The sequence below is a fragment of the Diabrotica undecimpunctata genome, chromosome 9 (assembly GCF_040954645.1).
Source record: "Diabrotica undecimpunctata isolate CICGRU chromosome 9, icDiaUnde3, whole genome shotgun sequence".
Lineage (NCBI taxonomy): Eukaryota > Metazoa > Arthropoda > Insecta > Coleoptera > Chrysomelidae > Diabrotica > Diabrotica undecimpunctata.
Genome location: NC_092811.1, coordinates 120,466,509 through 120,538,597, shown reverse-complemented (window position 1 = coordinate 120,538,597; position 72,089 = coordinate 120,466,509). Strand labels below are relative to the sequence as shown.

The 72,089-nt window shown below is 33.7% G+C and overlaps 2 protein-coding genes across 2 annotated transcripts; both read left to right on the top strand.

Annotated features, from left to right (window-relative positions):
• The first annotated feature begins 39,646 nt into the window (after positions 1-39,646).
• On the top strand, positions 39,647-49,605 carry LOC140449954 (endoglucanase-like). The gene is made up of 4 exons (XM_072543372.1): positions 39,647-39,766; positions 40,633-40,873; positions 46,436-46,596; positions 49,245-49,605. The coding sequence occupies exons 1-4, from the start codon at positions 39,730-39,732 to the stop codon at positions 49,532-49,534; spliced, it is 729 nt and encodes a 242-aa protein (XP_072399473.1). The 5' UTR covers positions 39,647-39,729; the 3' UTR covers positions 49,535-49,605.
• A 15,383-nt stretch (positions 49,606-64,988) lies between these two features.
• LOC140451353 (endoglucanase-like) lies at positions 64,989-69,918 on the top strand. The gene is made up of 4 exons (XM_072545103.1): positions 64,989-65,119; positions 65,872-66,112; positions 66,918-67,078; positions 69,560-69,918. The coding sequence occupies exons 1-4, from the start codon at positions 65,083-65,085 to the stop codon at positions 69,847-69,849; spliced, it is 729 nt and encodes a 242-aa protein (XP_072401204.1). The 5' UTR covers positions 64,989-65,082; the 3' UTR covers positions 69,850-69,918.
• The last annotated feature ends 2,171 nt before the right edge of the window (positions 69,919-72,089 follow it).

The window sequence follows — 72,089 nt, the reverse complement described above, 5'->3', positions numbered from 1 at the left end:
CTCAGGAAAGTATATTGCTTATTTATTGATTGGTGTTCTTAAAGAAGGTACCTTACCAAAATCTCATCTTATTTCATGCCAGCAACTTGAGAAAACAAATGCTTTAACAATTTCGTGTTTTATACAAGAAACATTAGCAACTTTTTTTCTTCCGACAACTATTCCTTCTAATAAACTACTGCCTATTTTATCGGATGCTGCTCCTTACATGGTGAAAGCAGGACAAAATTTAAAAATATTTTTCCCAGATTTAATACATGTTACTTGTGTAGCGCATGGATTAAATAGAGTTGCAGAGGAAATACGAAAAAAGTTTCCTCTTGTAAATACCATGATATCCAGTGTCAAAAAAGTATTTCTTAAATCTCCTATAAGAATTCAACTTTATAAAGAAATGCTACCTAACATTCCTCTTCCACCACAACCTATTTTAACGCGATGGGGAACATGGTTAGAAACAGCTAATTTTTATGCAGATCATTTTGTTAAAATAAAGAACATAATTGATACGTTAACAGATGAAAGTTCCCAATCTCTTTTGGATTCTAAACAAACTTTTTAGAGTAACTTGCTTCAACAAGAACTTTCATTTATAAAATCAAATTTTAGTTTTGTTCAAAAAACAATTACTCAGTTAGAATCACCAAAACTGTCATTGTTCGAAAATACAGCATTAATAAAAGAATTTGCGTCATGTTGTCGGAACGTTAGAGGTAATATTGGAAAAGATATTTTAAAAAAATTTGAAGTTACTATGGAAAAAAATAAAGGTTACCATATTCTTTTTGAAGTAGTCAGTGTTCTAGCTGGAAATATTTCGGAAACAATTAATTTAGAACCAAATGTTTTGGTTAGTTTGAAAAATGCTCCCGTTACATCAGTTGATGTTGAACGAAGTTTTTCCATATATAAATATATGTACTCAGACAGAAGCCACAAGTTTTTGTTAGAAAATTTTGAACACCACTTGGTCATTTATTGTTACCACAATTCTAAATAAGTTTATTCATACTTAAAAATGATGTAGTTACTTAAAATAAATGTAAATCTTAATGAATAGTAGGAAATATTTAGTTATGTACACTTTTTTTTTTAAATAAAATTGTTACTATTTTACGATTTTTTTATTTATTTGTATGCATATTTTGTAAAATATTTGCATATTTTCGGGTAAACACGTGCATATTTATGCGCATATTTTCTACATTTTTATTTGCATATTTGCCGAAGTCTAGTTATGACAGTTAGTGGAGTAGACGTACAGGGGAAACCACGGTAAGAAAACGCGCCGACTACACTGCCTCATAGATGGCGTGGAAATGTGTGCAATCATGAATAATGTGACTCTGGAATCGCGTTTAAGGAATGGTAAATCTTAGAAAAAAATCATACAGACCACTTTGGTAGAGAATTTTTAGATCTTTTGGTTAAAAGTTTTTTTTTGATAAAACCTACAGTTTTTGAAAAAAAAATCTTAATTTTTCATCTTTGAACCCGACTAACTTTTTAATTTACTATTAAATTCAGTTCTTTGCATATTCTTATAAGGACTAGTTTATTCCATGAAATAAATAAGTCAATAATGGTACCAATAATGGAAACTCAAAGAATAGAAGTAATAATTATGGTTGGATATTCGAGCTATGATTTCCGCAATGGTACAAGGTCTTTTTCTTCGTAAGTTAGGCCTTAAGGCCTGTTGTTTCTGGTCTGATTTAGCAGTATTACAAACAGCAACTTAGGAGGTAAATATATTGAAAACAACAAGAACCAAAATAAAAAGCACTTTCCTAGTATTGTATACAAACTTAAATGTGGCGCCTACTCAAAAACTTACATCGGTCAAACTGGTAGAAATTTATACGTCAAACGTATAGCAGAACATAAAAGGGCTTTAAATCATAGAAAAACATATTCTACATACGCGCTTCACCTTATAGGTCATAATCATTCTTTTAATGACGAATTTCAAATTCTGAATGACTAACTTGAGACAAACAGTTCTCTCTACTCACCTACTCAGTTAAAAACTATAAAGTATAAACACATAACAAAAATAGATCACTTGAGAAAGACACTCTGCCGAAACAGCTGTAGTGATGAGATATTATAATAAATTTTGTAGAAGTTTTGATAACAAAGTTTTCAGTGTTTTATTGTTATATTTTTCTATCAATATAAACTGGATACGTCCAGATATTGGGGGTGTTCAACAATGGGTACACTGGATTTATATTCAAATACATTTTTGCTACATTTTACACAAATATCTTAAACAACTAAAAAAAATTTATATAAATAGAAATTAATCGAGGTATACATAAATATGCAATTGAACATATTAAATATGCGCTCGGGATAATGTAACCCTGTTTTACTGCCCTCCGCATCAACCTTTCTCTCAGCCGTTTAGAACTTAGACACCTTACGGGTTTAATATTAAGTGGTCAAAATGGCTGACATATTATCGATGACAATTTTTTTCCAAAATGATCTCCCTCTTTAACCTTTTCCGCCACCCCTTTTATATCCACTCTGGTGTCAGCCCGTTGGGATTTTGTTTAATTGAGTTAAGACCTTCAATCAGGGAAGTTTTAAAGCGTATTATCTATGACGATTTTTCCCGAAAATTATCCATTTTTTCTCCTTCTTGTAACTTCCTGTATCCACCTCGGTGTCAGCCTGCACGGAATCAAAATTATCAATGTAAAATGGATGTAGTTCATGGGATAATCTTCATATTACTGATTACGGTGATTTTTCGGCTCTAGCTCTCCATCTATTTGTTGATGATCAAGTTTATTGTTGCTTAGGAGTGAATTTGATAGTAGTAAATACATCCGTTAATATGAATCTGGATTTTGCCAGGATGAATCGTCAGCGTAGGCTAAGATTTGGTAACTCTTTGCCTTTAGAGTTCCTGTTATATTTCGTTCACTTTTTTTTATTACCCATTATTTATAATACCATGTATTTTGCAAAAACATCATGCTCAATTGAACCAATGAATCAATTAAACGGCCAAATCGGTAGCTACATCATCTTTGAGTAGTTTCAAAAAATTTTTCAGCATAAATTTTTTTAATAGATAGATGCTAACTAAGGCAAAAAGCGCACCGGCCGGTTGACCGGCGGGCCAGTATCCGTGTGTATTACTTACTAACGTACTCATGTAATATACTGATATTGTAGTTAAAAGAATGTTAACGTCAAAATATAGAAACAATCTTCTTCTTCACGTGCCATCTCCGCGTCGGAGGTTGGCAATCATCATGGCTATTCTGATCTTAGATGCTGCTGCTCTGAATAGTTCAATTGATGTGCATCCGTACCATTCCCTTAAGTTAAGCAACCATGAGATTCTTCTTCTTCCTACACTTCTCTTGCCCTGGATTTTCCCTTGTATAATCAATTGAAGTAGGTTGTATCTCTCATTACGCGTAACATGCTCCAGGTATTGCAGCTTTCGTGTCTTGATGGTTTCCAATACTTCCATTCTTTTGTTGATTCTTCTCATGACTTCGTTGTTTGTTACATGCTCGGTTCATGATATCTTCAGGATTCTTCTATAGTATAGAAACAATACGTTTTGCCAATACAAATTCTGGTGATTTGTTATTTGTTAAGCTTTCGGAAAAAACTATATTGATTTATAATTTATGATGTTATTTAATGCCAGCAACTGCAATACTTATCGTATTTTACTGACCATATTGTCATATTATGCTTATACTAATAAGGGTTATTTCCGAGGGATATTTTTGCCTAGAAGTTGAAAGAACAAAAATTATCCTCAAAAAGAAAAGTGGAAGGCGGCTGTTCCCAGAAGATATAACACTTTACGAAGAAAATATTAAGACTAGTTTGGATACACACGACTTAGAGAATATCAGCATCAATGAAATGAACAATAATATTACTCAAATATTGAAAGAAGCTGAAAAGAAATACTGTCCGAAAACAATAACAAAAAATTAAGCCACAACACAAAACATCCTATAGAGGAAAGAAGAAAACTTAGGGAAAATCAGGATCATAACCAAAATGAACTAAGAATTTTAAATAAGAAAATTAAAAAGGAAGTTAGAAAAGATCTGAGACGATACAATACGATGGAAATAACTAGAGTAATAGAAGAAAACAAAAGCTTGAAAGTACTCAGACAGAGCATGTCCATTGGAAGAAAAAACGTCCATAAATTAAGAAATGAACAAGGGCAAATCATCGAGGATAGACTTAAAATTATAAAGACGATAAAAAGTTTTTATAGACAACTATACAAAGAACAGCAATGTAACCGGAGTGGATCATTACCAAAGATAATCAATCAGGCATCTGAAATTTTACCGGACGTAACACCCAATGAAGTTCGAAGGTCAGTGCAAGAAATGAAAAACAATAAGTCCCCCGGGGGCGATGAAATAGTAACAGATGCCTTAAAAGTGGCTGGAAAAAGATTATGGCAGGTCCTTGCCAAACTATTCACTAGATGTTTGCAGGAAGCAATAACACCAACCCAGTGGTATAACGCAGAAATTATCATGCTTCATAAAAAAGGAGATGCTACCGACCTCAGTAATTACAGGCCCATAAGTCTACTTTCACATATTTATAAACTATTTACAAAAATAATTACGAAACGACTAGAAAATAAATTGGAATTTTATCAGCCCATAGAGCAGGCGGGTTATAGAAAAGGATATGGAACAAACGATCACCTACTGGTAATAAAAAATCTTATAGAAAAATGCACTGAATATAATAAACCACTAGCTTTAATATTTGTCGACTATGAAAAGGCATTCGACACCGTAAATCAACAAAAAATGTTGGAAGCCGAATTGACTATCGGTATATAAATATAATTAAACACATATACCAAAACGCAACAGCCAGTGTTAGAGTAGGTGATCGTCAAACCCAGAAATTCCCGGTACAACGTGGACTACGCCAGGGGGGACACCAAATCGCCGAAACTGTTCACTACGCTTTTGAAATATACAGGGTGGTCCTTAAGTAATTGTACAAAAAGAAACAGTAGATTCTACACTTTAAAATATTACGATTTAAGCTAAATTGCTTTAATAAAATGTTGATATTAAGAAAGATACAGGGTGTTAAAGTGAAAATTAAAAATTTTATTTTTGGCTATAACTTTCATGTTTGTAAACATTTATGCATAAAAATTTACAACTGGGTACTTTTAAATATGAGAAATTATAATTTGATGTAGCGGAAAGAGGGCGCCACATATGCCACATATGTGGCATAAATTTGCCCTTAACTCTTTTGCTCTTTGAGTGAACTGTATTTGTGATACAAAATATTAAAGATACATTATTTCAACAAAAAAAAGGTATACCTGTTAATAACTTTTAAACTCAATAGTTTTCGAGATAATCGTATTTTACAAATCAGCTGCATATTTCTGAGTTAAGGCAATTACCCCAGGCAACGAAGGAAAAATAGACAAAAACATTAATAAATCTAAATTTTGGTATAAAATACCAATAACTAAAGTTAATAGTTAACGAAATATTAAATAAAATAAATATATTAGCAGGATGATTAATAATAGGATATGACAAAAAACAGAATAATAGGATTTTACATCAAACATTTTATATTTTATGTTAAATTAAAGTCGTAATCAAAACATTTTGTTTACAAATCAAATTAAGAAATAGTTAAACTAAATTACTAAACTTTTTGTTAAAGTAAGTGTTCGATATGTCTACCATTTTCATTAATTCATTTGTCAATATATTCCATAAAAATCATCTCATATTAAATAGCATCATTGGTTCTAAAGAAACTGTTGCAGTATTTATTTCTTCCCATATTTGGTTGCAAATGTTTATGGCATTCTTATAGACACGTTGTTTTAATACGCCCCATACACCAAAATCAAGCGGATTAAATTCTGGGCTACGTGGTGGCTATAATGTATAATGGACGAATCTATATCCAAATCTTATAGTATATTATGTCGCAAAGGTTAAATAATGTATTAAACTGTGATGTATCTCATTCATTGGTTACTTATATACACTCATATAAGCTTACGAGCAACTATAATTACATATCGAACAAATGGACTATTATGATAATGATGATAATATTATGAACTAACGAACTAATATTATGCTAAACTAAATTGCCTGTTTGTTTACTATATTTATAACAATATCGGTTATTAGCCCAACGATGATGTTTTTGTAAAACTGCTGAGTCTTTAAGGTAAGATTTGTAGCAAAAGTATTATGAAACAAGACACGTGTGTTATTTCATACCTGTGATTTAGTTTCCATTTGTCATAATAAAAATGGGTAAACAACAATTTACGTAATGAATAATAAGTATTATTTTGGGTTTTTTTATAAATTAAATAATTATATCAATATCTCACCACATTGCCAAGGAATATGACTGCCACGTCCAATCCAACGTTCAGAAAAGGTATATTTAACTATGTTCTCAACGCCTTCTCTCTAAAATGTGGTGGTGTACCATCTTACATAAACCATATATTTTGGGTTTTCAGCATTTTACAATAGGGAAAAAGTAATACAACGCCAGTAGGTATAGAAATTTAAGAAGCGATAGAAAAGGGAAATTGTATACATGATGACGGCCAGCGTCTGAATACGGACACGGCACCTAAAGAAGAAGATGAAGAATATTTTCTCCAATAAGACATTTAGCAGCCATAACAAAAATTTTGTAATGTTACATTATCATCTTTGAGTTGTTGTAATAAGAATAAACTGTGAATTATGCTTATCTACAGGTATTGAGTGCTTTACCGCACAAATATCACAACTAAGAATTTATTATGAGGCAGCTGACTTATAAAATGCGATTATCTCGAAAACGGTTAAATTTTGAGGTTACTAACAAGTATACCTTTTCTTTGTAAAAATAATGTATGTTTAATATTTTTTAACACAAATAGAGGTAACTTTAAGAGCAAAAAAGTTAAGCGCAAATCTATGCCACACCTGTGGCATATGTGGCGCCATCTATCAGTAACATTAATTTATGTATAAAATTATAATTTATCCTACTTAAAAGCGTCCAATTATAAATTTTTGTCCAAAAATATTTACAAACGTAAAAGTTATAGCGAAAAATAGAATTTTAAATTTCCACTTTAACACCCTGTATCTTTCTTAATATCAACATTTTATTAAAGCAAGTTGGCTTAAATCATAATATTTTAAAGTGCAGAATCTATGGTTTCTGTTTGTACAATTACTTTAGGACCACCCTGTATATGTAAAAGGGCAAAACTGACCGAAAAGGGCATAAACATAAACAGAGAAAAGCTTAGCCATCTAAGGTTTGCAGATGATATTGTACTAATAGCTGATAGGATAGATGAGGCCAAAGAACTTTTAAATCAGCTCTACCTTTCCTCGCTAGAAGGAGGATTGAAAATAAATATATCTAAAACCCAGATGATGACAAACCTTGTAGTCAGCGAAGATATATGCGTAGGAACAAGATCCATAGACCAGGTAATGGCCTATAAATACCTAGGTCATGAGATTCGCATAGAAAAATATAAACAAACCGTTGAGCTTCTCCGTCGTATAAGACTGACTTGAGCAGCCTTCGGCAAGCTGAACCATATTTTCAAATCGTCTGATATACCAATATGCCTTAAAAGAAAAACGTTTAATCAGTGTGTTTTGTCAGTGTTAACTTACGATGCGGAAACGTTGACCATGACAAGGAGAACAGTTCAAAAGATCCGTGTGTGTCAAAGGGCGATTGAGCGTGCTATGTTGGGCGTTTCACTACGAGACAAGATCCCAAATCGCCAGCTACGACAAAGAACAGGAGCGGCTGATGCAGTAGAGAGAGTAGCAACAGTGATATGGAACTGGGCAGGTCACGTGGCTCGAATGACAGATAATAGATGGACAAAGCGGATACTGGAATGGAAACCAAGAGATGATGCCTACCGAAGCAGAGGTCGTCCACCAACACGTTGGACTGACCATCTAAAACGTTGTCATAGGAATTGGATGCAAGAAGCACAAGATCGAAATAGATGGAAAATTATGAGGGAGATCTATGTCGAGAGTGGATAAGCGAAGATTGAATGATGATGATAATGCTGATTTTTACCTACCTCGCTAAATTACATCAGTTGCGTTCTCAGATTTTTGCCTAATTGTGGTATACCTGAAAATATGCACTTTTAATAAATGCATATACACTTATACAATTTATCTAAAATATGCACTTAGTATGCATTTTGCATATTTCACGAGCACTAATTATTAATAACTCATACCTGGAAAATTATTTTTTTCCAGCAGTCTAATTTACTGGTTTAATTTTGTTCTGTTTTGTTATATTGCTTCTTTAGCTAAATATATCTCTTATACTTTTGTTCCAATGTTTGAAGAGTAAAGCCCTTTCAAAGTTCCGATTTTAAACGAAGTCTTTAAGCCTCCACAGTCTTTATTATTAAAGAATGATTACAACACCGCTCATTTTCTCTCTAAAATTACGCCGCTTGTGGGCCCAAACTCAAAATTATATAAAACAAACGAGACAAAATAGAAATGGAGATTTATTTTTTAAGTGAAATACCTTTGTATTGGTAACGGCGAAGTCAAAGCTTCTTACAAAGAACAGAAACACAAGCAGAGTTAAAGTTTGGAAGGGTACAAAGAACTAAAGCAGATTACAGTGATAATATAGAAACCTGCAAATAAAATTCAAGCTGGAAAACTCGAGACTCAACTTAAATCCTTTAGAGGGAATTGTTTTTGAGTCTATAAAGAAACAGGTGGAATTTTGCTGCCAAAAATAAATTATATTTTGAATATTTTGGTGTATATTATATATTTAAAATCGTATGCTCTACTTAATATAGGTAAAATAACTTTTTTTGATCAGATACAAAACAAGGCATATACTAACAAACTGGCTACTGTCAACATTTCTAATAATACCGAAAAAAATTAATGCTAAACAATGAAGCGATCATTGCACTATCAGTCTAATGAGCCATGTATTGAAAAATTTCGTAAGAATACTTATTCGAGAATTTACAACAAAATAGAAGTACAACTAACTGAAACAGAGTTTGATTTCAGAAACAACTTTGGAACCTTCTTCTTCAGGTTCCTTCTTCTATCGGAGGTTGGAAATCATCATCGCTATTTTAATTTTATTGGCCGCGCTTCTGAACAATTCTAATGAACTGCAACCGAACCACTCTCTCAAATTTCTTAGCCAGGATATTTTGCGTCATCCTGGGTTTCTCTTCCCTCGTATCTTCCCTTGCATAATTAATCTAAGTAATACGTACTTCTCGCCCCTCATTATATGACCCAGATATTGAATCTTTCTAATTTTAACAGTTTTTATGACTTCACATTCTTTCTTCATTCTTTGTAACACCTCTATATTAGTTACTTTTTCAGTCCACGATATTCTGTGGATTTTCCTGTAGCACCACATCTCAAAGGAGTTTAATTTTTTGATTTCAGACTGTTTTATTGTCCTCGCTTCCATGCCGTATAGTAAATTAGAAAAAACGTAACAACGTAGCATTCTTGTGCGGATCTCTAGATTAAGGTTACGGTTGCAAAGTAAGTTCTTCAATTTTATGAACGTGTTTCTTGCCATTTCTATTCTAGATCTGATTTCTTTTGTTTGATCTCCAGCTTCGGTTAGCCACGTTCCTAAATATTTATATGTTGTTACTCTTTCGATCGTTGTATTGATGATCAGGTTATCTACATTTTGTGGTTTTTTTGAGAATATCATTGATTTCGTTTTCTTGAGATTCATTTGTAGTCCGTACCTTTCACATGCATTGTATACATGTATTATGTACTGTAGATCTTCCATGTCACTTGCAAATATGACCGTATCGTCCGCATATCTAATATTATTAATACTATTTCCGTTGACTAAAATACCTTCCACAATATACAATAAAGCTTCTTGAAATATCACTTCACTGTAGACGTTGAATAAGAGTGGTGAAAGTATGCACCCTTGTCGAACTCTTTTAAGTATACTTACTTCCTCTGTCAGTTCTCCTTCAACTCTTATTCTTGTTTTACTTATTACTATCTATGTTTTTGGTCCTAAGAATACTTAAAAGCTTTGAAACCACAGAAGCATTATTATTAAATTTAATTAATAATTAGGCATTAATATTAAACTCAAGATTGTTTCTAAATAGGTAATAAAAATTTAGTATTAGAAACTAAAAAAAAATCATAATAATAATTGTGATATAAATTAATCGTTAAAGATTTCTACCATTTTTTTCCGACTAACAATAACACAATAAATATGAACTAGCGTAAAAGTTTCCTAACCATGTTTTTTTGTTTCAGAATATGAGGATTCTGAACCAAATAGTTCGTCAAATGTTGAAAAGCAAGATGTTGTATTGGATTGTGGCGTAGTTGTTGGACATCCCAAAGATTTTCATTGGGACATTAGTTTGGTCAAAGAAGTACAAAATATGAAAGGTGAAGATATATTTGTTTACTATAAATTATTTCTTGACGAGGAACCAATAAATACTCTAGTAATCGAACCCAATTTGTACGCGGAACAAACTATAATAGAAGCCATTACGGAAGAGACACTCTCCTTTAGACTATGTAAATGGACCAATGTGACTCGCGAAAAAATGTATTGTTTTTTGGGTTTTCTGCTATGGATGGGCTTAGACAAAAATCTAAAATCATTTATTGGTCATTTGGAAATTGGAAATTTATTAGTCTGAAGCAGAAAATCGAATGTCTCGAAATAGCTTTGAAAATATTTTAAGAATGTGGCATTTCCCTAACAATGAACAATGCAAAGAAGGAGACTGACTCAGCAAAATTCGATTCTTGGTTGACACCCATCCATTTATGTCTTCTATATTGCATGCTCTTCTTATGTTTTCGCTTTTCTCGTTATCCAACAGATTTTTCCCTGATATTCGTAGAAGTATTTTTCTAATAGATAAGAAGTCTTCTTCTTTTTATGCCGTCCTCATTAACGGAGGTTGGTGACCACATTTCTAAAAGTTTCTCTGTCTTTTGTAACGTGGAATAATTCATTTACAGTCATGTTTGTCCAGTCTCGAATATTTCGCAGCCATGATTTCCTCTTTCTACATATTCCCTTTTTGCCATCGACTCTACCCTGCATGATGACCTGCAGAAGACTATATTTATCTTTCCTCAGTATGTGTCCAAGGTATGCAGTCTTGCGCACTTTTATTGTTCTCAACAATTTTTTGTCTTGACCCATCCTTCTCAGCACTTCCTCATTGATGACCCTGGCAGTCCATGGAATTCAGAACATTCTCCGGTATATCCAAAGTTCAAAGGTTATTTCTAGTAGTCGTCTCGTTTTAGATGTACCAGGTCTTGTCTTCGCCGTGTATGTTAATGTAGGTCTAATTGCTGCTTTATAGATTATTGTTTTTATGTCTTTTCTTAGGTGTTTGTTCTTCTAGATTCTGTCATTAAGAGATCCCGCCACTTTACTTGCTTTTAAGCTTTGTTGTCGTACTTCTTCTTCAATATCTCTGTAACTAGTTATATCTATTCCCAGGTATCTAAACCTTACTTCCTGCTTTATTATTTTTCCGTCAATTTTGATTTTACATCGTAGTGGGTATTTAGATGTTGTCATACATTTGGTTTTTTTCTGCTGATCTTATCATACTGTATTGTATAATTTATCACATTGTCTTGGCTGTTGTATTGAAGATATCTTTGGAGCTCGTCTTCTATCTCGGCGATTAATACGGCGTCGTCTGCATAACATAATATTTGGATTTCTTTGTTCCCCATCCTGTAACCATGACCTTTACGTACTGCTTGTATTATTTCGTCCATTATAATATTAAAGAGAAGTGAGTTTAACGAGTCACCCTGTCTGACTCCGCTTTGTACTGGTATACACTGTGTTAGTTTTCCATTTATCTTTGCCTGTATTCGATTATGGAAGTAGATGTTTTCGATGGTTTGTATAATATTGACCGGTATGATTCTTTTATACAGTAGGTGTAAGACTTGTTCAACTTGAATGCGATCGAAAGCCTTTGTCAGGTCCATAAAACATAGATATGCTGGTTTATTGTACTCGATGGCTTTTCTGTGATTTGTCTTAGTACAAATACGGCATCTACGCAGGATCTTCCGGATCTGAATCCTTGTTGTTCATCTGATAAAGTTGTTAGTTTATTGATTTTGTTGGTTAGGACTTTTGTGGTAAGCTTAAGTGCGGTGTTCAGTAGATTTATACCTCTATAATTGTTGGGGTCTTCTTTATCTTCTTTCTTGAACACTGGTATCATTATGCTGTTTCTCCATGCGTCTGGTATCTTGCAGTACAATATTAGTTTTTATATATTTGTCATCTAAATGTTGAAAAATGTTCAGTGATGACCTTCACACGTAACAGGAACTTTATTAAAATGGTGTATTATATCAATAATAGAGACTTGCCCAGAATATCGGTGTGTAGAGATCTTGGTGTGAATTTTCAGCAAAGCTTGCACTTCAATGATCACTATCACATTGTTACTAATAAGGCTTTTAGGATGTTAGGATTTATAATTAGAAACACCAAACATTTTAAGATGATAGATAGCATAATTAAACTATATAATTCCTTGGTAAGACCACATCTTGAGTATGTTTCTGTAGTTTGGGCACCCCATGCAGAAGTAAATATAGATTTAATTGAAAAGATACAAAAAAGGTTTGTAAGATATCTATATGTTAGAAAATATAATTCTTATCCATACTTGGTGTCTTACCGGAGTATGCTTGAAACTTTCAAATTTATTACACTGGAACAGAGACGGAAAATGCAAGCAATGCTATTTGTATATTATATTGTGAATAACTTAAAATATAAAGACTTATTCTTGATCAACTATATAAAGTTCTTGGTACCTAAGATTAACTTAAGGTTAAGTCATAGAGGGCTGTTTTTTATTTGTGAGACAGACTGGTCGCCCATAAACAACACGATGAGGCAGTGCAATATAATACTAAAGAAAAATAGCGACATAGATATTTTCAACACCAACATCAAAGCAATTAAATCTAACTTTCTACCTTCCTCGATCACTTTATCTTAGCATGTAGGTATATCTAATGTCAAAATCCCTACTTGTAATTACATTTTGTTCTGTAAAATGTGTTTGTTGTGGAATAAATAAAGAAATAAATAAATCTCTAAGATTATACTTTCTCCTCCGTGTTTTAGAAGCTAGTTGGTTATTCCATCTGGTACTGATGACTTTCTATTTTTGAGTGAATTTAGGCTATCTCTACTTTCTGAAAACTGATTTCTATTTTGTGTCTTAATTCTGGTACGTGATTGTGTTGATTATTATTTTCCTTTCTTTTAAACAGTTCCGCCAGGTATCTTTCCCATTCGTTTGCTGGTATGTTATTGAATTCCTTCAATTCTGCCATTTCTTTCCGTTGGTTTCTTATGAATCTCCATATTTGTTTTGTGTACCGTAGAGGTCGCTTTCCATCCTTTTTGTAAACTGTTCCAGTATTCATTTTTTGTTCTTTTTACGAACTGCTTTGTTTCATTTCGTATTCTTCTATAGGTGTCTCAGGATTGTGGAGTGTTTGATGTTTTGTATTTCGTGTAGGCCTCTCGTTTCTCTTTATATTTCTCTTTTATTTCTTTTCTGAACCATGGTGTATTGTTGTTGTTTTTCCCAGCTCGCGTTTATATCTTCGATGTCATCTATTTGTTTCAGCTGGATCTTCTGTGCTAGCCTCCTTTGGTACATTTCTATTGTAAGTCGATCCACAGTGATTGTAGAAAATGTTTTGGTGTTATTTTTATTCTTATTTTTGCTAGGACCAGTTTGTGTTCACTGCCTGCGTCTGCTGAGTTTAAAGTTCGGATATCTAGAATCTGCTTTGGATGGATTTTTTTATTAATGATTATTAAATCATTTATAGATTTGTACCCCCTGGAGTTTTCAAATGTATATTTATACTATAGCTTATGGTCGAAAAATGTATTATTGATTCTCAGTTCGTTAAAAGTACAGAGATTAGCCATGAGTTCTCCATTTACGTTGACATGGTTTTCATTAAAAAAAAAAAAAAAAAAAAAAAGGCAGCTAAAGAAGTACTAGGCATAAACGGTAAAGAAAGAAAAACAAGAACGAATGACTGGTTTGACGAAGAATGTCAGATCATCATAGACAAAAAAAAACAGAGCATATTTACTGATGCAACAGGGGCACAGAACCCGACAAGCAGAGGAAGAATATAAACGACTACGCAAAGAAGAAAAGAAAACTCACCGAAGAAAAAAGAGAGAATATATGAACCAAGAACTTCAAGAACTACAAGAACTAAGTAAATCAACAGAGACAAGAAAATTTTATCAGAGACTAAACAAAAACAGAAAAGACTTCAAACCGAGAACAACGATGTGTAGAGATAAGGAAGGTATTATATTGACAGAACAGCAAGAGATACTAAATAGATGGACATAACATTTTACGGAAAAGTTTGAAGGAGATCGGAGAGAGACGACCCCTGACATACCATTAGACCAAGCAGACAACAGAGAAAAGACTCCACCAACAATAGCCGAGATTAGAGCAGCAGTAGAAAAATTAAAGAACAATAAAGCACCGGGATCGGATCAAATAGCATCGGAGTTACTAAAGGAAGGAGGAGACGCACTACAAAAAACAATACATGAATTGATAACAAAGATATGGTCGAATAAACAGCTACCAACGGAGTGGAATAGCGGTATTATTGTACCACTACATAAAAAAGGAAATCAGTTAGAATGTGGAAACTACCGTGGAATCACGCTGCTGAATGCAGCATACAAAATAATGTCCAATGTCATTTATGAAAGACTTAGACCACACGCTGAAAAAATAGTTGGCAAATACCAAAGTGGCTTCTGTAGACAGAAGTCAACAATAGACCAGATATTTGTTCTGCGACAGATCCTCGAAAAAACAAGTGAATATAACATCGACACCCATCATCTCTTCATAGACTTTGAAAGCGCATATGACAATATAAACCGAGAATTCTTAATAAAAGCAATGAGAGAATTTAATATACCAACACAACTAATAGAACTGATAAAAGAATCTCTAAAAGTAGCAAGTAGAATCCGGATACAAAATGAATTAACGGAAACAATAGATGTGAAAAAGGGACTACGCCAGGGAGACGCTCTATCATGCATCTTGTTCAACATCGTGCTCGAGAAAATACTGAGGGACACAACAGTCAATACACGAGGAACAATCATTAATAAAAGCGTGCAAATACTACCATTTGCAGATGATGTTGACATAATCGCAAGATCAAGAAGAGAAATGATAGAGGCATACAACCAAATAGAACGAGCTGCACAAAATAGTGGTCTTAAAATCAATCAGACCAAAACAAAATATATGCAGGTAAGAAAAAACGCAGAAATAAGGCAGCCACAAAATATATCAATAGGAGAATACAACATAGAGGAGGTAAAAAACTTTATATACTTGGGATCCCTAGTCATGTCTGATAATAACGTTACGAAGGAAGTGAAGAGGAGAATATTTATTGCAAATAAATGTTACCATGGCTTAATTAGACACCTAAGATCAGATAACGTCGCAAGAAAGACAAAATGCCAAATATATAAAACCCTAATAAGACCGGTACTCACATATGGCTCAGAAACCTGGACACTTACTAAAAGAGAGGAAACGTTGTTAGCCACCTTCGAAAAAAAAATCTTGCGACACATATATAAGGGCACAAAAGAAAACTGAATATGGCGAAGACGATACAACTCTGAACTATACAAAATATACCAGGATCCGGATATTATAACATTCATCAAAATAGGACGGCTGCGTTGGATAGGAGATGTAGATGTAGAATGAAAGAAGGCGAAATACCAAACAAAATATTCAAACAGATGCCAGTAGGAAAAAGAACAAGAGGAAGACCGAAACTGAGATACTTAGAACAAATAGAAAATGATATAACAACCTTAAAAATAAAAAACTGGAGAAAAAAAGCACGAAACAGATCGGAATGGAGAAGAATCCTAGAACAGGCCAAGACCCAAAAAGGGTTGTCGAGCCAGTGATGATGATGATGGTTTTCATTAAATCTTTGTTTTACTCCTGAAATTCTTTTAAGAATTGAAAAAACAAAGAATTTGCAGAAGAAATGAGAAATAGTCACACCACTTTTGGTCTAAAATAGTTAAAAACAGTTTAAAACTACAAAACTAGATTTTATTTTCATTTTATTTTAGTTTATATGACTAATATACAAACATTTCACGTAGAAAAAGTTTTTATTATTGAGTAAATCAATCAACGTTGACGTTCACTCCCTTTCTCATTTCTGTATGAACACAATTTACACGTCAAAAGTTTCTATGAAACATTTTAATCCTCTAACACGTAAGCGTTTCCATATTTTATTAAAGCCATTCACAAACTTGACACCAATTTCCTGTCGATGTGGTAGCTAAGTCAAAATCGTTGATTGATTTATAAGATCCTAAAGTAGGAAGAAGAAATGTGTTCTCCCTTAAAAAATAAGCTCTTTCACCAAAATTTCAAAGAGGAAAAAGTAAAAGTTGGGATTAATTTTACAGGTAACACTTGAAGGAAGTTGGTCTCATATAGACCAGTCAATGTGGATTATTAAGTTAAGTCTAATGGTTTTAACTCTGTAATATTTAATATAATTTATTACAATCTATTTGTTTTAAGTAGGACGTATTGAAATAGCTGGTCCTTCGTCTTCTACGGCACTAGAGCCCAAATTGAGTCTTGGCCTCCTTTATTTTTTACCTCCGCCATTGCTTGTCTGTGGCTGATCTTCTCCATACACGGACTCCTAAAACGGCTTGTGCGTCGCTGTTTACTGTATCTTCCCAGCGCTTTCTTTACTTTTTAACCGGTCTCTTTCCCTGCATTCTAGCATTCAGTGCTCTTTTTGGTAGTCTATCGTCTCCCATTCTTATCACCTACCCATCTCCGCCTACTTATTTCCTAGGAGAAAGAAATGTTAATGGAAGTCGACTGATACAGTTTTGTTAACAAAACGAGATTATAATAGGTGGAAGTATGTTTAAGCACCAAAAAATTAACTTCTTCTTCTTCTTCAGATGCAAATCCACTAAAGGATGTTAGCGAGCACATTTTCCATTAATTCTCTATTTCTTGCAATATGTATCAGAGATTATATGTCGTTAATCCCTGTCCATTGCCTTATGTTTCGGAGCCCGGACATTTTCTTGCGTCCCATTCCTCTCTTGCCTTCAATTTTACCCTCAATTATAAGTTGGAGGAACTGGTATTTTTCATTTCGCATGATGTGACCTAGATACGCCGTTTTCCTTTTCTTGATAGTTTCAAAAAGTTGGCGTTCTTGGTTTATTCTTTTAAGGACATCTATATTTGTGATTTTCGCTGTCCATGGTATTTTTAGGATACGGCGATAGAGCCACATTTCTAAAGCTTCTAATCTGTTTATATCCCTCGTTTTGAGTGTCCAGCCCTCTACGCCATATAGCAGCACTGACCACACGTAGCACTTAGTAAACCTTAGTCTCAGTTGAAGATCGAACTCTGAACAAGTCAGTACCTTCTTGAATTTTACGAAAGCTTGTCGAGCTTGCTCAATGCGACATTTTACTTCCCTGTCCGATGCCCAGTCTTCAAAAAGCCACGATCCAAGGTATTTGGATATCAAGGTATCACTCTTTTAATGGACTTAGTATTCAGTGTTATGGTGGAGTTTTCAAGTGCATCCAAGTTTCTGGAGATGATCATAAATTTGGTTTTTTGGTATTAATCTCTAATCCCATTCGCTTACTGTATTCTCCGATTATAGTGACAAGTTGTTGAAGATCGACTATGTTGTCACAAATTAAGACACCATCATCAGCATATCGTATGTTGTTGATCAGTACTCCATTCACTTTGATTCCCATCTTTGCATCCTCCAGAGACTCTTGAAATATGGCTTCCGAATAAATGTTAAATAAAAGAGGGGAAAGCACACATCCCTGTCGAACGCCCCTTCTTATATGTATGGGTTTGGATATAGAATTGTCTATTTTTAACTGTGCCGTTTCTTGAGGATCTGCATTAACTTGTGGTGTTGGACACGATCAAATTTTTAATACCTTAGAGGTAAGAATATTATACAGTAGGCCTAATTAGTTAGGGACAAGACTAAGTTCTTAATTTTTGTTGTCATTACATAAAGTTTTGTACTTTTCAGTTTGGTTTATGTATGGTCGAACAATCGAATGCGGCAAAACCTCATAACGTTCTGCAAATGAAACGATGGAGAGATATAGCTGCAAAACATCGTTGTCAAAGGAAAACCCAGAAGAAAATAGAAGATTTATTTAAAAAATATGTTAAACTTGTTTATTTTTCTTAATTTTATTAATTTTGACCTAGAATACTATGTAATTTGATACAAGAAGCATACAAAAAACAATGTTATTTTTAACCGAAATTCTTGTTATACGAAACGGCATCCCCCCAATTATTTCGGTTAACGGAGGTTTTACTGTATATACAAAAAAAGTCCACTCGTATGTGAATGGGATGTTTTCGGTCAATTTGGAGATAAAAAAGACATGAGTTGTGCTACTTTATCTATTTATTGAACTGATGATGCTCATTGAACAGTCTTTTTTATCTCCAAATTGACCGAAAACATCCCATTCACTTACGAGTGCACTTTTTTTATATTAAATTAAACGGTCATATTCCTTAAAGATGTTTATATGTATATGTATATAATATATATATATATATATATATATATATATATATATGTATATATATATATATGTATATATATATATATATATATGTATATATATATATATGTATATATATATATATTTATATATATATATATATATATATATATATATATATATATATATATATATATATATATATATACGGATGTATTACCTACTTTAACCTAAAATCCGTTACGGTCTGTTACTGTTAGTGACTTTTGCTTTTAAAACAATATTTCACCACAATCCTGTGACATATATAAACAACATCGAATTAATTTGCATAGTATCCATATATCTAAATTCCCCTATTCCCGGAGTATCACTTATACAAAAAACACTCGAGCATTTGATGAATAGGTAGCTGTCAGGTAGTCATTTGCTGAGATTCAGGAAATATGTTCACTTTCCTTTCTTTTCCTTATTCCTAACAGGATCCGGCGCTGTTTCCCTTACGATTTATGGCTCGGTCTTCCTTTTTCTCATTCTTGCCAATAATATTTTTATATCTTTAGTAATAATTCTTGCTATTGTCGGAGCTCCGAGAGATAAAAGTTCCATTTTTTACATTTCAATTTTAACGGGTTTAAAAAATGATTTATATTCTCAACAACGGGTTTCTATAGTATAATACCTTGACATATAAACATAAACTCTACATACACTTATGTATGGAAGAGATCTTTATTTCATTTTTATTGACGTCATTTTTACAGACAACGAATCTGTGCAGATTATTACTCCGTAAACCGTATGCTTCCGTAATTTGGTTGAGCTCCGTCAAAATTCGTTTATAATCTTGGGGGATTTCTTTATAATAAGTATACTAGATAGAGATAAAAAAATAAAAAAATGTTTATCTGTGATTGTTTGTCAAAGACAATTAAAATTTTGCATCGTACAAATGTACAGTACATCCGCCGGACCTCTGCACATTGTCATAATTCGTATTATCTATACACTGTGTCGGTAAAGTATGGAACAAATTCTTTTTTAGCTAAACAGAGCATTTTAAAAAATAATCCTGAAACACGTCGATTTTTGATTTTAATTTACCGTAATTTAAAATAATATTCTAATATACATGGTGAATTACTTTCGAGTAATGACGTCACCGTCATTTTTTTTTTAAATGTACTTTACTTTTAATTTCGTCGTCAAGTCTGTAATGGTTGCCATGTTTTACGGTTATGTTTTTTTTCTGGTTAGTTATACCATAAATCGACATAAAAGCTTTCTTACATACGGTAATCTCTGTGGTCTGAGACTCTATCATAGCGAGCACCCTATACTTGTAGACAGCGTCATAGTGGCGTGCATCTTCATTCTTCGACGGTCTTTGAACTGGCAAAACTGAGATTAAACCACTCAAATAGCTATTTTGTACATCATGAGATTCAAGAATATTGAAGTTTTGCAGTTAGTTTGTCGAGCTTGTTCTGGTATATGCTTGAAACACTTCTTTTTACATAATGACGGTATTAGATTTTTGTTTTGATACAGGGCAGCGACAGCCGCTTATACGTATTTTGACCTCTTTCGGTCTCCTCAGAGCGGTATAGCCACTACTCTGAACCAAAACAAAAATCTTTCCCGTCTTAGACAATAGTTATCAAAATAACTATATACAGACGTAACTACGCCATCTAAAAACAAAAAGAGAAATCAAACGATTTCTACCTGGCGAAACCGAATTCAACTTTTTACCACTGTGCTTCCTAAAACTTGCGAAGCAAACAGCTTGATAAATTACTCGGCAAGAGAATCTAAAATTGCATTCCACATGCCGTTCATCATGGTCAAAATTCGTAGTGAATTCAGTTTCTGGTACTCCAACCGAAGTAAAGTAATATAACATAATGACGGTATTAGATTTTTGTTTTGATACATGTTTGAGGTTTAAGTATCACCGTTGCACAAGGGCCTTCCTAATATTCCCTGTATCTTACCGCTAAAGCAAGTATAGAATAAGTTTGTTCAAAATGTTTTAAAACTATATAGATATAAATATGATTATAATCCTAAACAAAAGTTGATTATTAAAAAATTGTATGTTGTTCTCCACTGAGACCTCATCAATACCATTGACCTAATTTTATTTCACCGTATCACGTAAGGAATACAAATATAGGAATTACTACCAACTACATTTTTAACATACTGGATTGGAATCAGATTTTCCTAAGAAACATTGTTGCGTTAGATTCCGAGTCTAGTTATTATTTAATACTCTGCCACATAAATCAATTTTAGCACGGTATACACAGACCTTGATGTAGCGCTTATCTCACGAAACAACGTTCATTTTATTCAAATTTTCCAGTGAAGACCATAAAATTCAAAGTGTCGAAAAGAAATGAAATTTTGAACAGAAATGTTGCTAGCGTGTGCATGTAATGAGTGTTTATAACAACCTACAGACTTTCGGGACAATAAAGAAAACGTCCTAATAGTTCCTGAGTCACGTACGGCCGTTCGCAGTTTCTACAATATTTCACGAACGGTTTACTCTTTACTACCGAACTCAATTCCTTTTATTGCTACGTGGAAATTCGAACTGATTCATCATATCGCATCGAGGGACAGCTATTCGATAGAGGTGTTTAGGAAGAGGTAGAATTTGAGAACTATCCGAATCGTTCCATGATTCATCAGACAGTCGTCACCCTGCAAAAGCCGACAAACAAAAACATCAAGATCTATACGGTGATACAACAGTTAGACCTGATAATATTCTGGAGAAGTGTGGATAATGATAATAAAGGTAACAAGACACTGGCTAACAAGTTTCTTTAATAGTTGAGGAGGGACAAATACCGACAAATGGATAATTAGTATAAAAGTCTTCTTTACGTTTCTCTTCTATTGTAGCATGCAGAAAATTCCTTAAATATCTAATATTGTTTGACCAAGTTTATATATTTCCCCAATTTTCTGTTTACATTGTGATGTAAAGGAAAAAATTCCAAATTCCAGTTGTAACTGCGACTTTAAATATGGTTTTATTTATTTGTACGTTTAGTTCTACAATTTTAGAACTGGTAATGATTCGAGGTCAAATAGCGTGTTTGACAAGATTTTTGGGTTGTTCCGTGGTGTGGACAAGTTAGTGGGGACGCAAGAGGAGGAAGTCGGGGATAAAAGCGCTCAGGTTAAATGAATTCAAGTTTTAGGTTTGGAAGATGGCCCATTGAAAGCAGACGTGTATAGTTTAGTCGGAAAAAAAACGGCAAATTTGTTAGAAAAAGTGATTAATGCTGAAAATAATGTGTCAATTCTGATAAGAGTAGCCACTTTTTTTATTTTCTATGCCGTCTCTCATATGAGAGATTTGTAAAACGGCGTTTTTCAACAAATTCGAAAGATACCCACATGGTCCATTGTTGAGTTTTTAAGGAGACGAGTTTTCCGTTCCAGTGCTAGCTTCCATCCTCATTTTGTTATCCCTGATCGTCGTTCCAGACTAAAGATACAGTTTTTTGCGTGGCAGTGAATCTCACGTTCCAATCTCAGAAATGCAAATTAAAGAAATTTGAGTGAAATCCAGGTAACTCTTTTGTGTTGAACTTTTAAAGTAAAAATAGACATTTTTTCTAATCATAATTGCTTTCATTAAAATTAAAGAAATTGTAATAATTAAAATTGTAGATCATAGGCGTGGCTTAGCTATCATTTTATTTGTCCTCAGTTTTAAGATTAAGTTTGACATATGACAGCTAGCTATATTATTTTTGACATCTGATAAATACCTAATCATAACAGATCTTGTTTTTGTTTTGTTTTTAAAGAAGGTTAACCACTATGCATAGTGTTATTTAAAAAGATAATTTTTTATTTGTAATGATTTATTTCTGTTACAAATTATAGCCCAGTAATATTTGTAAATTTTTTAGTATCTCCAACTACTAGAGTTTGTAAACGGATAGGACATAGTAAGTTTTTCTCTTTGTTATTGTATTTATTTTTTTGTGACTATTAATATAGTATTTTTGTACTATTTACTTTGTAACTGTAGTGCGACAGTAATAAATGTTTAATTTTTTTTTTCCTAAATCATATTGTTTATTTATTTAAAAAAAAAAGTTCTCTCTTTTGTGTTTTTTGAGACGGAAGAACCTTTTCTTTCATCAAGCAGGAAGTTTCCTCGAAGCGTCGTCCATTTTAAATAGCTAGAGGTGTTGTAGCCTTCGTGTTGTTTTGTTTGCCCATTTGTCCAGGAGATTCATGTACATAAGTACCCCTTTGTTTCATTTTGTAGTTGCCCCAAGTTATCCACGACCCAGCTACTCCAAATAAACCCTGAGCGCCGTTCGCAATAATTTCGTTTATTTTGCTTGCCATATCTCTAGCTCCTTAATTTCTGTCCCCAATTTTCAACCCTCATAATAATACCCTATGTGGTAGGCAAAATAATTCGTTACACTATTGGATATTGTATATCATCAAAGGAATTCGAACTTTATTTACAACTGTTCTACACAATTCGTTTGTAGTACAACCAAACCATTTTCTTAAATTTCTCATCCAGGATATTCTTCTTTCAACCTTTCGGGTCTTTTGTTCATTTGACTAACACTTTTTCATTTTTAACTAGGTTAATTTAATTTTCTAGTTATTAACTGTCATTTAAATCGCCAACGTTCGAAAGGAGACGGAGCCATGAGAAAAAGAAGTTATTAAATAAACAATTTCACTATAATAGTCCTAAGCCTAAGTCTCATCTAACAAGAGTTAATCCTTTCGAGTCGGATTTTTTTTTTCAGGATCAGTATGAAATTTAGAACTTTTTTTGTATAAAATGTATAATTATGCAAAAATAAAAGTGATTGAGATTAATTTCATCCTTGAGATTAGCCATTTTGTCCCCGGGGCACATATGTCACAGTCAGACTTTTTTGGAACATATATCTAGGACTATAATAACTCATCAAACACCAAATTATTACTTTATTTTAGTAAAGAAAAATCGAACATACAAATATTAATGTAAATGAAAAGGTGTGAAACATGTTTTGCACAAGGGTACATTGCAGCTCTGACGTAGTGTGGTGGTTCATTTTTCTTTTTTCTGAAAAGAGCATCGTTGACATCTCCTACTGGTCCTCCCTTCAATATAAATGAACTTCGAACTCCTACTTGAACGAACTTGAACATTTTTCTTTGTTTCTTTGCTGGAGGATGTGCAAGGGAAGTCAAGGCTTTTCTTTTAACAGCAACATGGTTTCTTTCCAATGAAATAAGTCCCTTAGTGGTGTTTTTTCTTTCCTTTTTAGATCAGTAGTGTGTGTAGTACATGAAAATTTCCAACAGCCATCATCAGAAAGCGAAAAAATACTTTCTTCCACCATTTGGTAGACTTCCTATCAAAGTTATACAAGCCCAAAATATGATCCGTTAGGTCCACGTCTCCCATTTTCTTATTGTACATGTCGAGAAGCTCAGAACATCGCACATTCATTTTAGACATTCTTCATTTTTCGTTTCACTGCTACTTGCTTATCTCTAAAGCAATTGCTAACAAATCTTTCGTATCTTGCCATCTGAAAACTATGGTGCCGTGGTTATTTACTCTGAATTCTGAGTCAATATGATTTAACTTCACAACAAATTTAGGTACATTTACTCTCGTTGCAATTATTGTTCCTATCGCTGTATAAGATAGAGTGTCAAGTAGTCTAATAGATGAGAAAAATCTGTTAAAACACAATAATACATCAATTCCCCTAACAGTACTAACTCATTTGGTCACTACTCTTTCTCCCAATAATAAACTAGTACAACTTCCTGTTTTCTTTTTCTCTGGAACTGTTTAAGGGGAAGACCTTGTTTTAAATTTCGCCATTCGATCAGTTTACAATGGTCTCAAGAAATCGCACTTTTTATTGCTAAATTCCTAAAGAATTATTTTGTGTACAATAATCATTGGAAGATGGAACTCGATTGTATGCCATGATTAAAATGTGCAATATGTCGAATGAGGCTTCTTTGAAAGACTTTTAGAAATATTTATACTTCGGTCGTGGTATGAGGAAGAGTACTATCGACTTTTTTTCTAATGGAACCAAAAAACGTAGTGAAAAAGTTCCATCTTTATGAAAACAAATACCTGGTTGGTACGTACCTTTACCTTTTTTATCATTTTCGTCACTACTGCTTTTTTTTCACTTTCGTCACTTATCATCTTATTCTCTTCATCCATTTTATTGCCGTCAAAACCTGAGTCTATTTCATAACCCATCCTGATGGATTGTAGTCTTTCTTAATCATCGGAGCCACTAGTTTTAATAGGATCGACTTCTTATTCTGTATCGCTGGCAAAAATTGCTGCTGCCCTCTCCTCTAGTTCTTTCTGCATCAATATCTTTCTACTATCTAGAAAAAAATAAGACTATTGGGACATATTTCACTCATAAAACAAAATACTTTTCACATAAACTGATACACAGCTATACATGGATTCAAGAAACACGAAACATAAAATCAATAATCAATTATATTGTATCAAAACAAAAAACCCGACCGAGAGTACAAGATGTAAGAGTCCAGAGAAGTGCAACATGCGGTAGCGATCACTATTTATTACGTTTAAAAATACACTTCCCAATCCGAAAACAACAGAGAGAAAAACATATAGACATAAACAAGGCAGAAAAGATACAGGAAAGAAGATACATCAAAAGCCTAGATGAAGAAAGTACCCAAGACTTATTCAAAAATAGATTGGATGAGAAGCTACAAATTCCCGCCCCTAAGAATATCGACCAGTTATATGAACATATAAAAAAATGTTTACACGAAGCAGCATTTGAAGCAATATAGGAAGAAATAAAATGTAAAAGACAACTATACCAACAATATTTAAGCTCCAAATCATTACAATACAAAATAAAATATAAAGAAAAACAAGCAGAAGCACGAAGGAAAATCTCTAAGAAGAAGAACGAGTCTTGGGAAAGAAACTGCCAACGAATAAATACTTATCTAGGAGGAACCAGAAGCACAGAAAGTTGAAAACTGATAAAAAAATTGAGAAAAGTAAAGAATAAAGAAGTAATACAGAGCATAAAACCAGAAGACTGGGAAGAGTATTTCAAAGGACTTTTGGTAGAGAATAGAGTCGAATTTCAAGAACATAGAAATCAAAACCAAGATAGAATTTCAATAGTCGGCTTGCCAATAAGATTAACAACAGAGGAAATTAAAAATATGTGTAAACAGCTGAAGAGGAACAAAGCACCCGGACCAGGGGATATACCCGGAGAATTGTTTAAGTGCGGAACGAACAAATTGTACGAATGTCTTCGACAACTATTTCAAGAATGCATAAACACAAGCGAAATCCCTACGGAATGGAAGATATCATACCTCAGTACTATACATAAAAAGGGTGATAAAAATAATTGTGGATATTAACGAGGAATAGCTGTAACCGGATCTATGAGTCGAATATATGAAACTGTTTTAAAGAAGCGAATCAAGAGAGAATACTTAGATTATAAAGCAGAATAACAAGCGGGATTTCGTACGGGTCGATCCACTATTGACCACATTTTCTCCTTATCCCAGATAATAGAAAAAAAGATGGCACTGAATCAAGAGATTCATATGTTGTTCGTCTAACTACAAAAAGCCTACGACAGCGTTCCACTGAACAAGCTGTGGCAATCAATGGGAAGCACGAATATTAATATAAAATTAATAAAAGCCGTCAAAGTGCTATACAATCAACCATAATAAAAATAAAAGCAGGGACACAAATAACAACAGGATTTATAACATCAAAAGGATTAAAGCAAGGATGATGTCTGTCCCCCACTTTATTTAAAATATACCTCGAAAGTGCTTTAAAAAGATGGAAACAAAAATGCAGGACAATCGGGATACCGCTCACAAACACTATGGTATATACGCTCAATTTTACAGACGATCAAGTAATAATGGCTTAAGATTATGGCGATTTAAACTATATGGCACAAAAATTAATGGAAGAGTATGATATATGGGGCCTAGAAGTAAATAAAAAGAAAACCGAATACCTGTGCATTGGAGTAGAAAAAAAGATCTCATATTAGACGATAACACCACGATGAAGCACTGCTGTGACTACAAATATCTAGGTATCACTATTTTACAAGATGGAACATTAGACAAAGTCATTAGAGAGAGAAATACGTCAGGGAGAAAAGCCATCGCAATGTTAAACAGCATTTTAAATGACCAATCCATCAGCAAAGGCAATAAAAAGAGGATATATGAGACTATAGTGAAGAGTAACACTTTGTACAGCTGTGAGGTATGCCCACTGAAAGAAAGAACACTGGCAACGCTGAAAGCGACGGAAATGGATTTTTGTAGAAGAGCTGCAGGAAGATCTAGAAGAGAAAGGATTACGAACGCATCAAAAAAAATAATGGGAAACAAATAAACAATCGCGGATGACCAAACAACAAAACAACTTATCTGGTTCGGACACATACAAAGAATGGATGAATACAACGAATACCGAAAGAAATATTAAAATGGTAACCAGAAGGAAAGAGAAAACGAGCTAGACCGAGAAAAAGTTGGAGCCAAGGAATAAAGAAAGAACTGAGAGAGAGGGCCATAGAAGAAGACCTATGGAACAACCGGACCAAGTGCCGATTGGAAGTTGGAAAACGGCGGAGAACGTTATAAACCGACAAGTAGTAGTAGTAAACAAAATACTAGTTTTATTGAATATATTTCCACTCACAAAAACAAATTGACAACAACAGTAACAATGCACAAATGTCCCTCTAGTAATCATCAACAAAACTACATTCACATACCAACCCATTCAACAATCATTCCACAGATCAACATCTCGAGAAAATACAGCGAGAAGACGGTTCCCAATGTTGCCGCTTACACAAATTATTCTTTTAGAATTGCTATTAAGTTCTTAAAAAGTCGGTTACGATAAAAATTCATGTAAAATGGTTTAGATAGTAACATATCTCTTTATTGGGTCCAAATAATAACACTATGTAAAATCTTCCACCTGGGATAAGGATAAGGAACGATCAACTCCTGAAGATGTCGAAGACATGGAAAACTAATATTGTAAGTCTCGGTAAACTTTGAGAGTCATACCAAGGTATTTTGTTTATTTATGAAGATAATATGCATCGATTTAAATTTGTTAAAGTTTCATGTGCCATTTTCTTGTTCAAATGACAATTTTGTTAATAGGTTTTTTGGTTAAGCTTTTTACGAAGTCTCCCAAAGCAATAATCGCCCTATCGTAAGCAAAAGCGACTAGAGATTGTGCTGTATAATGTTAGAATATTAATAACTTAAAAAGTTCATAAAAATCGACTGGAAGTAATGATCGTAAGTTATGGAAAATACATTCATTTATACTTGATTTTGTTTCAATTCCTGTTGGACTTCAAGAAAATTGGTAGAACACACCGCTTTGTTTTCTAAAAGTTTTTTAATAACATCTGTAAATCTATGCACTTATCGGTCGAGTATTACTTTTGGAATTAAATTGATTAGACTAGATTTATTTAGCTAATGATATGTTTGAGTAGTTAAAAAATTAATTTTTTAGACTACTTGGACATCATTGGTAATAGTGGAATGGGTCGATATGATTTTAGTATGCTCTTAAGTTCTTATAAAATGTTGGAACCATAACGACTTGTGTTTTCCATGTATCTGATATATAGTTAAGTCGAATAATAGTATTGGCTTAAGTTGTTAATTAACGGCTTTCTTTGAAATCTTCTGAAAATATCGTCCGTTATTAGGTCAAATCCTGGTGCTGGTGTTTATTTGAACTGATTGACTAATTTGCTCAGCAACTTCCTTATAGTTAACCAGTGAAATTTTGTTTGTATATACAGTTAGGCTTTATTTCAGCAGTGCATCAGCAACTTTGTAAGGTGTAGATCTTGCTTCAAGGTATTCTGGCTGTGGTGAATCCAAATAAAATATTTAGTATCTTTCCAAAGTCAGTATTCGATACTAACCCTTTAACGTTTTTTGGTAGCTATATATACCACCGATGACACTGTGTTACTAGCAACCAGCCTAAACGATCTGCAGGCCTTACTAGACCGAGTGAAAACTGTGAGCGTAACATACGGACTAGGCCTTAATATTAAGAAAACCAAATTAATGGTTGTCAGCCGTACAAATTTAGATCCCGGGGCACTAATGGCAGGTAGCGAAGAGATCCAGAGAGTCGACAGATTCACTTACCTCGGAACTACCCTCAACGTACAATGGGACTACGCTCAAGAGATTAGATCCAGAATTGAAATGGCACGGTCCACATTTATTAAGTTGAGATCCTTGCTGTGCTGCAGTGATCTCAGTTTGGGAACCAAGATGCGGATAGTGAGGTGCTACGTTCTTCCAGTGGATATACAGAAGGATACTAAAAATATCTTATGTGGACCATGTCACCAACGTTGAGGTCCTACAGTGCATGACAAAAGAAAAAGAAGTGCTTAATTTAATTAAACAACGTAAGCTTGAGTACCTCGGCCACGTGATGAGGAACGAAGAAAAATATCGAATTCTTCAACTCGTTATGCAGGGTAAAGTATTTGGCAGAAGAGGACTGGGACGCCGTCGTATCTCGTGGTTGAAAAATCTCCGACAATGGTTTGGGATGACCTCAGCGGAGCTGTTTCGCAGAGCAGTCAACAAAACCATGATAGCCTTGATGATCGCCAACATCCGGACCGGATAAGGCACTGAAGAATAAGAATATATACCACAAGCCATTACAGCTTATTGTGTCATTAGAGTTGAGGTGAAAACAATCCTATAGGCACAGTAGATACACTGAATGCTTACTGGTAGGTATGTATGGATACCGAAAACCTGTATGCGGCGTGGCAATCACATGCTTTTCACAAAACTGGTATGATAAGCTACCAGGCTACCTTTCTGCAACAATCTATGTAAAAAATCGTTCAATTTTATTTTTATTTTTTGCACACGTCTCATTTGGAATAAAATATTAGGAAGAAAAGGTGAGTGTCAAGTGTACTTTTTTCATTATTTTTAACTAGCAGATAATAATTCTTTAAAAGCACTATAATAGTTATTACAGGAATAAATATGTTTATCTTCAAACGTCAAATAATGATGATATTACTTATCTAACTTGATCCTGTCAAAGTTCGATGTCTCCGCCGGCAACAGTTTTTTTTCCAATTTCTTTACGGCGGAGGGAAAAATGTTGTCATGGCAACAATATGAAACATGTCACAAAGCATCAATACAAATGTCATTAACAACAATTAAACATCATTTTTATTTATAGTAATATTTAAAGTACAATTAGCTAATGAGGCATTTTCAAAATTGAAACCGTGCAAAAATGTTCCCGACTCTTGATACGCATTGGTAATTGTTGATGATACTGATGGTCGAGAACAACTTTCAGCAATCATTCCGGATGTTGGCGAATCATGAGGGTTTAAAATTTTTTGAGCATTATCGTTCTTATTTCTTATTTCGTTTAGGTTTTCCATTTTCGCAATAAATTTGCGCTTGCGGTTGCAACAACAATAAGCTGTCTTTAATAATTGCAAACAACTGTCAAACAACTGTAACCAGGGAGACGCAAATCCCACCGACGACTTAATTATTTTAATTTCTAACATCTAGACGACTTTGATAGTTGTCACAGTTAATTTCGAGTAAAAATAGCGTATGAATTGTACTATTTATGGTTGAAAAGTGCTACGTTTGAAGAAAAAATAGTATACTTTATTCGGCAAAGAAGCGACTTTTCTTGACTTGCCATCTATTACGCGCCTCTCTTCGTTCGGCGCGTAATATCGGGCGCGTCAAGAAAAGTCATGCTTCTCCGCCTCATAAAGTAATATATTATTTTTATAAGACTTCTAACCCCAAAATTAATTGTTTTTATCTATATCGGCGTACAAACAATTTTTATTTTTTAGTTTTGAAACTTATGCCAGTTATTAAACAATATTCTGGCAACAAATTTCTAGCAAAATATTTTTTAATCATTTTGAGGATTAATAATATTGAAGAATAGAGTATAAATCTTACATAAGCCACTGTATGTACCTCAGCGTGTTCGAATACGCGTGAGTATTCACATTTTACAAAAGCAAGGTGATATGTATATGTAGTAAAGTGCCACTTTAATAAAGATTAGGTATTTATGAAAATAACGCATTATCAGTCAACGTTAAAAAATAACTCTTTTATCAATTTTATAATTGTAGATATACAATGTTTATATTAGTCAAGATACTCAAAATAATTCATTTTTAATCAAAAATTCAGAAGTATATTTTTGTTTTTGAGTAATTTATTTATTAAAAAAGATAAGTACCAATTGTTTAAGTTCAATTGACCGCACATTTTTTGGAAATTGTATTAATTAACTCTAGAGAATGAACATCTTGGGAATACCAAGTATACCTATATTTAGCCTCTCTTTCTCTTTAATAACATTATGTAATTTTTCAGGCTGATACATACTTCTTACATTCCATTTTTTATCCGAGAGAATTGTGTATTTCTTTTGTTTTTTTTGCAAGGGTTTCGCATGTTAACAACCGAGGAGGCCTTGTATTTTGATGGTTGTCCTCCCCTGCCGGATTTTGGCCTCCGATTACTTTAATCAATAATGTCTCTTGCACAAATAGTGCTAGCCATTATAATTTATACTAGAGATGTCATCACGGATCTTTAATGCAGTGGTTTCTCGTTACCTTCTGCATTCTGATGCCGTTGACCACTTTCTTGGTTCTTCCGCCTTCGAGACCAATTTCTCTGTCTCAGGACAACAGAGTGTCCTTCCACTTACTAGCTCATCCGCACTAAGCCGTTGGCTAGTAAATGGTGGATTGCTTTTCTCGGCAATCCGTAATCCTTTTCGTAATAATTATGCGTGCTATATGCAGTTTTCAGATTACCACAACTGTGTATATTTTTTAATGAATCATCCTGTATTTTATTTTAGGCTTAAAACTGCTTTACTTCCTCGTTACAAGAATACAAAGTTGTTTTGTGTTATACAAGTCATTTAAAAAGTTATTACCAAATTTCAATGAAAATCGTAACAAATTCAACACTCTGTATAATTAAAGAATGGTATAACAGCAAAAATCTGTTGTCAAAATTTTTAGATGGTTGTCAAAATTCATAAAAATAATTGATCTTCTTACTACTTTTTAAATCTAATATAGTTTATAAATTTGTTTGGAATATTGGAAGAAATCACGATCCTCAGTAAGGAAAAAGCGGCAAAAGAGGGAGAGATGATTAATTTTTTCTTTGAAGGACCATGCATTTTTCGAGCTTCACTATAATAGAAATATCGTAGAAACTCTATATAGTAGAAATATCGAAGACCCAACGCCAACACCTACTATTTGATTCCACATCTAACAAGCATGCAGAGGAAAATATTCACCCTAGATAATGCGCATCCTGGCATAGCTAGGAGAGCTAGAAGAGAGATATCCCATATTTCTTCACATTGGCAAGTGGCTTTAAGGATTGATTAATTACTTATGACTTAAAGCATTTTTGGAACTGTAAACTATGTCATAAAAACTGCTAATATCTAAACAAAAAGGAGACTTTATTACAAATGATAAATAGTTTTTATGCAACTAACAAAAGGGCACAACATCTATACCACACAAAAAAGCCCTAGGAACTTCACTCCTTCACATTTTTTAATGTTGTCCGGTTATCATCCATACACGAACACATTTACGGAACGGTTAGTGGATATCTGTTATTAAGAATTAGTTTCTTTCTTTACACCACCTCTAGTACTACGTGAACATTCGAACTGATTCATCATATTGCATGGAGGGACAACTCCTGGTCTTGTGCACAAAACTTGCAGGCAGTTTTATTAAACGATCTGTCTGGTTAAACTGGGAGACAAATGTCGCAAGCATAAATTAATAGGTAGATACAGAAAAACAACAAGAAGTACAAAGAAAAATTGAGCAAATACATGTTTTCGCGTTAATAAATGACTGCAGCAATATTCCACAAAACGAGATAGATTAATTGATAAGAAACGTTCCAGGAATATTCTTTATGGATTAAAGTAAATCAGTTGTATTTAAATATTTATTTTGCATAATTTTTTTTATTTTATTTTCTAAGTAAAGATTTGTAATCTGTCCTGTTTGGACCATAATCAAATTTGATAGTTAAAATAGAGAAATTAACATGAGCGAAGAAGACCTGCCAGTGCTGATATCTTCCTTATTAAATTTAACTAAAATTAATATTAAAAAAAAATTTTCTTATATTCTAAACAATTCAGTAGCTTGGAAGTTTCAACAACAGTCTTACAAACCTTTAAAGAATGCTTGTGTGTATTATACGACCATGTTTTGCCCTTCATATTCCTAAAATTCTGTAAAAATAATATAAAAATCCATCCAAGTCAGAATCCAACTGAACTACATAATCGTCTAGAAGAGCAAGGGCGAACCCACAGGCTTTCGTTGTGTTTTCGTTCAAGGTTCGCCCTTTCTCCTTTGTAACCGTATAAACGCGGTTTTTCTGTAGTTGGTGAGAGATAGTCTTAAATATACGCGTTATTCTGAGTTTTTGAGTACCGTAGTGTGCTTGTTGTAGTTTTAATTACTCGTATTTTAAAAAAAAACCGACGTTACGGCCTTAAAGTTACAGCCTTAAAGTTGTTTTGTTTTTTTCTGATTTATTTTCAAAATGAACGCCGAGAAAATGGCAAGGTGGAAGCAAAAGAAAACGTAACAATGGCTTGTTAACGTGTGTAAAACCAAAAGAAACTGTGGTGAAGCAAACGTTTCAAGAAATACAAAGAAAACTGTATCTGCGCGCACAATCGGACTGCCATGTAAGTGTCGTAAAATGTGTTTTGAAAAGTTGGGCATGATCAATATCAATATGATTTTCAATAATTTTTGGAAAATCGGCAACTACGATAATCAAAACCAATACCTTTCCAAAAGGGGTAAGTTGGAATGATTGTAAAAAGTCTTTAATTACTGACAGAGCTGGTACGAAGCTTCGAACCATAGAATATAGTGTTTCAATAAATGGAGAAAGAAAATGTGTTTGTCGTCAGGCTTTTATTAGCATTAGTCCAGGAAATAAAATGGTTGGATATAGAAAGCAGTTGGTTAGAGATTACATTGATTCAATTGTTACCGTTTCCAATCACAATAGCAGAGCCAAAAGTCTTTTTCGAAAATATATGCCACCAATTATTGGAGTATCTATATGAAGAATATATTGAATGGCTAAAAAACACACATCCTAAAGAACAGCCTGTGATACAGTTCTACAAGCTTGTCAAATTTAAGGTGATACTTGACAAATTTGTCCACTTGCGTATAAAATTAAGTGAGAACGCATTCGGAGGAAAAGAGATACATAATGCGCTCGGCCTCTTCGCCTCGTTGGTACACTCCATACTACAAGTTTACAGAGAGTGATCTTATTTATTAATGGAACTTCTATGATATTATGTCTATATTGTATGTTATTTTGACGTTTCAATTTTTCCTTTGGAAATTTTTCTCAAAATACAAAATATTTTGTTTTTGTTACTTGGTAAAAAAATTCTTCTAATAATTATATTTTATTTTACTCATTAATATTGTTGGCGCCTTTATCAAAATCGCCCAAGTTGGATTTCGGGGCAGATCTGATTCTTTTGTTAGGCGTCGAAAATGATGTAGAAGCACCTTCTTCTATATTTTTTATTTCACGAGGGATCCGTTTTATAGTGGCTATACTTACTCTCGTTGCTAAGGAAGCACGCTCTTGAACTTTTTTAAAATCTTTAACATGCGGATTTTACATCGCGTCTCTCTGCATAAAAATAATTACATTTGCTATTACCTCCCTCGTTTGTCCAGACAAGACTTTGCCTTCTAATTTTGAATGAAAATCCATGTTTATAATTTAAAATACTTAACAATAATTATTTAAAAAATCAAATCTATTGTAATACGATATTTCTTCAACACACAGTAACTTTAAACATAAGTAAAATAAAAAATACTTTGTCGCAGACTATACAAGTACCTTGCACTTCGATGGGCCAAGAAATAATAAGGACGAATTGTGTTGTGGTCGAATGCGCATAGTAGGTGGAGCCTAATTTCAAATCGGCCAAGTATCACGTTAAATTTGGCAAGCTAATACTATCGAAATATCTTTGTCAACGAATTCAATATGATTACCTATAGCCTCCTTCCATTGATGATTGTAATACCTGTTAAATTTGATGGATTAAAGACTAGCAACCCGAATTCTCCCAGAATGACTGAATTGGATACTAAACTGAAGATTTCATTTAGCAAAGTAGAAAGCTGCTCAGAATATGATGAAAAGCTACAAAAGTAACCAGGATGAAAATATTGTAGTTGTATGTATATATTGATTTACAACAAGCATTGCCCACGCCTAAACTTACCTCCAAAGTAGAATACTACAAAAGAACAATGTGGAGTTACAACTTAGGAATCCACAACATTAAAACAGGAGCAGCCATAATGTATGTATGGGATAAAATCATCACTAAACGCGGATTGTGCGAAATATCCAGTTTTCTTGGTCACTACTTGGAGAACTTTGTTAATAAACATGTGAGAAAAGTTATAATTTTTAGTGATAACTGTGCCGGGCAAAATACGATCATAAACGTTGTTTTGCCTAACCTTTGCCACATTCATGCAAATCGCTTTGATCTTATTAAGCACGTTTTTTTAATGTCAGGGCATTCGATGGTGGGATGTGATCGAGATTTTGTTTCAATTAAATTAAAGATCAAGGACTGTAAGGTATTTTCTAAAGAACACTATATCCATTTCATTACACACACAAAAAAAAAGAACATATTCCAAGTTGTTAATGTCACGAAGGAAATGGTTAAGGATTTGAGTATTCTTTAAAAAGCAGCAACTAAATCTCAAATGTTGGGAGCTAACTTCAAGGATGGCAGAATATTCGAATTTTCAAAAGATTTTAAGATGAGCTTTAAAATTCAAATCGCATATAACACGGATATTCCTACAAACATCATACTCCAAAAGGGACAAAAGAAACTTCACGATGTAATAAATTTGAACTCGAATAGTATAGAACTTCCTCTTAAATACTAGGGTACTTTCAAGCTTACAGAAGAAAAGAAAAAGGAATTACAAGATCTTCTTGATTATGTACCCATGCCTCACAAGCGTGCTTTACAAGAAGCTGTTAATGGAGGAACTAGTACAACTGAAGTCGAAGAAACTGTAGACGATGAAAATCAAATTGAGTTTAATTGAAGCATTTTTTATGAATTTTGCAAATTATTTTACTGCTATTAGCTTCCACATACTTTGTTAACAAAACTATGTTTATTTGTGTAGAACCAAAAATATTAAACCCCTCATTTTATAAAAATATTGCAAATCTTGCAAAATCCTCTTTTAAGAACAATATAGTTTTATAGGATTAAGCCACAATTGGTTTTAATGATAATTACATTATTTAAAAAAAAACTATTTCTTTCTTTAACAAAAAATGTAATTATCATTATAGCCAATTGTGGCTAAATCCCTTAAAACTATACCTTTGTCAAACATGCTACAGATAAATAGCTTCAGAACTTATCCTTTTTTAAGTTTTGTTAACTTTTAACTACCCGCGCTGGTGTATAAAATACACCATTTCTACTAAAACAACGATAAAATCCAAATTCCGTATACCCCACTTTTTTACACTCTAAGTATGTAACCTTGGAACGATGTGTTTTTTACGTGCACACGCAGTTGCACGTCGATAGCTGTAGAGTTTGATGATTTATTTATCACTTTCTTCGTGCAACACTGGTGAATAAAATACACCGCGCGGGTAGCAATGTAAGTATAATTATTTGTTCAGTAAATTGGTGTTTTTTTTTGTTTTTTGGACATTTTCAATATTTTATTTATTTTTATTATATTTATATTTTATTTTTAGGGACAAAGTAAAAATCAGAAACCCCAACAAATTAACACAGATGGAATTAGAGGAGCTGGCTCAAGTTATTTACAATTCCGATTCGGAAGAAGAATTACCAAACGACGATGCTGATACTTCTTCTGAAGAGTACGTAGAGGAGACTGAACATAACTCAGAATCAGAAATCGAAAGTAACGACTTCCATGACGATTTAGAACATGTTGAATCTAGCAGTTACTTTATTGCAAAAGATAAACTGACTAGATGGAATAAAAATCCACTCAAGAGCAAATTTAGTAAAGTCAGCGCTAAAAATCTTGTAAAAATCTTTCCTGGCGTGAAACAAAAACCAAGGGATATTCAAAACGAAGTAGATGCTTTTATGAGAATATTCACAGATGAAATGATAGAGTACATTACTAAATGCACGAATCGACACATTACGAATGTTAAACCACAGTTTATGAGAGAACGTGATGCAAAAGACGCAACAAAAGTAGAAATGCAGGCATTTATAGGTTTGCTTTTGTTATCTGGATACAAGAAGCAAAATCATACCCACTTTTTGGAACTCTGGACAACAGATGGCACCGGCTCTGAAATTTTTCGGGTATGTATGAGCAAAAACAGGTTCTTATTTTTACTCGCAGTGATTCGATTCGATGATAAAAGTACCAGAAATGAAAGAAAAAAGGTAGATAAGTTAGCTGCAATAAGATGGGTCATAGATACATTCGTAACGAATTGCAAAGACAATTACACTCTGGGTGAATTTTTAACAATTGATGAAATGTTGATACCTTTCCGAGGGCGTTGTAGTTTTCTTCAATATCTTCCCAACAAACCCGCGAAGTATGGACTGAAACTTTTTATATTGTGTGATGCAAAAACATTTTATGTGTCAAACTTTAAAGTTTATTGTGGTAAGCAGCCCGAAGGCCCCTACAGCATGCCAAATACACCTAGTGCAATTGTGCACCATTTGTTGAACGAAGTAAAAGGTACTAATCGGAACTTGACATGTGATAACTGGTATTCAAGTTATCCGCTAGCGAAGGAATTATTGGAAGAGAAAACTACCATGATTGGGACCATGAAAAAAAATAAACGGGAAATACCGCAAGAGTTTTTACCTCATAAAAATAGACCTGTTAAATCTTCGTTATTTGGATTCCAAAAAAATGTAACATTGATTTCCTATGTACCGAAAACAAATAGAGCGGTTGTATTGATCTCAACGATGCACGAGGATGAATATATAGATCCAGTGTCGAGTAAACCTGAAATCATCTTACAATATAACGCAACCAAAGGTGGAGTTGATACTGTTGATAAAATGTGTAGCACATACTCAGTATCAAGAAGAACAAGACGATGGCCATTGTCTATATGTTTCCAACTCATGAACATCGCGGGAATCAATGGACAACTTCTCTATAATGCAACTTCTCTATAAAGCACTCTAAGTGCTTTCCTTAGGTTTGATGAAGCCATACCTCTCTGAACGCGCCAGTATTCAATCACTGTCAAGTGATATAAAAGGTTTTCTGGCGAAATATAAAAAACCAACAGAGGACAATGAGGAACCACCTGCAAAGATCAGAGCGCGGTGTTTCATTTGCGGTAGGAAAAACAATCGAGTCACAACAATTATCTGCGGAAGTTGCAATAAGTCAGTTTGCAAACAACATATGACAACAGTTGTTACATGCGATCTTTGCAAAAATGGAGAAGCAAGCAGTGAATAATACAAACTAACAGTGACACATGTGAAGTTTTCATTTTAAGAATTTACTTGTTTTCTTGAGTTATTTCTTTGATAAGATTTTGTCTTTAAAAAAAGTATTTTTTATTTATATCATTAAAAATGCATAAAAATTAAGGAATCATGTTTTTTATCCCTATACATTAATATAAATAATTCGTATGTATTGAATCTGATATTAATAAATATGGTGTATAGAATACACCGCGCGGGTAGCTGCGTGAGATTTTGGAGCGCGGGTAATTAATGGTTAATAAAATAAAACTTGTTCGCCCTTACTATTCTGTTTTAAACTTTTAGGTGCAGTTTGCCTTTACGCTTCCAAGCTCCTGAATTTACTTATGAAAATTTATCTGGTAAGTCCAAGGATTTGTGTCTCTTAAGTTTTCTCGCTTCCCTGCTGTTGTCCAGTAGGTTTACCGAACTAGAATTTTGGTGAATTTCTAACCGCTGATCACTACACTTTTTAATTTCTTCGCGCACAACACACACTATGAGATCACGATGTATGAATTCATTGGGAACGTAGTATGGTGCATTAACAATCTGCCTAAGGACCTTTGATTGAAACCTCTGCAGGATTTCAATATTGGATTCACTTGCACACCTCCACAGTTGAATGCCATAGGTCCAGATTGGTTTTGGAATTATTTATATACACTACTATATACTAATATTCACAAGATATTGTATATTTCTAATCATACACTACTAATTTATTTTCTAGTACTTAATAGTTTAGATCTTCTTCCAAGTAGCCAGTAAAGTTGTCTTAATTTTAATCCAAGTTGGTTTCGTTTATTGTGTGGTTTTTTCAAGTAAGTCTTCTATCAAGATGAACACCAAGGTATTGTGCACTATTGGATTGCGGTGCTTAAACTAAAATACACATAAAATGTTTAACATAATTTACAGATTACTCAGTAACTGTATAAAAGTGATATTTGAGCATTTCAACTTTGCTCTACCTTTCATTTTACACATCTAACCACTTAAAAGTACTTAAGTAGTTAAGTAGTCAAATATAAGTATTAAAATTAGGTCATAATTTTTATCTTGCCAATTGCCGTCAATCAACAATCTTAATATTTTGGATAAAAATATGTATATAAGAGCATTTACAATCTGATCTTCGAGTAACATAATCAAAACTCAAGATGAAACTTTTAGTTCTTATTGCCTCTTTGGGATATGGTAAGAATACAGTTATCATTATAAATTCAGTGTTTTTAACGAGTGATTAGCATTAGTGCGGTCATCCACTGTGAAACGTGTATAACGCTGCAGGCAAAACTGAACGGTATAGCCACCTGTGCAGGCGACCGGAGAAGAACAGAAATTCAATATTTTCTACCTGCACAGGCTTGTTGACCGGAACGTGTACGTGAGTCTCCACGGTTCGCCTGTGCAGGTTTTGACTGGCTTATCGCGTCAGTGGTCATATTTAGTTTTACATACAATAATTGCTAATTGGTGAGACATATATGTGTGATCATGTCAATCGGAAACGAAATGAAATTATTCAAGAATTTATTGAGATCTACAAATCTAAACCCTGTCTGTGGCAGGTTAAAAATAAAGAATACCATGATATAGAAAAAAGAGAGGTGGCGTATGAAAGACTTGTGGTCAAATTAAAAGAAGTGGAACCTGATGCCAAAAAAAATCAGCAGTAAAAAAATTCACAGTTTAAGAATGTTCTTGAAATCGGAAGTTTCAATAGACAGCTTATATGTATAAAAATTTTGGTACTAGGATTTATTCGATTTCGACACACAAGGTACTGCTGGTGCATCTGTGTCGCATTATTATTATTATTTATTAAATATTGCCCAAGTACGTTCGCCATCAGAAAATCTTTAGGAGCATTTCGTCAAAAATTTCGACTATCCAGCAAATAGCACGGGTCATTTTGTCTCCTGCTCTGTAGCTATGAGAGCAAAAGTACTTCTGCAAGATTTAGTAAAAGAACTGTGTTCGATATCTGGCTTTTATTTGTAAATAAATGATATCTGTGGAACTACTGTTTTCTTCTTTTACCATATTCAATTTTGTTTCAGTCCTTGCTGCCTCTTTTGGTCGCTCTCCTGACATCGTGCCCATCCCTGACGGTTTAAGTGGAGAGGGCATCACCACCACATACTGGGATTGTTGTGCTCCCTCGTGCTCCTGGTACCCCTTTGTTAAAACTAAGAACGGCATTCCTGACCAGACCTGTCAAATCGATGGTGTTACGAACAGCACTACGGAAGATAATGGACATTCAGGATGTAGAGAAGGGGGAGTTGCTTACACATGCAAGTAAATACTATTTGTATATAATAGCGAAAGTGTTAGAGATGCATCTAATGATCCCTAATATCAAGATTTTTTACACGGGTCTAATAATAAACTTTTATAACTTTATTTAAAAGAATAGAGAGTAGTAGGTCATAAACCATTTTCTAGTTGAGATTAGTGACCTTTAAAATAATACCAGGTCCATTTTCACTTAGAGGGATAGAACACTATGTAGACTTAATGTTTTGTTCCTCTACACATGTGAATTACCACCGCACATAGTTTGACGACAGGTAGACTGTTAGTGATCTAATAATAGTACTTTTATCATTTATGGTGTGTTTATAGTTGTAATAATAAGAATATTGTACCATAATTTTCGAGGAACAAATATTCTTGAACTACTGAAAAGTTCTTCGAATTCTTCTACTGCATTTGCAGGTAAGCTACCATTTTTGCTAATTATTTTTAAATTATTAAAAAACATAACCTTAAAAAGTTAATGTTGTGATTTAGTACCAACCTTAGACTAGCAATATTATAAAATATATTCTACAACCAATATTATAAGCCTAGTTTTATTTCAAAATAATACACCAAGCAATGATGTTTTAACTGGCCTATTATTAGAGATGCCTTGAGTTTGGATGAAGAAGATTAGGGCCGCCGCTACCATGTGTGCCAAGTGTGCATCGCACACGGGCGGCCAACAATATGGGCGGCCAAAAGCAGTCCACTGATGATAATACTTTTTTAAAACGAAAATAAATTCAAATAATTAAATAGCAATGATTCAGATAATTCTGTAAACTCTAATATTCCAAACAATAATAATTATTCAGTACGTGATAATACTCAAATGCGTTTCATTTATCATGTATACTTCTTTTTTTCATCCTAATCTAAAAAAAGTGTCAGAAAATATTATTTATTGTATGAACTGCCGCCCTTTTGCAGGTACAGTCATAAATCAGTTTCGGGAATACTTTTTAATTCAAAGCGGCTGGCGGCTTTCGGACTTCAGTTATTTGGGATTTCACACGTAGATACTTTACAAGAATTTAGGCAAGTGGTTGTAAAGTTTCTGTTATAATATTGTTCCTATGGTTATGTTTATAGATGGGTTATTATATCTTACGTTCAGTCTTAGTTGAGAATTCGATGAATTTAGACAGGCTTTTGATAAACGATTTTGTTTGTAAAATATGGTAGTGTACCCGTTTCTTTTGCACAATAGGTACTGTATTTCGAAGTAACGTCGAGATCAGAGCAATTTTATTCGTATACGGGTTACGGCTACATATTATTTGGAGAAACATTATTTGGACAACTTATTTGAAGTGTTTTTGAATTTATTTTGTTAAATTCGCCCGGCTTCGTTCTTAAGTGATAATTTTAAAATGTCCGAAAGAAAAAGAAAACGACTTTCAGGCTTTCAATATAGAAAAATAAAAGAGGCAAAAACTGAGGAGAAAAAAAACTTGCAAAGCGGTGCGCTGGAATTATTTTTGATGAAAAACATACATGAAAATATAGAAGACTCGGATATAAATTTAGGACTTTCAACTTCAAGCGAAGTCCAAAGCATAGAAAAAAGTACCAAACAATTGAATATTCCTGCGGATAGAGACGGGAGATTTGATGACAATGATAGCGATAGTGGGAGTGCTGATGCTGAAACGCCTGAACCTGAAACCACCAACCAAGACAGAACAATTAATGTTCCAGTTAATCTGGATTGCAGTGTAGGAAGCTCCAGCATATACTTGGTTTCAGATGATCCCGGAAAATGGCCTGCAAATATGAATCCGGTTGCAAATGTGCAACCGATTTATATGAAGAAATTAAAGCTATTCAACCATTTTTTTCCGCAGAAAAAAGGCCTAGTGATATTCTTGAATATATTTACGAAAATAATCTTGTATCAACATTTCCCAACTTAACTATAATAGTACGTATATTCCTAACTCTACCTTTTACTGTAGCTACGGGTGAGCGGTCGTTTTCAAAACTTAAGATTATTAAAAACTATTTGCGATCCTCAATGAAGCAAGATTATCTATAGAACATGAAGATTGTGCGACATTGGACATTGTCAAGAAGTTTTCCGAGACGAAAGCCCGAAAAGTCTTTCACCTATTCACGGTTTATTTTAATTAAATGGACGTTTAAATTAGGATATTAGGATATACATATTCTGGACGTTGAAACATGGTTATTAAATTAGGATATAGGGCGTTTAAATTAGGATATTAGGATATAAATTAGGATATACATTAGGATAATATATGGACGTTGGATCATGGAGATTAGTCTATATATTCAAGTAAGTATTTATCTATTTACAAATTATTATTGTTATATTATGCATCTTCTGTATATTATGTATGTATGTCTGGAAGGGGGGCGGCAAATATTAAGTGGCACACGGGCGGCCAATACCTTAGCGGCGGCCCTGAAGAAGATAAGTCTCATATAGACAAAAGTTATGATGAATTACTCGTGGTGGAAATGAAATCGGATCTGCATTACTGAAATGGGCAGATACCGTCGTTCATGGCAGTGAGATAGAAGAAATCATAGATACTATCGTCGGTACGGCCACAATAAAAATGTTAGCATTATTATGTGTTTCTTTTGGATACTCAAAGAGTATCCTCAAGTAAAAATCATTCTATATAAGTCTCGGTAGAATATCAGTTCGATTTTCAACAATATCTTCACGATTTGTTGTTTCAATAAATGAAAATAAATAACCAAAATGTTTATGATAAAAATAATCCAATAAAAGAAAATCCATGATGAACGGAATTCTGTGGGACCAAACAATATCTAAAGCGAACAAACAACTCATATACAACACCATACTTAAAAGTGTAATCACATATGGCAGCAAAGTTTGGCAAATGAAACAAAGAACAGAGAAACTGTTACTAGCAACAGAAATGGACTTCTGGAGAAGAGCAGCAGGCAAATCAAGAAGAGATCGGATACCAAATGAGAGAATACGAGAAATGATGGGAGTCAAGCATACAATAGTTGATGACATAAAAACAAAACAGTTAATATGGTACGGCCATGTACAGAGAATTCCAGATGACAGGATTCCAAAACAGATTTTGACGTGGACACCACAAGGGAGAAGGAAAAGAGGAAGATAATAGAGTAAATAGACAATAAAATAGAGTTTCCATATAACTATACTAGAAAAGTTCACAAAGTACTTACAATCCAATGTTATTAATGTTTGATATGGTTATACTTTAATAACATAAACACAATTAAAAAAAACACAGCTATAAGGATTCGAAATATCTAAGAAAAACAAACTACAAACTTCTATGTATAACTACCAAAGTAAATCTCTGGTAAATATCTGTAACGAAATTAATAAAAAAACGAAATTATATCCAACAGAAAGAAAATTCCTATAAACGAAACTCACATTATATTAGAAAATACAACCAAACAATACAAATATTTAAATTAATATACAAATCGTAAACCAACTGTTTCTATTTTCCTTTTTTACCTAGTTTATACATTTTAAAGATAGGTTCGTTATCGACTAATAACAAAAAGCAGTAATTTTAGACGTCTAACCTTCAAAATATTCTTTGAACCAAATACAATGAATCACATACTTGGGTTTAATTAGTTGACAACAAAACATATAAAAAGCATAATAGATGATATCAGTAAGTAATTGGTCAAGTAAATAACCAATTAGATGCTGTAAATTGACTTATTTACATGAAATAGGTGGATCATTTAATGAATCATTATCACTCAGAAGTTTCTACTAAAGGATCACACCCACATGGAGGCGGACACTGTCCATGCGCTGATAGACTGAAAGAGAAAAAATTTTAAATTAGAAATAAAATATAAATTAAAATTTCTATTTTAACGCCCTACGACTGGCAGCAGTTACTCAGACAAACCTCAATGAAATATACTGTACATAATATGGAACTAGATTTTAAAAATCCGCCTTTGATTAATATAAAAAGGGAAATTAACAAATAACAAGTTCTCCTACCAAACTGTGTTTAACTACAAGTTAAATAAGACAGCATGGGAACATTGTTTCTGAAAAGCAATTTCCATGATGAAAACCAGGAGATTGACCTTGTTAGGTTTCGAAGACGACACCTTACCTTGCCAAAAGATTTGCAACTGGTATCACAAAGTTCAATACCCATATCACAACAAATGTATAATGATCTATTGCCATTACTGCAATCTGTTCCTAAATTTTGCCATGATTTTTTTAAAAACTTAAAGCATACTAGTAATACTAATAGTGACTATCCAGAAGGAGACTTACTTGAGGATGACTGAGTGGTTTGTACCATTTTGGTTAAATACACAGATGTATTATTTGTATTTGTAAAGGTGAATTGTATAGTTAAATAAATTTAGTAAGTCATATGGTATTGTAGTTGTTATTGAATACCCCAAACTAAGTCCAACATTACAATAACTTTATTTATTAGAGGGATATAACACCATCGCCACTAAAACGGTTAAAAAACACAGAAAAAAATTTGTTTTTTAATTATAACAAATGCATTATGACATTTTGTTGGATTGAGAATCTATACTCATTCGTTTTATTCTATCTGCATGACAGTTTTCAATGATATAGTCGATTTTTCCTACCACTGTCTTAGATTTTGCAGCCATTATGTTCTACTAGATGCAAAAGTTTGTATTTTTCAGCTTGTCTCTTAAAGTATGTGACCACAGTATTCCAGCTTACGTTATATTAATTATATCGACCAGGTCTGATGTTAACCAGCCGTCTATAATCTTTTCATTTCTAAATGTTCATTCTCATCATTCTCATGATTCAGCCTTCATTTATTACGTCCACTGCTGGATATAGATCTCCTTTAAACTCCTCCATTCTTCACGATTTTGTGCTCTTTGTTGCCAATTTTTGGGGAAACGCCTGATGTCATCAGCCTAACGTGAAGGTGGTCTTCCTCTACTACGTTTGTCCGCCCTTGAGCTCCACTTTGTAATTTTGCTCGTCCATCGTAAGTCGTGTATTCTCGCTACAAGGCCTGCCCAGTTCCATTTCAGTTCTGCTATGCGTTCAACATCAGCAATACTCGTCTAAATGTTTATTCTGAATCTTACTAATTACTCCAATATTATAATTTACCACACAATGCGACTAAAATCCACATTTTCTATGCCTAACAAGAATTTTGTCTACTTAACCGCCGAATCTGCCACACATGATATGGTACATGTCTTTAATTAAGAGCAAAGCCTGGTTATGTATTTCCTCATTGATCTCTAGATCGGGAATCCTTAAACTGACACTAATTAGATACCATGTGACATGTCAATTTTGTTCTTGTTCCATAGTTTAGGTGGATTCGATGGAAATATTATTGAAATAATGATCGCAAACAAAAAAAACGTATCTAATATGGAGATAGTGACAGTTTTTACAGTGTTACAAACTCCTAAAAAATACCCCTAAGATCAAGATATTTTTCGTGAACTTTTGCAATATTTTAATGTCCATTCAGCTGTATTAATTAGTACGGAAAATTTTATTTTTAGTAACCAACAACCTTACGTCGTAAATGAGACCCTGGCATTCGGTTGGTCGGCTGCTTCTTTCCAAGGTGGCATAGACACTTCCAACTGTTGTCACTGTATGTTATTGTCTTTCAAGGACCAGTTAGCTGGAAAACAGATGTTGGTCCAAATTGTTAACACTGGTAAGTAAAGCATTTTAAGTATAAATTACATACAAATATATCCATATACATATAATATTCTTTCCAATTCGACCATTGGAAGTCTTGCAATAACAGGATGTGAATACTTTTTATCACACGGTATGATATTTAAATAAAATTAAATAAAATTAAATACAATTAAATAAAATTAAATAAAATTAAATAAAATTAAATAAAATTAAATAAAATTAAATAAAATTAAATAAAATTAAATAAAATTAAATAAAATTAAATAAAATTAAATAAAATTAAATAAAATTAAATAAAATTAAATAAAATTAAATAAAATTAAATAAAATTAAATACAATTAATTAAAATTCAATCAAATTAAATAAATTTAAATAAAATTAAATAACATTAAATAAAATTTAACAAAATCAAATAAAATTAACTAAAATAAATAAAATTCATTAAAATACATGACTATAGGTTCTACACGCCATGGTTTTCCCTGGTTTAGGCTTTAAGCCTCTTCAAGGAATGGTTGCTCCTCTTTTTTGCGGGGATAGGTGGGTGTGATAAACGCCACAATTGATTTTGTGCGAAGAGCTGAGGTTCAGAAGGTGGCGTTTGTGTAAAGAAATTTTTGGTCAGCCAGACAAGCCAAGGAGAGGTACTTTAAGTGTTACCAGCCATGCTGGGAACGGCTCTTAATTAGCGTTTTTGGCTTACAGTTGTTAACTGCCATAATTTTGGGGGATTTCTTCTAGGACGTCGAAATACTCATCAGGAAGTTCGTTTCCAGTGTTGTGTCGAAGTTTTGCTGGAAGAAATGAAACTTTTCTATAGGAAGTCCTGGTAGTATTTTCCGTCGGCGGTGGCAAGGATTTTTGAGTGTTTGCTTGGCTTGGTTGTTTGAGCCAGCTATAGTGCCGAGGACATATCTCTTGCTGATGGTTCGAATTATGTCCTTAATCGGTGTTATGTTAGCTATTTGGTGGATTAGTGCTGACGGATAGTCTCTGCGGTTCCTCATGCAAAATATGGGGATATTCCTGTCGGTGGCCAAATGGTGTTAATTTGGTGTGCAATAGTGTTTTATTTGACGTGATGCTCAGTTTACCAGATAACGCTTCCAGGAGTTTTCCCTTTCTCTTACTCTGTCTAGGGTGTTTTATATGTCGGTCTTCCAGTTGAGAGTTTCTGAATTCGAGGTTTTCTCCAAAGAGGGTTATCTGGCCATGAGCATTACGGCATATGCAGTGAGGAGCGCAGTATCGTCAGCACATAGCAACAGAGACTTCGATCTACATTGAGGGTGGAGAATGTCACTGCTGTAGGCTGTGTACAATATTGGAGCTAGAATTGAGCCCTGGGAGACTCCAGCTTATGAAGTAAATGGTGTGGATAGCGCGTTGGCAACTTTGATCCTAATAGTTCGATTTGACAGATAATAATCTATTATTATAATAAAACTTGTAGGCAGTCAAGCAAGGTAGAGTTTTTTAATCAGACCGGTATGCCAGACTTAATTGAAAGCTTTCTGGGCGTCTAGGAGGATGTCTATGACGTATCTGTTCCCATTAATTGATTGCGATATGAAAATTGCTGCTTTAATCAATGCATTTTGAGTTGAATGTTTAGTTCTGAATCCGAATTGAAAGTTTGGAATGTCAAAGTGAGCGTCCAAAAATTCTACGAGTCTCTACTTGAGGATGCTCTCGTAGACTTTACCTAGGGTGCTTATTAGCGAAATAGGTCTATACGATTCAGGCTTGGTTAGGGATTTCCCTTGTTTGGGAATTATGACTGCGCTGGCCACCTTTCATGAGGTTGGAAAGTAGCTAAGCATAAGACATGCATTGATTATATTAGTAGGCAGCAGGATTATATTCTCTGGAAGTTTTCTGAGGCATCTGTGGATGCCATCTGATATTTTTTCTCAAGTTACACATCTGCCTGACGGTGTCCTCTAAGACAAGAGCATCGAATGAGGATGGGGATGGGCCCCATGTGAGCCTGAGCATAGTAGAATATATGGGGGAATACCAACCCTTCTCGGGGGTAAATTTTTTTATTAAAACAATGAACATATAAAAAAATCTTAACCAACTTACTACTTTTCCATATGTTTTTTTCTGAAAGTCAATATTTTTCGGCTTATTCGACAGTGAAAATGTAAATTTTTTAACCAAAAAAAAAAGTTTTTTCCAAATTACTCAAAAAGTATTTCACCAAAAAATATTCGCATAGAGAACGCTGTCTATAAAAAAACAAAAAGAATAGTGAGTTTATGGTATCTGTAGATCAATAGAAGCTGAGAAATAGCTTATTGTAAGTTGGTTCTTCCTTGTTGAAAGCCAAATTTGAAAGTTTTAACATGAAATATAAAGAAACGAATGCATTTTTTGTGAAAACTCTAAAATATAAATAGAATCCTTTTTGTAGTTCTTGAAAAATTTTAAGTTTTGTTTTTTATAAAAGTCTTGACCACTAATCCTAAGGGAGTTCAGATAAAAATAAGAGTGCTCTGTATTTTTATCGGCGACAAAAAAAGTGAAAATCATCCCCTAGATACCACCTTAATTTCTAATAAATTTTTGATACTGCCAGTTAAAATTTTTATTGCAAGTAACAATTCATGTGAAAGATAATATTTAGACAATAATTTTATTTTGTACCATAGGATCTAACTTGACTGAAAACCAATTCGATCTCCAAATTCCCGGAGGTGGTGTCGGTATCTTCAATCGTGGATGCATGACCCAATGGGGAACTGGCGAAGACGGTTGGGGTAGAAGATATGGAGGTGTTTCAACCATTGAAGAATGTACTCTACTACCAGAAGTTTTGCAACCTGGATGCAGATTTAGGTTCCAGTTCTTGGAAGGCGTGGACAAACCTAAAGTGAGCTTTCAAGAAGTCAAATGCCCTGTCGAGCTTGTTGCTGTTTCTGCTTGTGGAGATTTGGACTAAGCTGATTTTTTTTTAAAGATGTTCTGTCAACGGTGTACTTTTCGATGAAAATATATACACTTTTACTAATAGTTAAAGTTTATTTATTTCTATTAAATTGCCAGTAATATTGCAAAACCACAGTTTATATAAAAAATTCTTGAAAAATAAAAATACCTACTTTAGCTATCGAGAAAAAGTTATTAAAAATTTGTTTTAATTTAACATCTAGTTACGTTTGCCGTGATAAAAGACAAAACCTTTTTTAGTATACTTCTTGAGTTATTAAAGGCATTTATTAAAGTTCAACATCACAAATTAATGAAAACACTATAAATACAGTATATAACTATCCAATCCAATGATTCTACAGACAAATTGAAGCGAGCAATTTAATTAAACCCGGTCTGTAATACATGTTCACATCTTAGAATTACGTTCGGGTGTAACAATTCATTGGAGCAAGGTGTATTAATTCGTGTAAAACAGGAAACACTCTACCTCACTCCAATGCTCCAGAACATCCCTTTCCCCCCTATATGCACGCACTCTGATGCGCGATAGGGGCACAACTATCAGCCAAATGCTCTTCATGTTTTAGTCGTGGATAATAGAACTTCAACGTGGTTTCCTAACCGATTCAAATCCATGCCAGAGTTAAGCACTTTAGTCCTGTATCCTCTTGTGACTTATCCACGAAACTGAAATTGTTTGCTTGGGTGTCAAGCCTCCACTCTGAGCTGCGCCCAGTTCGTTAACTTGGTGCTTAAGGAGTTGGGCACTATGTGTGCCCAGGTTTTTTGGTTTTTTGATTTTTTTTATCCGGGGCCGTTTTTTATATTTTTTATAAATTTTTTTTAATAGGATGTCCTGAAAAGTAAAATATTATTTACTGGGGCCTACGTAGTGTTATTGTACTTGTTTGATAGAGCTACGTACTATCCTATCCTCTTTCTTTTAGTTACAGACACCATGAAGGTGAATTTAAATCAAAGCGAATACAAACTAATGAACGAAGGAATGAATTAGTCAGTGTTTGCTTGGTTATTCGTTCTCTACAAAGTAGGATCGTTTACATTGCAGCGAACGCATTCGTTGATGGTCCGTCCGCAATGTCGGATATGAAGATGTAATCATTAGCGCTGCTAGTTTTAAAGATACTACAGGACTTTATGAAAAAAAGGAAGAAGAGAGTGTAGTGTTCAAATTTGTTACAAAAGAAAAAAAAAAGATGACGCCTTATGAAATTACAAATTTTTGTAAAATGTCTATGGATGATTTTAAAACGAAATTTAAAAGCAAACCACGTAGAATTATAAATTGTGTCAGTCCCACAATCTGACTTTTTTAAAGAAATTTTAAAGCCCTTTTTGTCTTATTCGTCTAAAAATGACGCCAGAAACAAAGTAATCTTTTTTTTCTTCAGAGACGTCAAAATTTATGCCAGTAGAAATTTTGTTCCAAGCAACTGTTTTTGTCCATTCAGTATTGCAAAATTGTTTAAGCATTCAAGTTCTCAGTACTCAAACAGTCCTTTAAACTCATTTTGCATCGGTGATACTTAAACGCTTTTAGTCGTGAGTCCACACTGGCTGTCCTGAGACGCAAGTTTTCTTTTGTTGATTCGCTGATTTACCGACATCGGTTAGAAAATGTCCGAACTCCAACGACTTTGTTCGGTCGTGATTGATTTGCTGTTTAAATACAATAATTTTAACGAAAGAATTCGTTTGTTCGATTGTGTTCGCTTTGATTTAAATGCATCTTAACATACGGAGATATACTGAGATAGAGATGGTTCTTTGTACATATAATACGCTGTATCTATACAATGAATACACTGTATAAGGACGGTAAATATATTCCATATTAATGCTCAATATTTATATAATAAAATTGAATTGAATTTCAAAGAACTAACTCATACAGACGTAGACAACATAGTGGAGATACAAGAAATAAATGAAGAACAAAAAGTAGAACCCATAACAACAGAGGAACTAGAAAAGGGAATTGAAAGAGTTAAATTAGGCAAAGCACCAGGCAAGGATCATATCACCCCGGAAATAATAAAATTCATGGGAATAGAGGGAGTGGACAGAATAAAAGAACTAATGAATGATATCATAAAGAGTGCAGAAATACCACAGGACTGGAAGAAAGACATTATACTGCCAATACACAAAAAGGGCGACAAGAGAAACTGTAATAATTACCGAGGTATTACTATATCAAGTACTCCTGGGAAGGTATTCGTAAGAATAATAGAAACAAAAATAAAAACCCAAATAGAACCAACTATGGAAGATAAACAATGTGGATTCAGGAAGGACAGAAGCACGCAAGACCACATATCCACAATAAGATAAATAAGTGAGAAAGTAATCAATAAAAATAGAGAAATACATATATGCTTTATTGATCTGGAAAAGGCGTTTGATATAATACAAAGAAAGGACGTATGGAGGACATTAAAGGAAAGAGGAGTTGACCGGATAACAATTGATGTTATAAAGGATATGTACCATAATAATACAAATACGGTGAGAACTAACAACGAGGAATTCGAAGAATTTACTACAAGTCAAGGCGTCAAACAGGGATGCGTGTTGAGCCCACTGCTGTTCTCAGTGGTACTGGATGAAGCAATAAAGAAAGCCAAGAGAAGAATAAGAAAACTAACATTAGGATACTGGCAAATGAAACAGACTCAACTATCAGAGCTTCTATTTGCAGACGACATGGTTTTGATAGCAGAAAACAGAGAAAACAGAGCAGAAACTTTTGATAGAAGAGAACAGAGAATACAGAGAAAACAAAAACAATGATAATTTCAAATAAGAGAAAGACACACGCAATACAATTAAACGGAAAGCAACTAGAACAAGTGGAACATTTTAAATACCTAGGAGTAATAATGGAATCAAACGGTAAACATGGAAGTAAATGAGACATGGAAGACATGGAAATAAATGAGAGAATGGGACGAACAGGAAGCTTATTAACACTATGAAAACAACATTTTTGGAGAAAACAGAAATACTGGAGAAGGTAAAAATGGCAGTCATTAAATCAGTAGTTAGACCTACAATCATGTATAATAGCGAGTCATAGACATTGACTGAGAGACAAAAATCTCGAGTCAATGCTATGGAAATGAGGTTCCTGAGGAAAATAACAAACAGAAAGAGGACAGACAAAATACGAAACGAAACAATCAGACAAAACCTAAAACTAGAACCAATAAACGAAAAAATAGTAGAGGGGCAACTAAGATGGTTCGGGCACGTGTGTAGAATGCGAATGAAAGATTAACAAAACGAGTGTTTGAAACGAGAGTCCAAGGGAAAAACAAACGAGGAAGACCAAGAGTTAGGTGGGTAGACGAAATCACAAAAGAAGTTGAGAAGAAAGGATTGACATGGGAAAGTGCACGAAATCTAACACAAGACCGGATAGCATGGAGACAACAGTGCAAAACTTAACCCCACCAGCCTTACACCTAACGGTAGAAAGGCTTAGGACTAAGTAAGTAAGTAAGTAAAATTGAATTGTTTGATATATTTCTCCAAGAACAGACTTTTGTGTATCTGAACATTGGCAATCTGATATTAACCTAAGAAATATTAATTTTGATAGCTATCAATAAAAGGATAGCCATCCTTTTCTAGAACTGGAAAAATTTACGGTGATGGACTGGACAATCTGTTATGAGGTATATCAGTTTATTATCGACCATAAATGCCACCCCAAATTCCTTATTTCCTGTATCTAAACCACTTGACAAGATGCACGATAAAATCTAGGTCTCTAGGTAATACAGTTCTCATGATACTTTCATTTTTGCGTTGCTTTTTAGTTTTTTAAACATATTTTAAATTGTTTTCATAACAGTTGCTCCAATTTTTAATTCTAATTTAAATTATGTATTGATTTATTTATTTTATTGTTTATTACTATTTTCTTATCTTATATTATATAAGATTTTGGTGAATTCTGCTACTTACTATAAATGTCTCAGTTTTTCTTTCAGCTGATCTTTATAAACTGGCCTAATTTATACTTAGAATTAAATTATAGCGTATCTGAGTGCTTTATATTTATAAAATAATTTATTCGGAAAAAGGTCATTCGTGTCATTACATAGTTATTCGATTAAAAGTTCTATCATATTTTTCCAGAAAATCTGTAGGCTCTCGAAGCTGGCGTAAGTGAGTTGGATATTAAAAGACTATCCAGACTTTAATAATTAAGTTACCAAGAGAAGTTGACAACATCGTCCGTCGTTTAGCCTTAGACAGATTACTTAGGAAAGTTGTCGATGTTTCCTAACATACTCACAGTTTAGGTACAGTCTCGGCAAATATTTCTAGAAAGCTTTGGTAAATATCGACAATAAGGTACGCAAAACATATAGAATAAGAAACAAATATTTTATTCTTTAATTGTCTCACATATACAGAGTATTCCAACAGCGTTGACCACTATCTATATAGGATTCCTGACTTGGAAGTTAACCAGTATAGTAGGAAAATATCAGCTCTTAAGTTGAGTGAATTTTGAGTTAAATCTACTCGTTTAAAATTGCAAGAGTGAGTTAGTGAAGTTTCTGGGTAGAAGTTGCATCAAAGGCTCTGTCACTCAAATTATGTTGTCAATAATTTTCAGTCAAGTTCAATCTTCCGTTGTGAATGCACATAGATAAATAAATGTGTAGTAAAAACAAATAGAGTAGTAATAATATTGTGGATTACTTATTTGTATTATATCTTGACAAAAATATTTTAAAATGCGTAAAAGCGACAGTGATCATAACGATATTAATTTACCTAATCAAAAAAAGAAAGGAATAAAAAATCCTACAAATATAGAAATTCAATAATAATGATAGCTGGAGTCAAAGGAAATTAATAAATCAATTGGAAGAGGAAGAATTTTTCTGTAGTTTCTTTTCCATCGTTCAAAGACTGCCCAAGATATCCAAGTAAGTTAATAATTTGTTCTTTTCTAATAAAAAAGCTTTCATTAAAAACAATTTTTTGTTGTTTGATTATTCTAAATTTGTTAATATGTATTTAATTTTTAGGTGCAGGAAAAAGTGCTTTCATTGATGAGTAGCGACGAAAAAATGCAGATTTTCCAATGACCTAGGGACCTGACTACAAAAAAAAACGGGTGTGGCAGTTAGTGGAGTTCCTGGAGCATTCAAAACAGTAAAACCTCGGATTAGAGTTACAGTGAACGAATTAATATGATCGATGTGGGATATTGTTTTTAAAACTATAAATTGCAATGTTTACCCAAATTTTTTTTGTGCACTCTATTTTTTTTATTGTTAAAACAAATTATTATAAAAAATTAATGTTTGACCATATATTTTCACTTTAAACATTTTTTTTATTTATGTGTTAAATCTTACCTGAGTAGACATATAGGAATATTTTTCAAAGATACCTGTGTATAAAAATAGCAGTAGGAATGTCGAACAGATAGAAAAACGTGGAGGGGAGAGCGAAGCGACAGCTGCTATGTACAATGGAATGTCTCAGCTAGTTTAGTTGCAAGTAACACGTGTTCTGTGAATATTGTGCTTTTATAACAGTCAAAATTTGGTTTTTTAGTGAAAAATTCTTGTATATTTTTGTACTGGAAGGTGTATTGAAGACGACGTTTTTATATTGAACTATTACAAATTATTTCGTATTGCTTAATTTGGTAAGTGATTAGATTGATAGCTACAGTTCATTATTGAATTAATTAAATAATAAATAAATCGAAAATTAAAGATCAGTTTCTATAAAAAAAGAAATATATGATAATAATGAATCAAATGCAATTAATTAGATATTAATTTTTTTTAGATTTCGAACAATGGATAAACCAACGGCTAGCAGCATGGCTGATAAAAATAGCTGCATAATATGTATACACCTGGGTTCATCTTCCAAAACATATTCAAATTTAGGTGAAATTATAAAAATTGGTAGAGGAGTAACCTCTTTAAAAGCTGTGTCAACCGAACGGCAAGATGGATTGTTACCTCACCTACAAACTGAATTTGTTTATACTCATTCAAGTTGTCTACAAAAATATATTAATAAAAAGTATATTGGAGTGTCTAAAAATAAGGCCCGTGAAAATCTCTCATTAACGCCTCCGAAAAAAAAACTTCGAAGTAGCATGAATTTCAATAACTTCAATTGGGAAAAAAACTGTTTTATTTGCGGACAAGAAGCTAATAAAACAAAAGAAGCAAAATTAAATAAAGCTCGGCGTAGGCAGATTTCATACATTAACACTCCAACTTTAAATGTATCCTTCACGAATTTTATAGCCGTCCAGAAAACTGATTATTATCGAGATATCCATAAAAGGATTTCTGGTATAACCGACTTACAGACACTTGCAGCAAAATATCATTCGGATTGTTATAATTTGCTGAAAAATTCAATTCACCTCAGTAATGTTGAAAAGAAAATTAATCCAAAAATTTCGATGGTAGATGCAGCAATGGAGCAAATATACAAGTACATAGAAGAGAATGATGATTGCCAATTTACCATGCAAGAGTTGAAAAACGTCATCACTACAGAGCATATCCCGGATGAAAAAACTGTTAAAAAACCACTAATAGATCGATTTTACGATGATATTATCATTTCAACTAAATTTGGGTCCAATATTATTATATGCTTTAAAACAATTAACCATGATGTATTAACAGAAAATTGGTACAATCAAAAATATAATAGTAAAGAAGAAGAAGAAGAATTTTATTCGGAGAGCCTAAGTATACGATAATGAAAATTATACGCCAAGTGACAAAATGCTTCAAGATGTTGATGAATCAATTCCAACATCTTTAAATTTGTTACTATCTGAAATGATATTAAAAGATAAGAAAAATAATGCAGAAACAATTCCGAGATATGAGAAGACATGTAAATCGATAGCTCATGCAATTATATCATCTATACGACCAAGATCTTTTTTATCGCCAGTTCATATTACTTTGGTAATATGCAAACAATATATTGCAAGCAGGTGTAGCATGTATTTTGAGTTTATATGGCGCTCCGTCTAAAACTCATGATTTAAATACATTGACGTTCAATTCTTTTATAAAAGCAACAGTCAAAAATACGACATTCGACTTCAACATAGCTCGAAGTCAAGAGAAGAATGGGGAGAACCACGTAGTGTTAGAAAGCAATACTCTAACACTCCGACATCGAGACCTTCTGCAGACCTGACGCCCTCGACGTGCAGACACCTTTGATGAGCCAGGCGTATTCGAAGTTAGAAGCCCCAGATGCCGATGGAAGTCCCAGAGTAGACCCAGTCATCGCCACACTGGTACTCTACGAAACCCCGTTGGATATGGCAGATGGGATCCGGACGACCGAGAAAAAGACGAGTCTGTTGGAGGAGTTGGCACACCGACCGAGGATGGACCTGTAGGAGCTTGAGATGCCTCCATCACCACCGACCTCCCCCTGTAAGTAGTGCAGTGTTGTGTGAATTATTTTGAACATTTTTACTTGTATTTTTATGCATATTTTCTTGTGTATTTTCACACATGTATTTTTATTGTATTTTTATTCAATAAATATTTTACCCAGCCGCAGAGTCTCCAGAGGAGGGGGGATGTCATCGGATGCGATAGTCTGGACTAGTACGCATTTCGATGCGCATCGCCCCGCCCCGAATTTTCCCATTGGCTCTTGACCTAGAAATCCCTATTTATCGCTCGAACAGCGCATATAAATATTGGCGATTTTCAGGTCAGCCAGGTCAGTTCCTCACGGGCTCTCCGAGAGCTTAGTGTTCTCGGGGCTCTACTTCCTGCATTTATTTTCCATACTCTGTGGCTGAGAATTGTTTTAACTTGGTGTTTTTATTTTCGACGAAAAAATTGTCATGTAAGAAATAAGAAATATCTTGCCTTTTTCAAGGCAAAACACCGAAGATAAATATTTTCCAAGTCCATAACCCGAAAATGGACTTAAGTAGAGGAGCTCTCGACAGTATATTCGAAGCCCTCTACAGAGCACCCGGGGATATCAGAAGGTGGTTAGACCCTTATTTGTTCCCCCGAGGTGACATGAGCACCTTAAAAGAGTGTACCTACAAATTCAGATATGGCTAGGAAATTACGTAGTTATTGAAAATTGGGGATGGAAGTATTCCAATAACATGTACATCCCAATAACAATTGCAAAAAGGGATGTGGAGCTGCGTGTGGATGCCGAAAAAGTGGTTTATACTGCAATGTAGCATGTTTACAGTGCAGCGGAAATAGTTGTTCCAACTCTTCACCTATTATACAGATAGATGAAGTAGAAGAAAATATTATTTGATGTAGACAACAATGTTGTATATTTAAATAAACAGATTTTGTACTAATAATTTTTTTTCTTTTCATTATTCGTAATTAATTACCTTATTTTTTTAAATGTACACAATAGAGTACGTTTCATTTATAATTAAACTATAAACTGGCCGAGAAATTCCATTGTACATAGCAGCTGTCGCTCCGCTCTCCCTTCCAGGTTTTCCTACCTGTTCGAGATCCCTACTACTATTTTTATACAGGTATCTTTGAAAAATTTTCCGATATGTCTATTCAGGTAAGATTTAACATATAAATAAAAAAAATACTGTTTAAAGTGAAAATATAATGTCAAACATTAATTTTTTATAACAATTTGTTTAAACAATAAAAAAATAGAGTGCACAAAAAATTTTTGGGTAAACATTGAAATTTATAGTTTTAAAAACAATATCCCACATCGATCATATTAATTCATTTACTGTAACTCTAATCCGAGGTGAAAACCCCCAGGCGCTCCACTAAGTCCAGTGGGACTGCCGGTAGAAGTTACACTTCTATACACGCGTTCGCCGTTACAAATTTATATGGGAGTCAATTTGCACAATCATTACATATGTAATGCTATAGGTAAGAGAGAGCAGAAAGAGAAACAGCGTTAGGTATATAGGTATATGGTGCATCGTTTGCTGTATACAAACATTTGACCTAGGAGGTCAGCAGGTAACAGGAGTATAGTAAATGAAGGATTAAATCAATATTTTGATAAAAAGTAATGGAAATAAAATACCATTATTACGTTCTATAATAGTTTTTAGCTAATCAGTTGGAGATTTGTTTTCTGTTTATCTTAATTTTTGTTATGGACAATTTACTTGTTTTAGTTTTCTTTATGGCAAATGTGCCTAAACATAGCTTAACACATATACTTTTTGAACACAGAATTAGAATAATACAACTTAGGTGAGATTTTTCCTTAAATGTTGTTTTAAGACATGAGCTTTTCCTTAAAAAAAGTAAAGTGTTACATTTTTTTTATCATAAAAATTGTATTTTTTATTTAAAGTTAACTTTAACATGATTTACCACAAAAACTCTACTTTGTGGTTTACTCACCATTGACTCTGAGCCACTCAACTTATTCAGCACAGCAGAAAGTCAAAGCTTTCATCGCTAATGCAAAATAGTCGCGAATTCGTGAAATATACTTTACTTCATTTACATTCGTTTCAAAATATAATTACATTTAACCAAATTAATACATTAAAAGAAAGATAGCCCGCCTGGAAAGCATAGATATACACTGTTATGGATCAGTTTATCGATCAGAAATAGAATAAAAAGTTTTTTTTATTATTTTAATATACCGCGGGCATATAAGTTAAAATACAACCCTGTACTTATTTGTAATCGTTATAATAAGAAAAGACATTGTTTCCGTGACGGAATAGTTTTTCCTTGAAGGACTAAGTGAATAGTGAAAGGACAATGGAATTCGTGTAATTATATATTTAAGGAATAAACTTTGTAATTGTATTTTGCGGTGGACAATTTTCGAAAGTAAATAAGAATTAGATTTAGATATGAGATAACAAGAATTTGGAAGCTTATTTCGGTTGAAAAAGGCAAAATTGTTAATGGTTTCTGAAAAGTAATTTGAGTGAAATTAGTTTATTTGTTTTAAATATTATGTCTGAATCGAAAATTAGTGGGAAAGATGAATGCTTATGATTGGTTAAAAAGGAATGATGGGAAATGAGAGAGTTTGAGAAGGTTGTCTGGGGAGATTAAAAAGATTTATTATGTTACCGGCAGACCAGAAGAGAAGACGTGTTTTTTGTGTAGTCAATCGGAGTAGGAGTGTTTTTTCGTTTGTTAGTGAAAAAGGTGGAAGCTGAGAGCAGATCAAAAACGAGAAGATTAATACCTCTTTTGAGTCTGCATAGTCCACGAGATCTAATTGAGAAAGAAAGGAGAATTTGTGAATAAAGAGTACCGGTCAAAAGAGGCTTGGGCTTGTGTTTTCGGAGGAGTAGTTTGCTGGTATGCGGTTTGGATCGATGCTGAGAACGGGAAAGATTTGATGGTAGCCGGACATAATCAATCAAGGAAGGAACTGTGGTTTGATCGAGAGGAGACATCATTGGTGAAAAAAATAAAGGTCAGTCAAATAATTTGAATGAAAGAAAACTTTAAGACATTCTAAAGATAAAATCAAATATAAGCATACGAACTAAGATTCCAAGTTTTAAAGAGATATTTTTGTAAATAAATTATATTTTATATGGTCAATTTTTTTAGTAGATATTATTATAAAACAGATCAATAGATAGTTTGTTAATTAAAATTAAATTTAGAGTATAGGAGTTTGTTGGGAAAGATAATTGTCCACAAAAAGTTATTTATTAACATTCAACGTATTGCTTATTGAAAATAAATAATAATTTGTGTGCATATTTATATTGTTTTAATGTTAGTTCCGTTTCCTGTTCTATCCCGATTATGAGCAATTAGGAGATACTGAACCCACTAGAAGAGATATATAAAGTAAACTGATTAAAGTAAAATTAAAAAGGCACCCTGAGAATTTTTAATAGCAATTGAATTGTATGAATCTGCATAAATTAGTGAACTAATTAATTAAATAATTGGATTAATTAAATTAGTCTTAATCAATGATAAAACATCATAAAGCAGATCATAACAACACATATCATCACTTTGGTACATTTTTAATAATGACCTACTAATACGTACTATTATATCAATCACAATTACAGTTTAAATATGCGAATCCGCTTTCAGCGGTCTGCGAGAATGTATGTGCGTGTTAAAACTTCACCTGGGAAAGATTTAATCTCGTTTTATCAATAGAATGTTCTAGTCTAACTACTGCTAACTAGGTTTCTCTCTAAGTTATTAGCATACAACAGACCGAAACGGCGCTATTTATTATTACAATTTAATATGTGGATTATCGCTTAGCTATTTCGCCAATTATCTCGTAGAACACGTATAAATGGGAAGATTTAAATGATGTATAACACCGAGGTTCTACTGAGTGAAAGGAAAAAATTTAGATGGGTGGTAGTTTAAAAATTTCGTCTTTAAAGATTTTTATTTTATGGAAATAAAATAACTTTATTAACCTACAGGGCCCTACATAATTTATAATATGCATTAAGGCATTTAATACATTTTAACTTATTGAATAAATATAAATGATATTAAATAAAGAAAGTATAATCATCATCAATCAAACCTGATTTGACTATTGTTAAACATAGACCTCCTTCAAGGCGAATTTGTTTTTTTGTCCGAAAGTTCGTCGACGCAGGTTTGAAATACGATTAACGATGGGTAAAGTTTTTTAATTTTGCGTTTGCAAACTCATAGGTTTCCGTAGAATGAACAGGGAGTTTTTAGGAAGTTTTGGGTTCTGGAATGTGGCTCGTTAAAGACTTTGAGTAAGATTCATGTTTCGAGAGTTTTATCCCTCTATGAATGTGGTAATGTTTGAGATATTATGGATTCTGCCGAAGGGAAATGGGTAGGTTTTTGTAGTTTACTGCATACATGATGAGGCGATCGGTACTTAGACGCAGGTTTGAAATACGGTTAACGATGGGTAAAGTTTTTTAATTTTGCGTTTGCAAACTCATAGGTTTCCGTAGAATGAACAGGGAGTTTTTAGGAAGTTTTGGGTTCTGGAATGTGGCTCGTTAAAGACTTTGAGTAAGATTCATGTTTCGAGAGTTTTATCCCTCTATGAACGTCGTAATGTTTGAGATATTATGGATTATGCCGAAGGGAAATGGACAGGTTTTTGTAGTTTACTGCACACAGGATGAGGCGATCGGTACTTAGAAGTTTGCGTTTGTGAAAGGCATTTAAGATGCAATATACATTAGATGTGTACTCTATAACGGGTCAAATGTAGGCTTTGCAAGTGTGAATGAAAGTTTTAACATGGGTTTTGCCAGTCCTTCCCAAAAGTAGATATCCACATATTTTTGTTCTGTGCCTCTGCTATCTAAATTGTAGCAATTCTTTTAAGGTCGTAGGTCCATCGTATTAGGGATCTTTCGAGACTTCGCTTATCTTTCGTAGTCACTTAAGCATTGTTTGTCCATCTGTCATCTTTCGTTCTTGCAACATATTTCAGCAATCTTCATTTTCGTCTTGTACTACGTTTGATAATGTCTTTCACTCCGGTTTGTCTAAGAACCCATCCGTTTCTTAGTCTATTTTTCATGCTCACAACAAGTAGTCTACTTTCTAGCTTTCTCCATATTACGTTATTTTACGTTGTGTCCTTTTAAATTTTTCGCTGATCGTATTTGAGGACTGGTAGAATACGCAGGATGAAAGCTTTTCTTTTTAAATGGATTAGTAGATTTATTTTTAACACGTCTCTCATTTTTCTAAATGCACTCAAACGAAAATACTGAACTTGTAGCATTTTGGTAATGCAAACAGTTTCGAGTCTGTTTATAATAATTATAATTGCTCTTGGTTTCAGCCCAAATTAAATCATCGAGATTTCGATGAATTTCGTTTTCATAAAGTTTTGGAAAAACCGGCAAAGTTTGCGCTTAATTCCATATGTGTAGTCAGAAGAAGGTGATTGGAGCTCAAAATGCTATGTGGCAATCTTTGTAGAGTGGGTTAATCACCTGTTTGTTGCTGTATCCTGTAAAAGGGTTTTTTTTCGTCTTTATAAATGGGGGGTCTGGAATCTTCAAAAGACATCTTAGTCCAGGACGCCGCCTGACTGACCTTAGTGTAGGATTCGACCTTTAAAATGCACTCTCGTCGCCGAATTTACACCGAACGCCTACTTGCTAAACCAGACCCTCCTCTGTCATCCAGCGATCCGGAAGCGGAATGGTGGCTGTAAGACCAGCATCACTCCCGAAGCACTACCTTTATTCATTCATCAGAAAAGAGGCTCCCTGTCTCGTTCCAGGTAGCGCGTAGAAGACACTCATCGCTCCTAGTACGGCATCATTCCCAGACAGGCCTTTCCTCCTTCCCCACAGTTTGATTCACGCATTCTAACTCATACAGTCTGACTCACTTTTCTAGCTTCAACTTCCAGCATCTTTCACTTTACCTTTGTTGTTGATCCAGTTGTCTTTCTTCCTTTTTTTTTTTCTTGATCACTGCACGGATATAGTTGTGTATGTTAGTCCAACCTGATTTATTTTCAATTATTCTCTCATCATTTCTCTCAATGTAACAAAATTCACACCTGTCTCTCTTTCCATTCTGTTCTTTTCTACTATCCATCTGCTGCACACTAACATCGTATGTGTTACAGTATCCGAGTGTCCACAGTATGGGCATTCATCTGTATCAGCACTTCCGAACCTAGAGAGGTAGGCCCTAAAACACCCGTGTTTTGTGAGCACCTGCGTCAGGAAATAATCGAGTCGCCTGTGGGGCCACAGTCCAGCCAATCTCTTCGGAATGTTTGGGATCAACATTTTTGTCCACTGTGCCACATCCTCCATGTTGTTCTATTCTACTTGTCATCTTTCAATTGACTTTTTCTTTTCCTGTCTTCTCTCGGCCACAGTAAGGTTTGGGCCTCTTCTCTCATAGCCTCCTATAGGCCATTATCTCTACCGCCTCGCTCCAGACTGGTGCCGCGTAGAGGACGATCGACTGTACAACACCGTGTAAGACCCTCCTCCTTACGGATTTGGGTCCCCAAATGTTAGGCATCACCCTCCCCAACCCAAAGCCGTACTATTTGCAGCCTTTCGGACCACCTCCCGTACGTGCTGCCCCCATTTTCTATTCTGGTGCAATGTCACTACTAGGTACTTTACTTGTTTCTTGGGTGTTAGACATACTCCCGCACATTTTAATTCAACACTTTGCGTGTTCCTTTTCCCCTTCAGAATGATGGCTTCGGTTTTTCCTGCCGCAAGTTTCAGTCCAAGTTGTGTCATAAATTTCTTTACGGCGCGGCCTGCATTCCGAACCAGGTATCTGGATCATCCCGAGCCACTACTATAAAAGGGGTTTGATAAGAGTGTCTGATGGCTAAATAAGCTGATATGGTTTTCAGTGGATTATAAGCAGCCAAGTTTTGAAGAATCACAATTTTTATCCTCCAGGATAACCTGGATAACAGTTTTGGTATTTTTTGGTATCTGAGACACAAAATGGAAGCTGGACAAATTCTCCCAGAATTTGTCCAGCTTCCATTTTGTGTCTCTCATGGGTCTCCCATTAATCTTTAATATACTAAGATTTGCTCTCATTTCGGTTTAAAGGTTTATAAATAATCTTGAATATGTTGCCTGTTAGTCTATTTCCAATGGGTAAAAAGAAATAAGAATAAAACTTACATACAATAAATTTATTCTACCACCAACTACCAGTTTAGCGTAATATAATTTGCTATGCATCTTCAGGTCTTGTACCTTAAGTACTATTACGTAATTACTTTTCTGGAAAAAGTCAATGTTTCTGATCCATACGTATAAACTGGGAGTATACATTAATTAAAGACTTTTATTTTAAAGAACATTGGAATATCTGATCTAAACTTTCCTCAATTTTCCGTATGCTACCCATGTTAGTCTTATTTTCCCGTATTTCCCATCTTAGTCTTATTTAACTCTACTGTTTGATTGTCTCTTATTAATTTAATCTCGTAGCACAGATACTTACCGTAGGTGCCTATGTATACACTTATAGATACCTATGCATACACTTGTTCAACTTGTTTCCATTACGTAGCTTAAATGTTTTTGGCCAGTACAAGGTTGGTCATGTATTGTGTTTTGGAAAAGTTTCTTTTAAATCTACCCGGTCTGCAACAAGAACTCTGTCTGTAAACCTCAAGTTGTTCAGAAACTTTCCATTTATGTTGACTCCAATGCTTTATCAATTATTGTGTCTCTACGTCGTACCGAAGATTTTTTTCTTCGCCATGCGTACCGTTGTAGTTAAATTGTTAATATATAGAGAAAATATTTATAAATTATCGTCATAACTGTTCAATATCAAGGATATTTGCGCACTATCTAAATATGCATATTATTAATACATGTAAATACTTAAGAATAGTCAAAAGTAAGTACTAAAATCAGGTCATAAATAATATTTATCTTGAGTGGCTGCAAGCTACCGTCAATCAATTATCTTAATATTTTAGATAAAAATATGTATAAAAGAGCATTTACAAGCTAATCTTTAAGTCACACAAACAAACTTCAAGATGAAATTATTTGTTGTTATTGCCTTTTTGGGATATGGTAAGAACACCATTATTATTATGTTTTTACGTAATTTATTAGGTAATACTAGGTATAATTTTATATTACGTATATATAACGGGGACTACCTATAATTGTATTTTTGTAATAATTTATTTGGTTCTTGGAAATTTCATGTCAATATCTTTACCATTTTACTTTGTAACATCCTCTTCAGTTGTTCATATAACATAAGATTACACGTATCTTGTTTGTTGTACTGTAGCTATTTTGATATTTTTTAGTATTTGCATTAATTTTACATGTTGTACTTTATCGAATGCCTCTTCAAAGTCCACGAAACATGCAAATACATCTTGTCTTTGGTCACGGCATTTTTGTAATGGGATGTTAAGCGCAAAAAGTGCCTCTCTGGCTCCCATAGCATTTCTAAAACCAATCCAATGGGTATCTTCAAGATCTACTTCCCATTTGCGTCTAATTCTATATGAAGGATTCGTAGAAAAATTTTAAGAGTGTGGCTCATTAGGCTAATTAATCGAATTCTGAGCATTTTCTCTCATTGTGTTTTTTAGGTGTTGCGACAAAGATGGATTTAGCCAATCTGTGGGAATTACTCCGGTGTTATATATTAAATTAAAAGGTCTTACTACTACTTTTATGTTATCATCCTCTATTAGTTTCAGCAACTCAGTTGGTGTATCATCTGGACCACAAGCTTTTTTAATTTTCTAATGTATCATATCGTAAGAAAATATATTTGTTGGAATAAATAATAATTTTTGTTTCAGTTTCTGCTGCCTCTTTTGGCCGCTCTCCTGATATCGTGCCCATTCCTGGCGGTATGAGTGGGGATGGTATTACCACCCGTTACTGGGATTGTTGTGCTCCCTCGTGTGCCTACTATGGTTTTATCACAACTAAGAACGGCATTCCTGACCAGACCTGCCAAATCGATGGCGTTACTAATAGTACTAGAGACAACAACGCTCAATCAGGATGTGAACAAGGAGGAGTCGCTTATACGTGCAAGTAAATAGTATTTGTAAATCTATAAAACTCTTAAGTCTATGCATTCTTCAAGTTTCTTTACGATCTGTAGAATAGATGTGCATTCTTTTATCACTTTTATATTATACCAGAAGAAAATATGGGACTCTCCAGAAACAAAACAAAAAACAAATTCATTATCCAGCCTTTACTAATTAGTTCCAGTTCGTCAATCTTAATATTCCTGCAGACAATTCACAGCGATTCTTTTGACGTCGTCTGTCCATCGAGTAACTGGTCTACCTGTGACATTCTGTTTGCTCGTGGTCTTGACATTGTAATTTTTTGAATCCACTGTACGTTATTTATTCTGGCCACATGGTCCGCCCAATTCTATTTTAGCCATTCTATGCCTGTCCTTATTTCCTTGTTTTTAACCTTGTCTCTGAGAATCGAGAAGTAAAAACCGCTCCATTCTTCTTTGAACTACTCTAAGTTTGGTTTCTGTAACCTGAGCTAAGGAAAGACTTTCGGTAAGTCATGACTGGAAGTACACATTGGTCGAACGTCTTATTTGTCAATTTGGCATGTTGCTTAAGTGATACTTCTTTACATTTCAGCGGTTTGGTTGTCCCTGGAAATTTGATCCAATTTAAGATACCACCTACTCTGCTAAATGCACTACCGAGAGCAGCATTTCCCTGAATCTTTGTTGTTTTCATAAATAAATTGCCATATACGCTTTAGAACGTTTTCCTAATATAAATAACGAAGCAGATATGGGAAAACAAATATAAAATATCTTTCAGCATAATGGAATATTCAGTACATAAATGTTTACTTTCAGTAACCAACAACCTTACGTCATAAACGACACCTTGGCATTCGGTTGGTCAGCTGTTTCTTTCCAAGGTGGTGTAGACACGTCCAAATGTTGCCACTGTATTTTGTTGTCTTTCAAGGACCAGTTAGCTGGCAAACAAATGTTGGTTCAAATTGTTAACACTGGTAAGTATAACATTTACAGCAACTACATTTGATTATCTCATGTGTCAAGGCAAAATTCAAATTTACAGTTAAATGGGAGAGCAAAGTTATCAACTTTTTCGCATACAAAAGTTTATTAAACTATTGTACTAAGTTTATCCTGTTTGACATTTTATTTTGCTTATAAATCAACATATATTTTCTTTATTATATGATCTTTAGTCTCATGTATAGTATCTTGAATTCAACATAATCACTTAGCGAATTTAATTATTCAACTATGATCGGGTGATCAATTTATTCATCTATAAAATAATTAATTTTTTGCTGCGTTTTTGTTTCTTTATATGATATTAATTAAAAAGCATAAAAAATGAAAAAGAAAGTGCAACGTAAATTTAATTTAAAAAAACTGCGAAAATTTGAGGTAGTGCAGGATTATCAAAAGGATATACAAGACACCTACGCCAAACAAGATACTATTACTGTGAGTAACATACAACAAAAGTTCTTGAAAATTACAAACACTATAAAGGAAGCAACGTCGAAGAACATACCAAGAACAAAAGATTAAGAAAAAACACTGGTTCAAAGACGAATGTAGAACAGAGTTAAAAGAAAAAGATCAGATTTGAGATTAAAAAGTTCTAAAAAAGTATGCCGAATAACGAAAAAAAGTAAAGAAAATCCCAAGGGCGCGGGAAAGAAAGTATATGGATGATAAAGTAAAACCTATTAAAGAAAATTACAAGAAAAATGAAATAAAAAAATTTTACAAAGAGGTCAAATACATTAAAACTGGGTATCAGGGAAGAACGATGAATGTAAAAGATAAGCAAGGATACCTGATAGTGAACGAAGACCAAATATGTGAAAGGTGGAAAGAATATTTCGAAGAGATGCTAAATGACGGAGTGACTACTGAAGAAAATTATAATATTCTTAAACCTCAAATAATAATAGAAGAAATATCAATGCCCACAAGAGAAGAAATTAAAGAGATAATAAAATATATTAAAAAAACTATATAGGAATATCTTTGTTAGAGGTAATATATGAAATGCTCGCCATACTAATTAAAAAACGAATATAAATATATTATGTAGAGAATAACCTAGGAGAATACCAGGGAGGATTTCAAAAGAGAAGATCTACATCCGATCAAATGATTATGCTAAAACAAATCCTAATCAATTGCTATGAATACAACATTTTAGCATAAGTACTTTTCGTTGATTACAAAGCCGCCTATAATACAATAGATAGAAACAAAATAGAAGTGCTAAAAGAATTCCAAGTGCCAGAAAAAATAGTAAGATTGGTAAAAATGAAAATTAGACAAACCAGTTGTGCTGTGAAATGCAAAAGTACAGTCTTAAATAAATTCAAAGTGAAAAAGGTGTTGGCCAAGGAGACCCGTTGTCTGCATTGCTATTCAAGATAGTTATAGAAAAACATTGAAAGGGTTAGTGGGATAAATTGGTCAGGCACTATTTTATATAAAGAGCACTAATGCATAGCATACGCTGATGATGTGGGTCTCATTACAGGAAATGGAAAAGAACTGGCAAATATAGCAAAAAGACTGATTCAGGAAAGCTCTAAAATAGGACTGAAAATTAATATTAATAAATCCAAGTACATGGAAATCTCGAGCAAAACGGAATAAACACCAGGGGCTCCTTTAAATTAAACATGGAGGGTGGATCAGTTGTAGAATTCGAGAAGTTGGATCAGGCATGTAAGGAAGAAACTGAAATCAACCTGAGACTGACCAAGAGCAACAGATGTGCTGGAGCTGTGAGCAAAATAATAAAGGCCAAAGATATATCTTAGAGAAGTGGAATATAAAAATAAGAGCATACAAAACTATAATTGGACCCACAATGCTGTACACTGCCGAGACATGAACTATTAACAAAACCATACGGAAAAGATTGGAAGTATGGGAAAGAAAGTTGCTTCGTAGAATGTTTGGTGGAAAAGTAGTAGAGGGAGAATGGAGAAGACGAACTAATGCAAAAGTGTACCATCCGTATGCTAACTCTAAAACAACAAAACTTGTGAAAAAAAGGTAGACTAGAATTGCTCGGACATCTAGAAAATATGCAAGGTAATAGACTACTCAAGAATATTGTTTAGAGAGTACCTGAGACCAAAAAAAAGAGAGGATGACCAAGAAAGAAATAGAAAGAGGTAATGATGGAAGATGTCAGAGAGATGGGAATCAGAGATTGGAAGCTGATAACTAAGAACGGAAAACGATGGAAATTATCCATCCTAAAATGGATGGGCCTAAAAGGCCTGTTAACACTATACATACATACATATGACATATTACCCGTAACTTTAGAAAATATTATGTAACTAATAAACTCTAATATTCTATAACACTATAAATAATCATTCAGATTACAATAAAGAAAAATTTATCTCAAGAATTATATTGTTGAGATAAGATTTTTACCGATGTTCACACTAACCATTTATTTTGTATCGTAGGATCGGACTTGGGTGAAAACCAATTCGATCTCCAAATCCCCGGAGGTGGTGTCGGCATCTTCAATCTTGGATGCATGACACAATGGGGAACTGGTGAAGATGGTTGGGGTAGAAGATACGGAGGTGTTTCGACCATTGAAGAATGCTCTATATTACCAGAAGTCTTGCAACCTGGATGCAGATTTAGGTTTCAGTTTTTGGAAGGAGTCGACAATCCTAAAGTTAGCTTCCAAGAAGTGAAATGTCCTGCTGAACTAGTTGCTGTGTCCGCTTGTGGAGATTTGGATTAAAATGGAAAAATTAACGTTCTGTGAACGCTGTACTCTTTTAAGGTTAAATATAGTTATATTTTAATAGTATGTTTATCTTATTTATTCCTAATAGATTACCAGTGAAATCGTTCTTCTTCTTAAAGTTCCTTCTCTTATCGGAGGTTGGATATCATAATGGCTATGGTCACTTTGTTGGCTGCTGCTCTGAAAAGTTGTAGTAAACTACAGTTAAACCATTCTCTAAGGTTCTTCAGCCAGGAGATGCGTCTTCTTCCTATGCTTCTTCCTTGGATCCTTCCTTGCATAATAATTCTCAGCAGCTCATATTTTTCTCCTCTGGTTATGTGACCCAAATACTCTAGTTTTCTTCTTTTTATGCTGTTCATAATTTCTAACTCCTTATTTAGCCGTCGTAGAACCTCAGCATTGGTAATCCTTTGAACCCATTGAATTTTTAATATTCTTCTGTAACACCACATTTCCAACGCTTCTATTTTTCTTATGTGTTGTTTCTTCAATGTCCAAGCTTCCATTCCGTATAGTAAGATAGAAAATATGTAACATCTTAGAGCCCTCAATCTGAGATGCAACTGAAGGTCTCTGTTGGTAAGCATTGTCTTCATTTTCACAAATGCTTGCCTTGCAGTTTCAATTCGGACTTTGATTTCTCTGCTTTGGTCATTTTTTTCATCAACCTAGGTTCCCAGATATTTGTATGTCTCTACTTTTTCTATTTGGGTTTGCTCTATCATTAATCTTTCATTTCCATGTTGCGTTTTTGAGACAATCATAAATTTAGTTTTTCTCTTATTAATTTTTAGTCCGTATCTAATGCAGTAATCGTTAATTCTATTTACCAACTCTTGTAGCGATTCCAGGGTGTCTGCCATTATAACGGTGTCATCAGCGAATCTTATGTTATTTACTATTCTTCCGTTTACAGAGATTCCATCACCCACATCCGCTATCGCTTCCTGGAATATGGCTTCACTGTACACGTTAAACAGTAATGGTGACAGAACACAGCCCTGTCTTACTCCTCTCTTTATATCTATATTTTCGGACTTTTGTTCTTCTATCTTTATATTGGCCTTTTGATTCCAAAACAGATTGATAATGATTCGTAAGTCTCGTCTGTCTATATCTTTGTTACTCAGTACTTCTATTAGTTTTCATGTCGGACCCTGTCGAATGCCTTCTCGAAGTCGATGAAACAGAAATAAATATCTAGGTTCATATCTAAGCATCTTTGAGAGAGGACATTAAAAGCAAACAATGCCTCTCTCGTTCCCAGTCCCTTGCGGAACCCAAACTGAGTATCATCCATATCATCTTCTAGTTTTCTATATAATCTTCCATGAATCACCTTTAGAAATATTTTGAGGGTATGGCTTATTATTAATATTGTGAAATCGTTGCATAAACAATAATTTGAGCATATACAACAATTTCAATCATTTTTTCAATTGGTGGTAATGTATTAATGAGTATGAATTTTTCAGCTTTTACTGTATTATTGATATTGTTCTGAAGCTATTTTCTTGTGGCATTTTAAAGTAATTACTATTTAAATGGGAATAAGCCATAATTAAAGGTTAAAGTAAGTTTATTGACGTTTCAGTTTCCACTTCGGAAATCGTTCCCAAAATACAAACATTAGTAAATTATATTTACTAAGCTAAAAATAAGTTTTTCAGCAAATAAACAATTATTATTAGATATACGGCACATTCATTCTATAGAAAATTTAGAGAAACATTTAACAATATATAGTTTTAACTGTAATATATAATAGTACAATAAAAATGAGGATGATGCTGAATAATGTTGAATAAAAGAATAAATGAATATAATGATGTAGTTAATATAAATTTTAATATATATTTTTTGTGACCTTAGCATAAAATTAATAATATACCTTTAATACAAGTATTGCTGCGTTTTTATTTATATGCATTGCATAAAGCAGCGGTGCTCAAAGTGTCGATTGTGATCGACCGGTCGATCACCAATGTTTTTGAAGTCGATCTCAATTCACGGAGAAAATACGGGGACTGTCCTGATTCACCACACGTGCATGATCGAAATAATTATAATGCTATCTCTTCACCCGAAAGTTGCGATAACGCCGATTCGGCATATCAGCATTCACAGATAAATTATTTTCACAATAATATTTTAAACTCGGTATGACTGCCGCGAAAAAGAGTAAAACAAGAAGAATTCCTGTTTACTATGGTGAAAGATAAGTGTGTTTG

Coding starts and splice junctions, on each gene's coding strand:
- LOC140449954 (XM_072543372.1), top strand. CDS start 39,730: ATGAAACTTTTAGTTCTTATTGCCTCTTTGGGATATG. Junction 39,767..40,632: donor TATTGCCTCTTTGGGATATG/GTAAGAATACAG, acceptor ATTTTGTTTCAG/TCCTTGCTGCCTCTTTTGGT. Junction 40,874..46,435: donor GGAGTTGCTTACACATGCAA/GTAAATACTATT, acceptor TTTTATTTTTAG/TAACCAACAACCTTACGTCG.
- LOC140451353 (XM_072545103.1), top strand. CDS start 65,083: ATGAAATTATTTGTTGTTATTGCCTTTTTGGGATATG. Junction 65,120..65,871: donor TATTGCCTTTTTGGGATATG/GTAAGAACACCA, acceptor TTTTTGTTTCAG/TTTCTGCTGCCTCTTTTGGC. Junction 66,113..66,917: donor GGAGTCGCTTATACGTGCAA/GTAAATAGTATT, acceptor GTTTACTTTCAG/TAACCAACAACCTTACGTCA.